General features: G+C 44.4%; 2 protein-coding genes across 3 annotated transcripts in view; one reads left to right on the plus strand and one right to left on the minus strand.

The window, feature by feature from the left end:
* Positions 1-12,223: 12,223 nt before the first annotated feature.
* On the plus strand, positions 12,224-25,386 carry LOC112215173 (transcription initiation factor TFIID subunit 4). 2 transcript variants are annotated; one of them, XM_042299242.1, is made up of 16 exons: positions 12,227-12,467; positions 12,639-13,370; positions 14,155-14,303; positions 17,113-17,220; positions 17,317-17,457; positions 17,540-17,662; positions 17,755-17,844; positions 17,973-18,218; positions 18,523-18,658; positions 21,465-21,579; positions 21,709-21,878; positions 21,965-22,095; positions 22,760-22,885; positions 23,038-23,094; positions 23,265-23,384; positions 23,545-25,386. In XM_042299242.1, exons 1-16 carry the CDS (start codon positions 12,254-12,256, stop codon positions 23,707-23,709), a joined length of 2,823 nt encoding a protein of 940 aa, XP_042155176.1. In that variant the 5' UTR covers positions 12,227-12,253; the 3' UTR covers positions 23,710-25,386. The 2 variants fall into 2 exon arrangements, with proteins under 2 accessions (XP_042155177.1, XP_042155176.1); XM_042299243.1 differs by lacking the exons at positions 22,760-22,885; positions 23,038-23,094; positions 23,265-23,384; positions 23,545-25,386 and adding an exon at positions 22,213-22,646 and having other exon boundaries at positions 12,224-12,467.
* Positions 25,387-49,427: 24,041 nt separating this feature from the next.
* LOC112215777 (cadherin-4-like) overlaps positions 49,428-72,089 on the minus strand; it is a 404,729-nt gene continuing 382,067 nt past the window's right edge. The window contains exons 13-17 of the mRNA XM_042299244.1: positions 62,851-63,087; positions 58,805-59,038; positions 57,070-57,209; positions 56,661-56,825; positions 49,428-52,198 (exon numbers count right to left, since the gene is read on the minus strand). Coding sequence (XP_042155178.1) covers positions 51,992-52,198; positions 56,661-56,825; positions 57,070-57,209; positions 58,805-59,038; positions 62,851-63,087 — 983 coding nt within the window. The 3' untranslated portion in view covers positions 49,428-51,991. The remainder of the gene's footprint in view (positions 52,199-56,660; positions 56,826-57,069; positions 57,210-58,804; positions 59,039-62,850; positions 63,088-72,089) is intronic.

Genomic DNA, 72,089 nt, shown 5'->3' on the forward strand with positions numbered 1-72,089 from the left:
AAACCCTACTACACTATATTTTCCACTGGCTGCCACACCAACACAGAAAGCAAGGCTGAAACACCTGCATTTTTGAGCTGCCTTACTCAAGACAGAAAAAAAGAGACCATCTTTGATTGTGGCTTTATTTACATTGTTTGCTAAATGAAATGTGACACGTATTAATGCCAAAATAACAAGCAAAACAGGCAACAACAAACACAAAAAAGTTTGTGTTTGTACAATCATATCAACGCGGACCTATACTGAGCCCTCTACATTGTTACACAATTTTAGAGGCGCACTGTGTTGTGGTACAGAGCTCTATTTGGCCTCTGCCTGCCTCTGGAGGCTTCGCAATTGCATCACACCATCCAAATGGCTCCTCCGACCACATTTCAGATCAAGCATTAATTGGTTCGTAGGCAGCATGCACTGGGATGTGTTGATCAGTTGATTGACAGGTGTAGGACTGTAGAACGATAAACTTTCCTCTAATGTGGATGCTCAACAACGTTATGTAGGCTACAGTTTGTCATTATAGTTGGCCTTAACTGTGACACAACACAACTAACGTTATTATGACAACAGAATTAGCCTACTTGTAAGTCTAGCTAATGTTAGCGAACTTGAATGAAATAAATATACAATTACATTTATACACTTACATTTAAAGCCTACTTGTTTACTTGACTTTTACACTCTGTAAATTGACTCTGAAATAATTGACTCTGCCAAGTTTGCCACCAGTGCGCTGCAGTAGGGAGGTAATGTGGAAGTCGAATCATCACTACAGTTGTTTGGCTGTGCCCATAGAAACGCTTGAAAATGAGGTGGATATGTGATAGACATAAGTAAGCTGTCAGAGTTTACTAGGAGTGGTGGGTTGTAGTCAGGCGCAGAGAGCAGAGGGTTGGTAAATTGTAAATGATTCTCTGGCACAAAACGGTCACGCAGGGCGCATAAAACAGACCAGCCCAAACACAGGACCAAACACTCTGGAGAAAACAAACATGACAACACATCTACAACCAACAGAGTAACAATCCTGTACCTTATAGCGCCTTATGTGGTAGAGAGGGAGAAAGTCAGAAAAATAAATTAGTAAAAACATATGACCAACAGGGAGCTTTGGGTGAGTCTGGTGCTGACTCACCTTGTATGAACGAGTAGTGCTCTGCCTGCCATCCCGACTCCCAGACAAGCTCCTCCAGCACCGATCAGCAGTGTATCCTCTACGACCACACCTGGTGCAGGAGGAGCCTCCTCCTCCGGTCCCCCTCGATGTGGCCCCCACTAACTCCGTGGGGGTAGGTGCGGGAGGGCCTGGAGGTGGAACCAACAGGGCCTGTTCTGGACGCCCGCGGAAAGCCAGCAGATTGTCCAGTCGGATGGAGGTCCTTCAGGGTCCTGTCGTTCCACCCCGCCCCAAGGTCTGTAACTCCAGTGCAAAGTCCTGCACGCTCCTCGTCTACTGTCGCAGGTGAAACAGCCGTTCACCCGCCGCTCGGCCCTCCGGTGGGTGGTCGAACACGGCCCGGAACCGGCTGGTGAACTCGGGGTAGTGATCCCTCGCCGAGTCTGTGCCATTCCACACTGCGTTGGCCCACTCCAGGGCTCGACCCGTCAGACAGGAGACGAGGACGCTCACGCTCTCCTCCCCCGAGGAAGTTGGACGAACTGTAGCCAGGTACAACTCCAACTGTAGCAGGAACCCCTAGCACCCAGCCGCCGTTCCATCGTACTCCCTGGGGAGAGCCAGACGCAGGGCACCGGATCCGGACGCCGGAGGAGGGGTAGGTGGTGCTGGGGGAAGAGGAGCTGGAGGTGAGGTAGGGGAGCCACTCCTCTCCCATCGGTCCATCCTCTCCATCATCTGGTCCATTGCCAACCCAATCCCGTGGAGAATGGCCGTATGATGAAGGACTCGCTCCTCCATCGATGGGAGAGGAGGTGCGGCTGCTCCTCCTGACTCCATTCAAATGGTGCGGGATTCTGTCAGAGTTTACTAGGAGTGGTGGGTTGGAGTCAGGCGCAGAGAGCAGAGGGTTCGGTAATTTATTATCCGGCACAAAACGGTCACGCCAAAATACAGGGCGCATAAAAAAAGACCAGCCCAAACACAGGACCAAACAGTCCGGAGAAAACAAACACGACAACACATCTACAACCAACAGAGTAACAATCCCACACAAACCTAGGTGGACCTAACATACTTAAATAGACATAAATCAAGAAACGAAACAGGGAAGAGGTGCAACCAATAAGACAAAACGAAATGGAAAAAGGGATCAGTGGCGGCTAGTAGACCGGCGACGACGACCGCCGAGCGCCGCCCGAACAGGCAGGGGAGCAACCTTCGGTGGGAGTTGTGACATAATCTCAGAAGAATAAATTATCTTGAAATTACCCGTACCTTACCTTTTATGTTGAAATGCCCAATTCACCTCTGTTGTTTTTTTCCTGTCCCAGTACTGGGTTACCTTCAGACAAGTCTTCTGATACTAGTAGGCCTATTTGTGTTTCTATTTATTATGGATTCCCATTAGCTGATGCCAAGTCAGCAGCTACTCTTCCTGGGGACTAGCAAAATGTAGGTACTGTAGTTATATAAAAAAATGTAAACATTACAATACATGTCACAACACATTAAGTGTATGCCCTCAGCCCACTACTCTACTATCACATATGTACTGTATAACACAAAATCCATGTGCACGTGTGTATAGTGAATATGTTATGTCTCAGCCTCCAGTATCTATGCTGCAATAGTCTATGTGCCAGGAGAGCTAGGGTCCGTCTGTTATATATAGTGTAAATCTCCTGTCTTATCTGGTGTCCTGTGTAAATGTCAGTATGCTCCCTTTAATTCTCTCACTCTCCTTCCCCTCCCCTCCCTGCTTGTGGCTATGGAACCCTGACCTGTTCACTGGAAGTGCTACCTTGTCCCGGACCTGCTGTTTTCGACTTGCTCTCCCTCCCTCTCTCCCTACCGCACCTGCTGTCTTGACCACTGAATGTTCGGCTGTGAAAAGCTATCTGACATTTACTCCTGAGGTACTGACCTGTTGCACCCTCTACAATCACTGTGATTATTATTTGACCCTGCTGGTCATCTATGAATGTTTGAATATCTTGAAGAACAATCTGGCCTTAATGGCCATGTAATCTAATAATCTCCACCTGGCACAGCTAGAAGAGGAGTGGCCACACCTCAGAGCATGGTTCCTCTCTAGGTCTCTTCTAGAGGTCGACCAATTATGATTTTTCAACGCCGATATGGATTATTGGAGGACCAAAAAAAGCCGATACCGATTATTCGGCCGATTTTCTACAAATGTATTTGTAATAATGACAATTACAACAATGCTGAATGAACACTTTTGTTTTACCTTAATATAATACATCAATAAAATCAGTTTAGCCTCAAATAAATAGTGAAATATGTTCAATTTGGTTTAAATAATGCAAAAACAAAGTGTTGGAGAAGAAAGTAAAAGTGCAATATGTGCCATGTAAAAAATCTAACGTTTCAGTTCCTTGCTCAGAACATGAGAACATATGAAAGCTGGTGGTTCCTTTTAACATGAGTCTTCAATATTCCCAGGTAAGAAGTTTTAGGTTGTAGTTATTATAGGAATTATAGGACTATTTCTCTCTATACCATTTGTATTTCATATACCTCTGACTATTGGATGTTCTTATAGGCACTTTAGTATTGCCAGTGTAACAGTATATCTTCCGTCCCTCTCCTCACCCCTACCTGGGCTTGAACAAGGAACACATCGACAACAGCCACCCTCGAAGCATCCTTACCCATCACTCCACAAAAGCCACGGCCCTTGCAGAGCAGGGGAACAACTACTCCAAGTCTCAGAGCGAGTGATGTCACCGATTGAAACGCTATTAGCGTGCACCCCGCTAACTAGCTAGCCATTTCACATCGGTTACACCAGCCTAATCTCGGGAGTTGATAGGCTTGAAGTCATAAACAGCTCTATGCTTGAAGCATTGCGAAAAGCTGCTGGCAAATGCACGGAAGTGCTGTTTGAATGAATGCTTACGAGCCTGCTGCTGCCTACCATCGCTCAGTCAGACTGCTCTATCAAACATCAAATCATAGACTTAATTATAACATAATAACACACAGAAATACGAGCCTTTGCAGTTAGCAGGCAATATGAACTAAATAGGTTTAAAAATATATACTTGTGTATTGATTTTAAAGAAAGGCATTGATGTTTATGGTTAGGTTTGGTGCAACGACAGTGCTAAATTATCACCCGTTTGGCGAAGTAGGCTGTGATATCGATAAGAAATGAACAGGCACCGCATCGATTATATGAAACGCAGGACACACTAGATAAACTAGTAATATCAACCATGTGTAGTTAACTAGTGATTATGTTAAGATTGATTGTTTTTTATAAGATGAGTTTAATGCTAGCGAGCAACTTACCTTGGCTTCTTGCTGCTCTCGTGTAACAGGTAGTCAGCCTGCCATGCAGGCTCCCCATGGAGTGCAATGTAAGGCAGGTGGTTAGAGCGTTGGACTAGTAACCGGAAGGTTGCAAAAATGAATCCCCAAGCTGACAAGGTAAAAAGTAATTCTGCCCCTGAACAAGGCAGTTAACCCACCGTTCCTAGGCCTTCATTCAAAATAAGAATGTGTTCTTAACTGACTTGCCTAGTTAAATAAAGGTGTAAAAAAATATATAAATAAAATAAAAAAATTGTCCCAATACCGATTTCCGATTGTTATGAAAACTTGAAATCGGCCCTAATTAATCGGTCTTTCCGATTAATCGGTCAAACTCTAGTTTCTTCCTAGGTTCCTGCCTTTCTAGGGAGTTTTTCCTAGCCACAGGGCTTTATAAATACATTTGATTTGATGCATGTGTCTGTGCCTGTGTGTGTCTCACATTCCCTGCTGTTTGAGAAGGTGTGTTTTTTCTGTTTTTTTATTTTATCTGATCATGCTTGCATGAGTTTCCTCTCTGGGATAGGTGGGACGCTTTTGTCCCACCTGGCCAAAAGCCAGGGAAAATGCAGAGCGCCAAATTCAAATAAATTACTATAAAAATCAAACTTTCATTAAATCACACATGAAAGATAGCAAATTAAAGCTACACTCGTTGTGAATCCAGCCAACATGTCAGATTTCAAAAAGGCTTTTCGGCGAAAGCAAAATATGGTATTATCTGATGATAGCACAACAGTAAACAATGAGAGAGAAGCATATTTCAATCATGTAGGCGCAACACAAAACGCAGAAATAAAATATAATTCAACACTTACCTTTAATGAGCTTCTTTTGTTGGCACTCCAATATGTCCCATAAACATCACAAATGGTCCTTTTGTTCGATTAATTCCGGCGATACATACCCAAAATGTCAATTTATTTGGCGCGTTTGATCCAGAAAAACACTGGTTCCATCTTGACCAACATCACTACAAAATATCTCAAAAGTTACCTGTAAACAAACTACTTTTGTAATTCAACTTTAGGTATTTTTAAACGTAAATAATCGATCAAATTAAAGACGGGATGATCTGTGTTCAATTACAAAAAGAAAACAAACTGATTCTACTTTTCTGGTCACGCGCCTCTCTCAAACAATCCACTTCAAGTGACTCTCATTCAAGATGGCTGTACTTCATTACACAAAGAAACAACCTCAACCAATTTCTAAAGACTGGTGACATCCAGTTGAAGCGGTAGAAACTGCAAGCAAGTCCCTTAGAAATCTGGTTTCCCAATGAAAATTCATTGAAAAGACTGACCTCAAAAACAAACAAAAAATCTGAATGGTTTGTCCTCGGGGGGTTTTGCATGCTACACTCACAGACATGTTTCAAACAGTTTTAGAAACTTGTGTTTTCTATCAAAATCTACTAATAATATGCATATCTTATATTCTGGGGATGGGTAGCAGGCAGTTGAATTTGGGCATGCTATTCATCCAAAAGTGAAAATGCTGCCCCCTATCCCAAAGAAGTTTGTGGAATAGACTGAATGGGTGTCTGAGCTGTGTGCTAGTAGTTTAAACAGACAGCTCTGTGCATTCAACATATCAATAATTCTCACAAACACAAGTAGTGATGAAGTAAATCTCTCCTCTACTAGCCAGGAGAGATTGACATGCATATTATTAATGTTAGCTCTCCGTGTACATTTAAGGGCCAGTCTTGCTGCCCTGTTCTGGGCCACTTGTAATTTTCCTAAGTCCCTCTGTAGCACATGACCACACGACTGGACAGTAGTCCAGGTGCGACAAAACTGGGGCCTGCAGGACCTGACTTGATAGAGTTGATAAGGTAGTTCTACTCTTTAATATGGACAGACCTCTCCCCATCTTAGCTACTGTTGCATCAATATGTTTTTACAGTGAAAGTTTATAATCCAGGGTTACTCCAAGCAGTTTATCCTCCTAAACTTTCTCAATTTACACATTCATTACAAGATTTAGTTGAGGTTTAGTGAATAATTTGTCCCAATTTCTTTTAGAAATATTTTGGACTAAATAATTTCTTGCCACCCATTCTGAAATGGACAGCTCTTTGTTAAGTGTTGCAGTGATTTAACTTGCTGTGTTAGCTGACGTGTAGTGTTGAGTCATCAGTATACATAGACATACAGGCTTTACTCAGAGCCAGTGGCAGGTCGTTCATAAAGATTGAAAAAAGTATGGGGCATAGACAATTGCCCTTGGGAATCAAATCGTATTTGTTACATGCACCAAACACAAGAGGTGTAGACCTTACCGTGAAATGCTTACTTACAAGCCCTTAACCAACAATGCAGTTAAAAAAATAGAGTTAAGAAAATATTTACTAAATAAACAAAACAAAAAAATAATTAAGACAATAAAATAACAATAATGAGGCTGTATTGTTGATAGAATAATTGTTTCACCTCTTCCACACTCACTTTACGGAATTCTAAGTTACTGTCATGGCCGTCGAATGAAGAGGACCAAAGCGCAACGTGGTGAGCGTACATATTCCTTTTTATTAGGATGCTGCCGACAAAAACAATACAAAACAACCATGACGCTTAAGGGCTATGTGCCACAAACAAAGTTAACTACCCACAAACACAGGTGGGACAAAGGGCTGCCAAAGTATGGTTCCCAATCAGAGACAACGATAGACAGCTGTCCCTGATTAAGAACCATACCCGGCCAAAACAAATAAATACACTTAGGCAGCCTTTTTCCCCACCTTAGTTTGTGGGATCTTGTTATTGTGTAGTGCCTGTGAGCACTCCAGTCGTGACGGCTCATTTGCTGTTTATTGTTGGTAAGTTTAATTTGAATAAACATGTGGAACTCTATGCACGCTGCACCTTGGTCCGCTCATTTCAACGAGTCTGACATGATGGCTGTTTAACAGTCTGAAGCTGTTTTTCAATTAGCAGTATCAGTGGGTTTCGTGATGAATGCGCCAACAGATTCAATTAATGATGGAGCCTATTTTGCACAACATTTCATTCATTTTTTTTTTACTATCATTCTTTTATATAATTTATGTGTTTTAATAGTACAGTTTCTTCTTATTTTTGTTTAGTCACATGATTTCTCAATTTACAGTAGATTTGCCATCCGGCTGTGCAGCCAGACTTTTTTGCCATTCCTTCTGCCTCATTGCTCTCAACCATACTATTTTTTTTATTCCTCATCAATCCACCGAGATTTTACAGTTTTTGCAGTCATTTTCTTATTACTAATGCTTATTAGTAACTGGAATAAGCCATTAATTACATCTTAGTAATCACTACAAAACGTATTGTATGACCTCTTATACACTATATTAGGCCCAGCCTTCTTAGATATGGCTAGCATATTATGATCACTACATCAGATGGTTTTGGATACGCATTAGAGTAGATTTCTGCAGCATTAGTAAAGATGTTTTCAATACAATTGGATGAAACATTCTATACTGTTTACTGAAAACCTGAACCAGGTTGTAGGCACTGGTCACACTTTTAAGCTTTTTCTTGAGTGGGCAGCTTGATGAAAGCTATTCAATATTTAGGTCACTCTTGAAATATAGTGTATTCGGAAAATATTCAGACCCTTTTCACTTATTCTAAAATGGGTTAAATTGTTTTTTTCCCCCCTCATCAACCTAAGCACAATACCCAACAATGACAAAGCAAAAACAGGTTTTTATACGTTTTTGCAAATGTATAATTTTGGGGGGGAAATATCACATTTACATAAGTATTCAGACCCTTTACTCAGTACTTTGTTGAAGCACCTTTGCCAGCGATTACAGACTTGCGTATTCTTGGGTGTGACGCTACAAGTTTGGCACACCTGTATTTGGGGAGTTTCTGCCATTCTTCTCTGCAGATCCTCTCAAGCTCTGTCAGGTTGGATGGGGAGTGTTGCTGCACATATATTTTCAGGTCTCTCCAGAGATGTTAGACCGGGTTAAAGTCCGGGCTCTGGCCCGGCCACTCAAGGACATTCAGAGACTTGTCCCGAAGCCACTCCTGTTTGTCGTTGCTGTGTGCTTAGGGTCGTTGTCCTGTTTGGAAGTTGAACCTTCACCCCAGTCTGAGGTCCTGAGCGCTCTGGAGCAGGTTTTTATCAAGGATCTCTCTGTACTTTGCTCCATTTATCTTTCCCTCAATCCTGATTAGTCTCCCAGTCCGTGCTGCTGAAAAACATCCCCGCAGCATGATGCTGCCACCACCATGCTTCACCGTAGGGATGCTGCCAGGTTTCCTCCAGACATGATGCTTGGCATTCAGACCAAAGAGTTCAATCTTTGTTTCATCAGACCAGAGAATCTGGCTTCCGTCTGGCCCCTCTACCATAAAGGCCTGATTGGTGGAGTGCTGCAGAGATGGTTGTCCTTCAGGAAGGTTCTCCCATCTCTACAGAGGAACTGTGGAGCTCTGTCAGAGTGACCATCGGGCCTCCCTAGTGGCGCAGTGGTCTAAGGCACTGCATTGCAGTGCTAGCTGTGCCACTAAAGATCTTGGTTCGCATACAGGCTCTGATTGGTTGGCGCACAATTGGCCCAGTGTCGTCCGAGTTAGGGGAGGGTTTGTCCGGCAGGGATGTCCTTGTCCCATCGTGCTCTAGTGACTCCAGTGGTGGGCCGGGCGCATGCACGCTGACACGGTTGCTAGGTGTACGGTGTGACCATCAGGTTCTTGGTGAACTCCCTGACCAATGGCCCTTCTCCCACGTTTGGCCGGGCGGCCAGTTCTAGGAAGAGTTTGTGGTTCCAAACTTCTTCCATTTAAGAATGATGGAGGCCACTGTGTTCTTGGGGACCTTCAATGCTGCGGAAATGTTTTGGTACCCATCGCCAGATCTTTGCCTCGACACAATCCTGTCTCAGAGTTTTCCTTCGACCTCATGGCTTGGTTTTTGCTCTGACATGCACTGTCAACCCGAGGGACCTTATATAGACTGGTATAGGTCTTTCCAAATCATGTCCAATCAATTGAATTTACAACAGGTGGACTCCAATCAAGTTGTAGAAACATCTCAAGGATGATCAATGGCAACAGGAGGCACCTGAGCTCAATTGCAAGTCTCATAGCAAAGGGTGTGAATACCTATGTAAATAAGGTATTTCTGTTTTGTCATTATCGGGTATTGTGTGTAGATTGATGAGGGGGAAAAAATTATTTAATCAATTTTAGAATAGGGCTGTAACGTAACAAAAAGTGAAGTTCTGAATACTTTCCGAATGCACTGTACCTCTCTGTTGATATCACATAGATTATCATCAAGCATTTCACACATATTATCCATATACTGACTGTTAGCACTTCGTGGTCTATAGCACCTTCCCATAAGAATGGGCTTTTTTTGTATTGTTTTTATTGCTTTACTGGGAGGCTGATCAGAGCTAGACATGATAGTGATATTTATGTTTGAGCATATAGTGCAGGGTGAGCTGCACACAGTGGACTTCCTACTAGGCCAAACTGCCTCAGTGCTAACAATATAACTCAGGTTCATAGGCGCATGATTACTGCATACAATAGCTGTAGAGGCATTCAGGCGAGTTAGAGGGACATAAATTAGGTTACTTACATTACGACTGCCATGTACATTTGCAGCAGCAATACGCCAACTCAGCGATACAATGGTAGGGATTATCTGAGCAGGGCTTTGGTCACTGATAAGTCATTGTCTCAAAACAGCCTTGAAATACACTGACAGGGTCCAGGAGCCAAGATGATATGGGACTTGTTGGGGTCACAGAGCAAAATGGGGAGTCTCATATTTAGTCTCATATATTAGTGTGTAGCCCAAACCATTTGGACACTACAGATGTTTTCAAGAGAAGACTGATTTTCGGAATGTCTCCTGGTCTGACAAGCACCATTGTAGCTCGGCCACCTTCCACCGCAGATGCGAAAGGACGATATTGGCGGATGCGGTGGATTAAACAGATGGATGTTAATGGAGATGTCTTTATTATTTATTTATTATGCCTCGAGCGGAGTATGAGGGGGCTTCAAGCACAGAAATTATTGTAATTTTGTTTTAATGTATTTTTTTATGCCCAGCTCATGAGGACCTTGATGATTTGAGGCAATTGTGTATTGTGCCTAATGGTAAATCCACCAGTGTAGTCAGGCTCATCACATATTACTATTATTACAAACAGAAGATCATCACTTCTCACAATGGTGCTCCTTTAGTAAAGTTAAGTCAAAGCTGAAGCAGTGTCTAACAAGATCACATAATGATTCATTTGCATTTTACATGACAGAACCGAATATAATAGCATAGTAGGCCTATACTGTTACACCAAAAACACATCATTTCTAATGAGATTTTACCATTAGATGAAGCTGAAAAGTTAAAAAATATATCTATATATATATATATATATATATATATATTACAACTAGGCAGGATATATGCTTTGATTCAAACAAAAAACAAAGTCTAATAGTTTAACATCATCAAGATCTAATTCGCTCACAAAACAGTAATTCAAGAATACCTAAATGCATACAGTGGGGCAAAAAAGTATTTTGTCAACCACCAATTGTGCAAGTTCTCCCACTTAAAAATATGGGAGGCCTGTCATTTTCATTGAGTGGAGGACAGAGGAGCCTCTTAAAGAAGAAGTTACAGGTCTGTGAGAGCCAGAAATCTTGCTTGTTTGTAGGTGACCAAATACTTATTTTCCACCATAATTTGCAAATAAATTCATTAAAAATCCACACGGCAAGCGGTAACGGAGCGCTAAGTCTAGTTCCAAGAGGCTTCTAAACAGCTTCTACCCTCAAGCCATAACAGTCCTGAACATCTAGTCAAATGGCTACCCCTCCACTGCCACTCTCTGTTACCTATGCATAGGCACTTTAATTAACTCTACCTACATGTACATACTTTCTCAACTAACGGGTGCCCCTGCCCATTGACTCTGTACCAACACCTTTAATTACATTTGACTTTTCTCTTATTCTTATACATATTTTTTTTTAACTCTCAGGGGCTTGTAAGCAAGCATTTCACTGTAAGGTGAATTCAGTGCATGTTGTATTCAGTGCATGTGACTAATACAATTTGATTTGGAGGATGCGTTTTAATGAATAGTCTATAATGATAGGCTATTCAGTTGGCTTCATCTGTCGGTACAAACGTTGATTTGGGAAATCATGACGTCATTTATATTTTTGGGCGCTCCCTCCATTAATAATAAAAAAAGAGCAATGATGTCACACTCTTTCTGAATTCACCCTATGCCTATAGCACAACTTTAATCTCTAAAGCATGAACACAGAAATGTAAAACAAATGACATGAGATGTCTTTATTGTCCTCCATAGCTCAGCGACGGACAGAGGGGCCAGCAGCAGGCTGCCTAGTTCTATTTGACAGTCAGCAGCGAGCGCACGATATGCGCCCTCGTGCGTGTGGTAACAGCAGTTGTCCGACAGAACTGAAAAAAAAAATGAAAACTACGCAGCCATTTTGAGTCGAGAATAAAAACTCAAAAGAGCAAAGAAATCACATTATTTCCTGTAGAATGATTCCAAATAAGTACAATCGGTAACATCTCTTGTGGTTCGTTTCCATTTGGCAATCCTATCTGTACTGTCGTACCAATTTTTTCCGTCCGTGCTTTCTCATCCGGCTGGCATTCCGAAATGCAAGATAAAACCGTTTATCCCAACCTTTAAATCTAGCAATAACCAATCAGAGCACCCGGAATCCGATGTCAGTGACGGAGTATCCAATCGGCGCATGCGTCTCGCGATCGAGTGTAGTAGGGTAAAAGATGGCGGCGGGCTCGGATTTGCTGGATGATGCCTTTTTCAACACTGAGGTGGACGAGAAAGTAGTTAGTGATCTAGTTGGATCTTTGGAGTCTGAGCTCACGGGATCGGGTCGCGGAAACTCTGCAGTCAGGGTCCAGGCTGCCGCAAATCACATTGGCAACTCCAATGTCCAGGACAGCAAAATGGGACTTTCACAAGAGCTTGCTAAACCAGGTACCGTAAGATAATGGCTTTAGCGGCTGACTCTGGTTAGCACATTTCACGTTGTTTTGACTGTTTTCGTATCTTTTTAAGCCACACCACTTGACTAAATTCTTGCTAATACTTATGTTCAATTTATATATATTTGATATTTCCCTTTCTCTCATGTTTCCTCTGCTGTAGGGACTAGCGTCCAAGCGGGTGTCATTAATAGTACGAGGTCCACCATGGATACAGCCGCCGGGACGACGGCGGCGGCGGGCTCAGGCATGACAGCGGGACACAGTCAGAGTAAGACGGGGGCAGCCGGTTGTGTGGTAACAGTGGTTCCCGATCACGGGGAAGGGATCGGGAAAACCGGGTCGGCTGGTGGACAAACTTTAAATGGAAGTAGCGTTGTAATAAACTCTCAGAATTTGGTGAGCTCGGCAAGCAGCACAGTGCCCGCAGTCACAGTTGTCAACAACGGACCAGGCTCCGTGGTCGAAGGAAACGTAATCTTACCCTCAACTTCCATTCAAACCTCTCTAATGGACAATGCTGTCACTTCAACTGTAGTATCGTCTCAGCCGTCTGTTCTAAACAGTGTGCCCACTGTCACGCTCGTGAGGCCGCCTATGCACATCGCCGGAGCAGTCACCTCGCCGAGCGGGAGCAATACCTTTCTGACATCATCTGTCAACGTCGCTCACCCTGCATGTTCAGGAGCACAAATCAACAAGTCGGAGTCGCCAAAAACGGCAATACAAAAGACCGCACAGGTGACGGGGACGGCAGCAGCTGTAGCGAAAAGCCCATCGACTATTGCAATCAGTCCTGGTGGGATAAGGGCGATCGCTCCTCAGGTATTGGCCCCGAGACTTCCGCAGCCCCAACAGAATGCTCCAAACATCCAAAACATTCAGCTCCCCCCAGGTAACTTTTCCATTCTCAGTTGATATTGTATAGCTGATTCATTGAAGCATGATTTGATGTGTTAGAGTAGCCAATTATGTCAGTGAGTGGAGAGGGGATACAATGCATCTTGCTGGCAGCGTTTCAAGGCTCTATCTATGTGATAAACAAACTTTATTGCAAACTTATGGCTAGCATTCTCAACTACACTTGTCATCGCTGTGGCACACAGACAAGTCTTTTGTTTGTTTATCAGACAAACTGTCCAGTTGCTATACTGTACTCTATCCCTGTGTGTGTGTGTGTGTGTGGTGTGTGCACGCTTTGCTGTCCATTGTTCATGCTCCTCTAGCACACTGTGACCTGTGGGAACATTCTATTGATTCTGTCTACTTGTTTTGCTTGTAAAAGCAGATTAGTGTTGGCTGTTGTGCTGTTCTCTGTCGTGTGGTCCTGATAGCACACATACCATGGACCGACCCAGTGTCAAGGGGCACACTGACACTGTAGTGCATCATGTAACCTAGTTGCAAGCATGTGTCCATTTTTTTTGTTGGAACTGCATGTCTCACTGGTTCTGTCTAACAATGCTATCCACCATTAAGCTCGCCACTGAAAGTTAAGTTTTCGTGATAATTACTTTTTACTGTACCACTTTTATGCCAAGAGTGGCCAAATATATTTTCTAAGCAAACAATGCTTTAGAAGTTATTCAATTGTGGTGTATTTAGCGATTCTGTCTGTTGATCTATGACCCCTGTTTGACCTCATCTCTGACCCCCTCCATGCCCTCTGCCCTGTGCAGGGATGGTGTTGGTGCGCAGTGAGAGTGGGCAGCTGTTAATGATCCACCAGCAGACCCTGGCCCAGATGCAGGCTCAGTCCCAGAGCCCCATGACCCCACGGCCAGCCACCCCCACCAGCACGCCCCCTGTCCAGATCACCTCTGTACAGGTACACACACACACTGAAACTGTAATCATCTCTTAGCTCCAGTGATGGAGAGATCACAGTGTGATTGAATAAAGAGAGGGATGAAAGAGCGACACAGGTGAACAGAGGTGACACAGAGCCGGTTAATTTACACCTGTCGCACCAACCAAAAACTAGACTACTGCGGCATATACAACGCACGTTCATGAGATGTGATGCTTCATAATGATGGTTGCTAGGCAGCGCCCAGTGGCAGTTCTAAACATTGCGAGGCATGTCCCATCACTTCGCAAAGCCCACCGCCATGCACGTTTTCTCAACCACAGCTGGATGGATCAATCAATAATTGCTTTGGGAATGAGTATAAAGTTAATGCCGTTGAAGGCATTTATCATGTTGTTGCTTACTGAAACTCCCAAAGTCGTCCAACTGTTTTAAATACTTTAAAGCAATAGCCGTATGTGGTCAACCGCACCCTTATGATTGGGCCAGTGTTATCGGCGCTGCTTTGAGACAAGCGTGGGGACTTACAGTGCCTTGCGAAAGTATTCGGCCCCCTTGAACTTTGCGACCTTTTGCCACATTTCAGGCTTCAAACATAAAGATATAAAACTGTATTTTTTTGTGAAGAATCAACAACAAGTGGGACACAATCATGAAGTGGAACAACATTTATTGGATATTTCAAACTTTTTTAACAAATCAAAAACTGAAAAATTGGGCGTGCAAAATTATTCAGCCCCCTTAAGTTAATACTTTGTAGCGCCACCTTTTGCTGCGAATACAGCTGTAAGTCGCTTGGGGTATGTCTCTATCAGTTTTGCACATCGAGAGACTGAAATTTTTTCCCATTCCTCCTTGCAAAACAGCTTGAGCTCAGTGAGGTTGGATGGAGAGCATTTGTGAACAGCAGTTTTCAGTTCTTTCCACAGATTCTCGATTGGATTCAGGTCTGGACTTTGACTTGGCCATTCTAACACCTGGATATGTTTATTTTTGAACCATTCCATTGTAGATTTTGCTTTATGTTTTGGATCATTGTCTTGTTGGAAGACAAATCTCTGTCCCAGTCTCAGGTCTTTTGCAGACTCCATCAGATTTTCTTCCAGAATGGTCCTGTATTTGGCTCCATCCATCTTCCCATCAATTTTAACCATCTTCCCTGTCCCTGCTGAAGAAAAGCATGTTTGACAGTGGGGATGGTGTGTTCAGGGTGATGCGCTGTGTTGCTTTTACGCCAAACATAACGTTTTGCATTGTTGCCAAAAAGTTCAATTTTGGTTTCATCTGACCAGAGCACCTTCTTCCACATGTTTGGTGTGTCTCCCAGGTGGCTTGTGGCAAACTTTAAACAACACTTTTTATGGATATCTTTAAGAAATGGCTTTCTTCTTGCCACTCTTCCATAAAGGCCAGATTTGTGCAATATACGACTGATTGTTGTCCTATGGACATTCTCTCCCACCTCAGCTGTAGATCTCTGCAGTTCATCCAGAGTGATCATGGGCCTCTTGGCTGCATCTCTGATCAGTCTTCTCCTTGTATGAGCTGAAAGTTTAGAGGGACGGCCAGGTCTTGGTAGATTTGCAGTGGTCTGATACTCCTTCCATTTCAATATTATCGCTTGCACAGTGCTCCTTGGGATGTTGAAAGCTTGGGAAATCTTTTTGTATCCAAATCCGGCTTTAAACTTCTTCACAACAGTATCTCGGACCTGCCTGGTGTGTTCCTTGTTCTTCATGATGCTCTCTGCGCTTTTAACGGACCTCTGAGACTATCACAGTGCAGGTGCATTTATACGGAGACTTGATTACACAGGTGGATTGTATTTATCATCATTTGTCATTTAGGTCAACATTGGATCATTCAGAGATCCTCACTGAACTTCTGGAGAGAGTTTGCTGCACTGAAAGTAAAGGGGCTGAATAATTTTGCACGCCCAATTTTTCAATTTTTGATTTGTTTGAAATATCCAATAAATGTCGTTCCACTTCATGATTGTGTCCCACTTGTTGTTGATTCTTCACAAAAAAATACAGTTTTATATCTTTATGTTTGAAGCCTGAAATGTGGCAAAAGGTCGCAAAGTTCAAGGGGGCCGAATACTTTCGCAAGGCACTGTATCTTGATGAATGAATCAATGTCCGATTTTTGTTTTCACCGAATATCCGTTTGGATATTTGGTTACAATTAGGCTGGGAAAATGTTAGCCAAATTGAGGTTGAGTGTTGATGATCTTTAGTCTAGTTTGCTCGTCTAGCAGTGTTATCAGAATATTTTGCTGGTATGCTATGTAGCCTACGGTAGCCTAGTATAACATGTGGATTATTTTGCTCGTCACTCGTGTAGTAGCCTAGGCTATATTCCGACTAAAAGCTCTTGACTTGTCTGATGATCAATCGATATGATTTTGTTTCACAGAATCTCAGTCTATATGTTTGGTTAATTGGTTTCTGTCTGGGCAAATAAGAGGAGGTGGTGGATCATCTATTTGTTCGCTAATATCTGATCAGACACATTTAGCATGCTATAATGTAGCATAAATCAAGTGTATTATGTAGCTATTGACGCATAGGCAACATGAAAAGCCTGCGTCGGTTGTGAAATTTGAACACGAGACTCGCATCCCTTTGAAAACAGAGATTGCTATTATATTCTGTGCATATCATGAAAGAATATGCCTGCTCCCTACAAGGCGTGGATTCTACTCCCAGACATGGCTCATAGAAGGGTTATGCCCAGGCCGTGCAATAGGTCTAATTTTAAGGTGTGACGTAGAGTTACCACCCATTGGTGCAACCGTCCCCAGAACCCTTGTCCTATCCTGTAGGCTCCAGGGATGCCCCTCATGGCCCGTCAGGTGACCCCCACCACCATCATCAAGCAGGGCACCCCAGCCCAGACTACTGTCCTCCAGAGGCCTCCTGTGCTACAGCAGGTAGGTACACCCCCCTATCTCTTCTCTTTAATTATCTCACCCTCTCCCCTTTGTCTCATTTCATCCCCTGCTCCCTTTGTCCCTTTTCTCCTGCAGAACACCATTGTGCTGGGTGGGGCGGCTGCCACCCCAGGTCAGGCCCCAGTGCCGCCTGGCTCGGCGGCAACAGCAGCAGTTAACCAGCGAGCAGGGACCCCCGGAGCTACCGGGACACCAGGCACTCCCACTACCACTATAGTGAGACGACACTCCTCTACTCCCTCCTGCATTTGTCTACTCCTAAATGGTCATGCAATGGTTTTTACGTGTGTGTGTGTAGGAGACCCTGGAGAATGTGAAGAAATGCAAGAACTTCCTTTCCACGCTGATCAAGCTGGCATCCAGCGGGAAGCAGTCGTCAGAGACCACGGCCAGTGTCAAGGACCTGGTCAAGAGCCTGTTGGTACGTCTGTCTGTCTGTGTCCATTTCACTCTCTCTCTTACTCCTCACTCTGTCTTTCTACATTGATGTCTGTGTTTTTTCTACCACTGCAGGAAGGTAAGATCGAAGCTGAGGAGTTCACCAGTCGGTTATACCGGGAGCTCAACTCCTCTCCTCAGCCATATCTTGTGCCTTTCCTCAAGGTGAGACCGATGGCTTTTCCGTTCTTTAATGTAGCTAGCTATTCACTCGCTACCCAAACAAATACAAGTGGCCCGGAAGATGCAATATCGATGAGGGAATGACCTGTGCTCTCCCTCCCCATCTCCAGAGGAGTCTCCCTGCACTGCGTCAGATGACCCCCGACTCGACAGCCTTCATCCAGCAGAGCCAGCTTCCCCAGGCCAGCGTCCAGCCTGCCTCCTCCTCCACAGCCCTGACTACAGTGGCGCTGGGGGGCACGGCCGCTGCACAGAGACTCCCTCTTAACAGAACCACCAGCCCCGGGGCCAAGGGGACCATGCACCAGTCCCCTGTCATCAGCCCGGCCCTGACACCTCACAGCAAGCCTGGCCTGGTATACTATATCCTAACGATACTCCACTCAGTGTGTCCATGTATTGTATAGGGGGGTTGCCTTGTTGTTCTTCGTGTCACATGAAGTCTATATGACTATGTTATGTTGAGGGATGACCCGAAGTAGATCTACATGGCAAAGCCGAGTTGCACTGGGCCGGCCTGGTTACGCATCCACCGTGATTGCTGGAACCATGCTAGAAAGGACAATGTTAAAAATATATACCCGAGCCTGAACAGTAAGGTGTGCTCTATTGTGTGAATCATGTTTTATACCTCTCTCTCTCCTCTCTCTCTCTGTGTAGATGGTGCCCCAGCAGCAGGGGGCGTTGGCGAGTACTCAGGTAACTCTGGCCCAGTCGCCCATGGTTACTTTCCGAGGCCAGTCCCACAGTCGCATCATCATGGGACATCCGCAGGTGGTCAAACAGCTGCAAACAGGTGTGCGTTTGTATTGTCTGCGTCCCATCGTCTTAACTGCGTCATGCCTTTGTGTTTGATGTTTGTGTACATATTCTACAGTCGTGGCCAAAAGTTTTAAGAATGACACAAATATTAATTTTCACAAAGTGTGCTGCCTCAGTTTGTATGATGGCAATTTGCATGTACTCCAGAATGTTATGATAAGTCATCAGATGAATTGCAATTAATTGCAGTCCCTCTTTGCCATGCAAATGAACTGAATCCCCCAAAAAACATTTCCACTGCATTTCAGCCCTGCCACAAAAGGACCAGCTGACATCATGTCAGTGATTCTCTCGTTAACACAGGTGTGAGTGTTGGTGAGGACAAGGCTGGAGATCACTCTGTCATGCTGATGAGTTCGAATAACAGACTGGAAGCTTCAAAAGGAGGGTGGTGCTTGGAATCATTCCTCTGTCAATCATGGTTACCTGCAAGGAAACATGTGCCGTCATCAATGCTTTGCACAAAAAGGGCTTCACAGGCAAGGATATTGCTGCCAGTAAGATTGCACCTAAATCAAGCATTTATCAAATCATCAAGAACTTCAAGGAGAGTGGTTCAATTGTTGTGAAGAAGGCTTCAGGGCACCCAAGAAAGTCCAGCAAGCGCCAGGACCGTCTCCTAAAGTTGATTCAGCTGTGGGATTGGGGCACCACCAGTATAGAGCTTGTTCAGGAATGGCAGCAGGCATCTGCACGCACAGTGAGGCAAAGGCTTTTGGAGGATGGCCTGGTGTCAAGAAGGGCAGCAAAGAAGCCACTTCTCTCCAGGAAAAACATCAGGGACAGACTGATATTCTGCAAAAGGTACAGGGATTGGACTGCTGAGGACTGGGGTTAAGTAATTTTCTCTTATGAATCCCCTTTCCAATTGTTTGGGGCATCCGGAGAAAAGCTTGTCCGGAGAAGACAAGGTGAGCGCTACCATCAGTCCTGTGTCATGCCAACAGTAAAGCATCCTGAGACCGTTCACGTCTCACTCACAATTTTGCCTAAGAACACAGCCACAAATAAAAAATGGTACCAACACATACTCCGAGAGCAACTTCTCCCAACCATCCAGGAACAGTTTGGTGACGGACAATGCCTTTTCCAGCATGATGGAGCACCTTACCTTAAGGCAAAAGTGATAATTGGGGAAGTGGCTCGGGGAACAAAACATCATATTTTGGGTCCATGGCCAGGAAACTCCCAAGACCCTAATCCCATTGAACTTGTGGTCAATTGTCAAGAGGCGGGTGGACAAACAAAAACCCACAAATTCTGACAAACTCCAAGCATTGATTATGCAAGAATGGGCTGCCATCGGTCCGGTTGTGGCCCAGAAGTTCATTGACAGCATGCCAGGGCTGCAAATATTGACTCTTTGCATCAACTTCATGTAATTGTCAATAAAAGCCTTTGACACTTATGAAATGCTTGTACTTATACTTCAGTATTCCATAATAACATCTGACAAAATATCTAAAGACACTGAAACGGCAAACTTTGGAAATTAATATTTGTGTCATTCTCAACTTTTGGCCACGACTGTACATGAAAATATCAGCCATTTCTCAAACAGAAATATAATTTATACAAAGGATAACGTATTAGTTGTCTTATTTCAGATGAACCCTAGTGCTTTCACATACCATCGCTGTATAATACTTCTCCTGTGCAGGATAGGAGCTTTTCTGTGTTGGCTATTTTTCCACTGGGCGTCTCTGGGACAAACGCGCTCAGTGTGAACAATGGCAGTGTCAATGATAGAAAGCGTCAGACCGACGTTTTCGGTCTGTGGCCGGCTGCTATTAGCTAATGGAGACGGCAGTAGTGTGTGTGTGTGGGGGGGGGGCTTGTATTACTATCCTCGTGGGTACTGGAAATCTCAGAGTCGCCACAAGGAAAATTCTCCCTCGTGGGGGACATTTCTCAGGTCTCCACGAGGACAAAGGCTATTTTAGGCTTAGGGGTTAGGGTTTATTAAATTAAAGTGATTTCTGTAATGCTATCCCAAATAGGTTACCAATCTTCCAACCTCCTATATCTAGCTACCAAGAAACCATTTCAGGCCATCAATCAAGTTAGAGTAACTAGCATGCCTAACCATCTTAGCTGGCATGCCTGCTGGTAAGGTTGGTAGACTTTAGAAAAGCAAGCAAAAACTAAATGTACTCACATCCTTTCAATCTTTTACCCAGATTTGAGCAGAGAAGCATATTTAGTTTCTTTAAAAAATGTTACCACCAGTCAGTGAGAAACGGACAGCTCAAGAAGTTTGCTTAGATATGCCGGAAAATAAACAAATTTCTGACATCAAATTAAGCATAATGATTATAGCTCTTATTATGGATTACAGGAGTTAAAAAAAGCTAAATTCTCCACTTCTATCTCTGAGCCATCCTCACATACCTTGCCTCCTCACATTTCTGTGCATGATGCACCTGGGTTAAAATTAGGGTAAGGGAAAGTAGAATTTTGAATGGAAATACACTTTACATGTGTTCACTGGACTGTATGGAAACACTGCCCCCTTGTGAGAGATGAATGTAACTGCATGCGATATTGCTCAAGAAAGCGCTAGTCTGTGACATGTTCTTCTTCCATCTCTCTTCCTCTTGATCTCGGCTCCTCTCTTCTGCTCACAGCAGATGTACCAAGAAGAAGATGAATACTTATTGATGTGTAAATGATACATTATACAATGTGAAAGGTCGAGGAGCCTGTGTGAAGGTCGAGTGTCTGTTATGTAACAGTTCCTCCCCCATCTTGCGCTCTCTGTCTCCCTGTCTGTGTCTCAGTTCCTGTAGTGAAACAAGCTCTATCACCAGGGGCCAAGGTAACACTGGGGCGCCAGTCTATGCTCTCTGTTGCACAGAAGAACAAGCTGAAGGAGGCAAGCGGAGGAACCTTCAAGTAATCCATCCACACACACACGCGCGCGCGCGCATGCACGCACAAGTCCGGGAATTTCAGAATTGTTAAAGTGAAAAAGAGGCCTTTAGAAATAGTTATTTCTCTTCTTTCCCTGTCTCCTTCATCCAGAGATGATGATGATATCAATGACGTGGCCTCCATGGCTGGAGTCAACCTGTCAGAGGAGAGTGCCCGTATCCTGGCAACCAACTCTGAGCTGGTGGGCGCGGTGACTCGCTCCTGTAAGGACGAGGCCTTCCTCCACACCACCTCACTAACCCGGAGAGTACAGGAGATCGGTGAGACGCACACCACATAAACGCACGCATGCACACACACACACTGTACCTAAAATCTCTTAACATCTCCTTTTCCCTTGTAACAGGTAGGAGGTTTGGGGTGATTGACCTGGGGCCAGAGGTTATCAACTACGTTTCACATGCAACACAGCAGCGGCTGCAGAACCTGCTGGAGAAAGTGACGGAGGTGGCGCAGCAGAAAAACATCACCTTCAAGGTGAGAGAACACAGCTTCTGTGGGTGTTGGCGTGAAGGAGGTTCACGCGTTCTTTAATGAGCTATTAAGTTCTGTTGTTTTCTGTCGACACTGGGTTGTCATCCTTGTTGTTGCTAGCCTTTCATCTTCAAAAAGTGCTGAAGGGGACTCCCGAGTGGCGCAGCGGTCTAAGGCATTGCATCGCAGCGCTAGAGGCGTCACTACAGACCCGGGTTCGAGCCCAAGCTGTGTCGCAACCCGGGAGACCCATGAGGGGGCGCACAATTGGCCCAGCGTCGTCCGTGTTAGGGGAGGGTTTGGCCTGCCGGAATGCCCTTGTCCCATCGCGCTCTAGCGACTCCTTGTGGCGGGCCGGGGGAGTGTGCACGCTGACTTCGTTTGCCAGCTGGACGGCGTTTCCTCTGACACATTGGTGCGGCTGGCTTCCGGGTTAAGGCGAGCAGTGTTTCAAGAAGCGGTGCGGCTTGTCGGGGTCGTGTTTCGGAGGATGCATGGCTCTCGACCTTCGCCTCTCCCGAGTCCATACGGGAGTTGCAGCGAAGGGACAAGACTGTAACTACCACTTGGATATCACAAAATTGGGGAGAAAAGAGGGTAAAAAGTACAACAACAAAAAGTAATCCATTTTTACCCTTGTAATCCATTATCTCTCTCTCTCCTTCAGGAGGATGATAAGTATGAACAGGTGAGTGACGTGCGAGCCCAGCTGAAGTTCTATGAGCAGCTGGATCAGATGGAGAAACAGAGGAAGGAGGAGCAGGAGAGGGAGATCCTGATGAAGGCTGCCAAGGTAACTCACCACCACAGGCATTGATGCACTAACATTAGAAATGTGGAGGTGCAACTTCAACCATGTTACATAGTCTTTTTACACCATCTAGTGGTCTTATACTGTAAGTGCCAGTAGTGTTGATAGTGAATTCCGTGCCTCTTCCCCCCCAGTCTCGATCGCGGCAAGAGGACCCAGAGCAGCTTCGGCTCAAACAGAAGGCCAAAGAGGTGAGAGGAGAGCGTTTGTGTCGCTGTATGCAGAGTGCGTATAACATTAGCGTATTATGTTGTGCGCTAATGATTGGTAGTGTTTCTCATACTCTGTGTGTCACTTGTCTCAGTCTCCAAGCACAGGAGCATTGTGTGTGTCATGCCTGTTCCCTCTGTGTGTGGTCTAGATGCAGCAGCAGGAGCTGAATCAGATCAGGCAGAAGGAGGCCAACATGACGGCCCTGGCAGCCATCGGCCCCAGGAAGAAACGGAAAATGGAGTCCCCCGTCAACGGCGCCGGGGCTGAGGTAGAGTATCATGACCACTACTCTAGGCTCGATCATTGCCTATATATATTGCGCTTAACAAGGATCCAAACGTGTGGATTGATAGCGGTTTATGCATACACATGTTTTTGAAGATCAACATGGATGTTCCTTTCTCTTGTCTCCCCCTCCCTCTCCGCAGGGTTCTGGCTCTGGTCCCTCGTCGTCGGGTGGGGCCAATAGCGGAGGCTCCAGACCTCAGCGCCAGCGCATCACCAGGGTCAACCTCAGGGACCTGCTCTTCTGTCTGGAGAATGAGAGAGAAACCAGTAGCTCACATCTGCTCTACAAAGGCTTCCTCAAATAACACACAGGGAGACGAGACACTAATGAGAGAAACCAGTCACTCGGATGCACGTGACTCAGTCTCCAATAACACCTCCCCCCGACAGATCAGAGGCCAGACGCTCCCAATAGCAGCTCCCTTATAGAGCTGCACGTGACGGCACTTCCTCCTCTTCTGTGCTCTCCTACAATCATGACCTGGAGGGAAGGCAGACCAGCGGCGCCTGGAATATGAATCATCAGCTGTGCCCTACACGCCCTCCTCAAAGGTGAGGTGGTGGGTCTTCTGGACCCTCCTTTACCCCCGTGCCTCTCACAGTTCTCTTGGGACCAGCTACTGGCAACCTGGTCCCCTCCCATACACTGCCCTCTGGTGCCCTGGATGGGGAAATGCTCTTATTTGTGAGGTCTCCTTTGGGTCTGGATACATCCTCATTCACAGTAGGTGCATAGCTTTGCCAACCTTTAACCTCATGCAAGAGGCTTCTATGATTAGACTTTTTTTATAAAGAACCCCAGCGAGGACCCTTTTAACACGGTTAACAAACAAATGTACTAAACTGCATTCGTAAAATCCCTGACCAAACAGGAATTCTGGGCCTTTTGTTGGGTGATAGAGGTGGGGTTAGAGACTATTTTATAGTCATTCATTCTAGTGCTATTACCTGTGGAATATTTTTTTTGTGTGTGTTTTTTTATTTTTACTTGACTGATACAAGTCTTCTGCTGAGTTGCCTTTTTACCAAAATAAAGCCATATGAATGATACATGTCTCACTCTAGAACTCTGATAACATTACAGGACCCCTACTTGTTATTCAGTCAGTTTTTAGGCATTGTTTGATTTCTGTTTTAGTGTAACTTCCCGTTTGCCTTGTTTTTGAATCCGTTATTATGATTATGTCAATATGTCTGTTGTAAAGGTTATGGAAATGGACGCGAGCTTGTGTGCGCGCTCATTTCTGGTGCACATGTGACATCCTAAGGAAACAGTCTGCCAATCACAGTTCATACAAATCATATGTTTCTACCGGTAGACTGTGTGTGGAGGGGGGGGGGAGGATAAACATGAACAAGTTTATGAATATTTCTTTTTTCAAAAGAGTCATGTAAATAATAATTAATTGTTGATGCAACAATGCAAAGTGAGACTGAGACGTTGATGCAACGTTGGCAATAAATAGCCTATTTATGTTTGGAGGTAGGCCATTGCTGGCTGCCATGGTGATGTGTGATGGAATGCAGAATATGGACTGCACCTCCCCCAGAGGTATACACCCACTTTCTATATCATTTAAATATTTTGTTAGTGCACATACTAATTGGTTGTTTTGGATGGTAGTGTATGAAAAATGTATATTGATTCAACTTTTCTAGCTGTACATACTTCAGTTGGCCTTTTTGTAAGGTCTGTCAATAGAAGATTAATTTTCTTTTCTCAACAATTTTTCTCTGCTAGTCAATCAGTATTGATATGTTTTTATACCATCGCCCCTGGCAACTGTTACATACATTTCCCTCTGTCCATTTTCTATCGGCCAACACAGTTTTCAATGAAAAACGGAAGTATATTATGTAAATATAAGTTTTGCACAGCCATTTGTTAATATGTAAATACTCTCAATGAAAGGTTTTTAATGGTGATTGTTTATAGGGGATTGAAAGAGAATAATCTCCTTCATTAAAAAAATGAAAAATAAGTTGTTGTGCTGCATGTCTTTCTGCCTGGGGTGGATCTAGCTTAAACCCCTCTCAATGCCTGCATTTTATAGTTTGTCTTATACAGTGTCTACCTACTGTATTAACAGAGACAGATGGGCTGCAATGACACCAGGGATTTTTTTTAACAGTTCCTGAGTTCAAGTGCAGTACATAGTTCTTTCAGTGGAGGGCACTATTGTATCACTAAATCTCCACATCCCTCAAACAGTGGTCAATCTCATCAAAAGAAATCCATTTGCTTGGTGTCTTTGGGAGTAAGAGCGATCTCATCTGCATCTATTGCCGCGTTCATGTACTACTAGTCGGAACTAAGAAACTCGTTTCCGACTTGCTAACTGGTTGCAGTTATACATGTGTCGCGTTCAACCAGTTAGCAAGTCAGGCATTTCCCAGTTTCCTAGTTCCATCTAGCACGTGAACACTGCATATTTGAACATGGTCCACATCAATAGAACCAAAATCACACTCGCATGTGAATGGAGTTCGGTTCACAAAATAAAAATCCCAGGGGCAGCATTTTGAGCTGAGACTAACATGTCTATAAGCCGAATGCCTGTGGATATGACAGTGGTAAATTCCCAGAGTGATTATTAGTATTTTTGCTCACCCTATTCCACCCATGCATATGCCTCTATCAGCACAGTAGCCTTCGGAGCGTACAGTCAGTCCCCCCCCCCAACAGCAAGAAATATGTGCTTAAGCTGCCAGACTGATAGGAGATTTTATGAGCAAGCCAAGCAGCACCAGGAGCCCTGTCTCCTGGCTGTACTCTGGCTCCAGTGACTTGAGAATGCAGGCTGTTGATCTGTAGGTACACACCGCTGGGTTACACCCACACACACACACTCCGAGTTGGGCAGCTCAGCGGTGGCTCGCCGGGAAAAGCACACCCAGTCATGTCCCTGTTTCAAACCGTGTGGATATGAGGTTTATGGAGTTGTTTGTTTCCGTTCACTCTGCAGACAATCGGTGCCTGTGAAACCCTGTGACTTCATCCAGTCTATAACCCTTACAAGGACAGCATGGCATTGAAGTCTACCCCAATACAAATATGTTCATCCTTTCTGAGTAATCATACAGATTGTCTTTCACGTATCTGACCTCATCGGCCAGGACTTCTCAATGAATGCTGGGTGAGACATATGGGAGAGAGCATCCTGACAGAAATACATTAGCAGGTTGAATCACCAAAAGGAGCCAAATCCCTCTGAGCAGCAGAGCTGAGCAAGAGACCGACAAGTTTGTTTGGATAGATCCCTACTGATGACTCTCATCCACAGAGCAGTTCTTTATCAGTGGGAGAGGATTAGACGGTGATACTCTTTAGTGTGTGTGTGTGTGTGTGTGTGTGTACACACTGTACACACTGTACACACACACACACACACACACACCCCTCCTGTGAGATTAGCACTAGCACTATGAAATTGATATATCATACATACTGATCATAGCCAAGGGATTTAGAGAGAGAGGGCTCAGAGCTTCAATGTCGCAGGCTTTGATGTTCATCGTTGCCCGGAAGGGAGGGAACACCTGCTCATACAGTCTGCATTCCAAGAACACGCACACACCAACTTTATGCTTCGCCACACAGACAACCAATAAAGACACTTGCCATATCTCCAATAAACTATACATGGTTTTGACATCAGGTAAGACAAACAAGTCATCTAGGGATTTCTATTCATGGTGTCCTTTCAGCAACACAGTTGCACAGCAAGAAGATACATATGTCATGTTGATTGTTGCTCAACCGGAGTTACCATCATAGAGGGTCATCACCAGGGCCTTGCCTTGCTGCTGCTTGCATGTATGGATTTTCTCTCTGTTCGTTCTCGGAAAGAGAGAGCGAGAGCGAGGGAGGGAAGAAAGAAAGAACATCTAGGAGGAGTGGAGGTCCCTTAGGGCCCAGAAACAACCTCCGCGCGTAATTGAACAAATTAGCCATGAACAGCTGTTACCTGTTAAAATGACCCGCTTTCATTTTATCGCCGTGGACAAGAGGTCTGATAGCATCTGCACGCTACAGCTGTCAGGTATTCTGATTAGCTCACCCATTCCTGCTTTCAATATATCATGACAAACATAATTACCTCGACATCTCTTTTTATGGATTGGACAAATCGCCAGGCGCACCGAGCATGCCAAGTGTCCATCAATTACAGTCTGCCCGGTAGGCTCGCCGCTCCGATCCGCCGGGTTGACTTTGTTAAGCAGTTTCCATTAAGGGAAAAGAAGGCCTGAAATGTTAGACATATTAGGACCTCATGTTGCCTCCTGCGTTGCTTGTCTGAGAGAAGACAGAGAGAGGAGAATGGTCCAGCATTTAATGTTAAACTGTGACACGTGTGTATGGTATAGTAGGTGGGAAACCAGGAGGGCATGATGGCTGGCCGAATACAACAGGTGTAGACCTCACAGTGAAATACTTACTTGCAAAGCCCTTAACCAACAATGTCGTTTTAAAGAAATAAAGTGTAAAATAAAGTGAAGTAAACATTTTAAATAATTAAAGAGCAACAATAAAATAACAGTAGCAAAGCTATTTACAGGGGTTACTGGTACAGAGTGCTGTTGAATCACTCATGGCTCAGAAGATGAACGACACTGTACATCTGTGATGGACTACTTGGCAGGAGAAAATACAATGACATTATCTGCTAATCAAAAAATATAAAGAAAAAGTTGAATCCGCCACTCATGGTTGTCTGTCCAGCCACTGATTGTTTTTGGCCTTCCAGTAATCTCTGTCAGCTGAATATTACATTTTTGTTTTTGAAAAAGAAAAAGAATAGCCACAAAATGCTATATGCTATTTTTAACATGGGCACATACAGTGCATTCAGAAAGTATTCATACCTCTTGAATCATTACACATTTTGTTGTGTTACAGACTAAAAAAAATCACATTTACATACACTGACCAAAGGTATGTGGACACCTGCTCGTCGAACATCTCATTCCAAAATCATAGGCATTAATATGGAGTTGGTGCCCCCTTTACTGCTATAACAGCCTCCACTCTTCTCTTCCTGACCAAAGGTATGTCCATTCAGCCCTCGGGGACTGATGTTGGGCGAACATCTCATTCCAAAATCCCATAGGCATTAATGGGGTTGAGGTTGGCTCTGCCAGGCCAGTCAAATTCTTATCTTGACAAACCATTTCTGTATGGAACTTTGTGCAGTCCTGAAACAGGAAAGGGCACTCAAACTTCCACAGAATCGCCTAGAATGTCATTGTGCGCTGTAGCATTAAGATACCCCCTTCTCTGGAACTAAGGGGCCTAGCCCGAACCATGAAAAACAGACCCAGACCATGATTCCTCCTTCAACATACTTTACAGTTGGCGCAGGTAGCGTTCTCCTGGCATCCGCCAAACCCAGATTCATCCGTCGGACTGCCAGATGGTAAAGCATGTTTCATCACACCAGAGAACGCTTTTCCACTGCTCCAGAGACCAATGGCGGCAAGCTTTACATCACTCCAGCCGACGCCTGTGTGCGGCTACTCGGCCATAGAAACCCATTTCATGAAGCTCCCAAAGCCACAGTTCTTGTGCTGACGTTGCTTCCAGAGGCAGTTTGGAACCCGGTAATGAGTGTTGCAACCGAGGACAGGCAATTTTTCAGCACTCAGCAGTCCTGTTCTGTGAGCTTGTGTGGCCTACCACTTCGCGGCTGAGCTGTGGTTGTGGCTGTGAAATAGCCAAATCCACTCATTTGAAAGGGTGTTCACTGTCCACATATTTTTGTGTATATAGTGTAAATATTCACTCCCTGAGTCAATACTTTGCAGAAATACCTTTGGCAGTGATCACAGCTGTGAGTCGTTCTGGGTACGTTTCTAAGAGCTTTGCTCACCTGGATTGTACAATATTTGTACATTATTCTTTGAAAAATTATTCAAACTCTGTCAAGTTGGTTGTTGATCATTGCTAGACAGACATTATCAAGTCTTGCCATAGATTTTCAAGACGATTTAAGTCAAAACGGTACCTAAGGCCTCTCTGGAACATTCAATGTCATCTTGTTAAGCAACTCCAGTGTATATTTGGCCTTGTGTTTTAGGTTATTGTCCTGTTGAAAGGTGAATGTCTCCCAGTGTCTGTTGGAAAGCAGACTGAACCAGGTTTTCCTCTAGGATCTCGCCTGTCCTTAGCTCTATTCCATTTATTTTTTATCTTAAAAAACCATGTAGTCCTTGTCAATGACAAGCATACCTATAACATGATGCAGCCACCACCATGCTTGAAAATATGAAGAGTGGTACTCAGTGATGTGTTGGATTTGCCCCAAACATAACACTTTGTGTTCAGGACATTAAGTTAATTTCTTTGCCATATTTTTTGCATTTTACTTTAGTGTTGTATTGCAAACAGGATGCATGTTTTGGAATATTTTTTTTTGTGTAGTCTTCCTTCTTTTCACTCTGTCAATTAGGTTAATATTGGGGAGTAATTACAATGTTGTTGATCTATCCTCAGTTTTTTTATTATCACAGCCATTCAACTCTGTAAAGTCACCGTTTGCCTCATGGTGAAATCCCTGAGCGATTTCTTTCCTCTCCGGCAACTGAGTCAGGAAGGACGTCTGTATCTTTGTAGTGACTGGGTGTATTGATACACCGTTCAATGTGTAATGAATAACTTCACCATGCTCAATGGGATATTCAAATATCAGTGGACCAAATATATTTTCAACAAAAAAAAGGATGTATTATTAAGAACAGTATCTTGCGGGATTCAATAGTTTGAAATGTTGTCTTGTTGTCCTGTCCCTTTCTCTGTGATTGTCATTCCAATGAAATCCAGAAAGAACAAAACCCCGTCCTCAAACATTTACATCAAAATATGCAAAGTTATGGGCAAAGATACAAAACATCCACATCAAATAAAATAGTTTCCTTGATCAAATAATATGGAAAACAACCACTTTTTTTGTGTAGTATTAATTTATCATCCTTACAAACCACTTAATGCAAATGTACATTATTGTATTGTACATAGGCTGGTCATCTAAGTTTGTACCTGTAGACTTTCCATCACTGTGAAGAAAAACAATGTACAACACAGTAACTGAGTCCATTGTGATATCAAGTGATTTGTGATGATGTGGCTCAGTTGGTAGAAGCTCGGTGCTTGCAATGCTATGGTTCAAATCAAATCAAATCAAATCAAATTTTATTTGTCACATACACATGGTTAGCAGATGTTAATGCGAGTGTAGCGAAATGCTTGTGCTTCTAGTTCCGACAATGCAGTAATAACGAGCAAGTAATCTAACTAACAATTCCAAAAAAAACTACTGTCATACACAGTGTAAGGGGATAAAGAATATGTACATAAGGATATATGAATGAGTGATGGTACAGAGCAGCATAGGCAAGATACAGTAGATGATATCGAGTACAGTATATACATATGAGATAAGTATGTAAACCAAGTGGCATAGTTAAAGTGGCTAGTGATACATGTATTACATAAGGATGCAGTCGATGATATAGAGTACAGTATCAACGTATGCATATGAGATGAACAATGTAGGGTAAGTAACATTATATAAGGTAGCATTGTTTAAAGTGGCTAGTGATATATTTACATCATTTCCCATCAATTCCCATGATTAAAGTGGCTGGAGTAGAGTCAGTGTCATTGACAGTGTGTTGGCAGTAGCCACTCAATGTTAGTGGTGGCTGTTTAACAGTCTGATGGCCTTGAGATAGAAGCTGTTTTTCAGTCTCTCGGTCCCAGCTTTGATGCACCTGTACTGACCTCACCTTCTGGATGGCAGCGGGGTGAACAGGCAGTGGCTCGGGTGTTTGATGTCCTTGATGATCTTTATGGCCTTCCTGTAGCATCGGGTGGTGTAGGTGTCCTGGAGGGCAGGTAGTTTGCCCCGGTGATGCGTTGTGCAGACCTCACTACCCTCTGGAGAGCCTTACGGTTGAGGGCGGTGCAGTTGCCATACCAGGCGGTGATACAGCCCGCCAGGATGCTCTCGATTGTGCATCTGTAGAAGTTTGTGAGTGCTTTTGGTGACAAGCCGAATTTCTTCAGCCTCCTGAGGTTGAAGAGGCGCTGCTGCGCCTTCCTCACGATGCTGTCTGTGTGAGTGGACCAATTCAGTTTGTCTGTGATGTGTATGCCGAGGAACTTAAAACTTGCTACCCTCTCCACTACTGTTCCATCGATGTGGATGGGGGTGTTCCCTCTGCTGTTTCCTGAAGTCCACAATCATCTCCTTAGTTTTGTTGACGTTGAGTGTGAGGTTATTTTCCTGACACCACACTCCGAGGGCCCTCACCTCCTCCCTGTAGGCCGTCTCGTCGTTGTTGGTAATCAAGCCTACCACTGTTGTGTCGTCCGCAAACTTGATGATTGAGTTGGAGGCGTGCATGGCCACGCAGTCGTGGGTGAACAGGGAGTACAGGAGAGGGCTCAGAACGCACCCTTGTGGGGCCCCAGTGTTGAGGATCAGCGGGGAGGAGATGTTGTTGCCTACCCTCACCACCTGGGGGCGGCCCGTCAGGAAGTCCAGTACCCAGTTGCACAGGGCGGGGTCGAGACCCAGGGTCTCGAGCTTGATGACGAGCTTGGAGGGTACTATGGTGTTGAATGCCGAGCTGTAGTCGATGAACAGCATTCTCACATAGGTATTCCTCTTGTCCAGATGGGTTAGGGCAGTGTGCAGTGTGGTTGAGATTGCATCGTCTGTGGACCTATTTGGGCGGTAAGCAAATTGGAGTGGGTCAAGGGTGTCAGGTAGGGTGGAGGTGATATGGTCCTTGACTAGTCTCTCAAAGCACTTCATGATGACGGATGTGAGTGCTACGGGGCGGTAGTCGTTTAGCTCAGTTACCTTAGCTTTCTTGGGAACAGGAACAATGGTGGCCCTCTTGAAGCATGTGGGAACAGCAGACTGGTATAAAGGGGGTTTAGTTCTGTCGAGGGACCATTTCAGTTTCATATAGAAATAAGTATTTCAAGAAACTGGAAAACATATATAAAGCAACAATTTTTATATTCAAGCAAGTATTTTTTACTTTATTTTTTAAGTATTATCTTAACTGTTGTACAGATAATTATCAGACTCAAGTTACAAATGCTGGTAAACACTCAAATACACTTAGTTAAAAATAATTCTCACAAAATGTGGGCCTTTACTAGTCCTGTATTAGCGACCGATATACACTACTTCAGCACGTTCATTCTTTTTTAAAAAGTAGACTAAAATCATTCCAATCCAGATTAAAATGCAAAGTCTTTTTCCCACTGTAGCTGGCTTTAGGACCATGCGGAGCATAGCTCGGAGAGCAGCTGCCAGCATGTGCAACAAATGTAATGTTTGCATTTGAATTTGACCTTCTAATTGTAGTTATAATCAGATTGCCAGGGATTGATTTAATTGGGAGGTGGGGAGCCCTCCTTTTTGGTGACCATTCGAAACCAAAAGTTGTTTTATTGCTATTAAAATATAGCTGTGATAGCTGTAAGCCTAATTGCTATTTTAATTTATTCGCCCAATAGGCTAGGTCAATTCTGGTTTCATGTAGGCCTACTGATATGAAAATAAACAACTGAACAACTTGGTATTTAGTGCATTTCCCCCAAAAGACAATAACAATTGTAGGCTATAACAAAATAGTCATTGTCATGTAGTGACAGAATAATAATTGAGATAATGCAAATAATTCATGATTACCTAGTTGGGCTAACTTATTTAACTTTTTGCTGTAGGCCTACATCATCGTCCTCTACCTGTAGCCCACCTGCCTCTGGTACATGTAATGCATTTCCACTTCTCACTCTATCAGTCTTTGCTAGTCCATCTTCCAGTATGAAAATGTGATATTCTAACAGATCAACCTTGCTGGCAAAACATCATTAAGTTATTTAGCTATAGTGTGGAAGTAGGGCTGCTTGTTTGTATATGATGAGCACCCAGATGCTGTGTAGGCAGCACAATCATATCAGACAGGGAAAGGCTGGCCAGGGTAACATTTTTTCGAGGGCCGTCTCCGCGTTGGCTATGTTGCAATATTAATATTCTCGGAGCACTCTTATTGATACAACAGTTTTCAATATTCTCAGAGCCGCCTCGTTCGTTGATGCAACGCTTCAATATTCGCAGAAAGTTTCCGTTCCCTGGCGAATAATGCAGACAGGCAAATACAAAAATGAGCTGGGCGCACACGTTACAGGGAACATCTCTGAACGCAGAGCAACTATTTTGGTGGGAAGCGCACGATACGTCGACACTGTCAGAGTACACTGAATGCGCCGTTCCACAAGGGTGACTTCATATAGGGGGTATTGCAAGCTTTTTCCTATGAGCGACAATTTGCAGTTGATCCTACAATTTCTCAAGATCTTTGTTCCAGATATTATTTGCATATAGGCATTGTACCTAGAAAATGTCTAACTGCCCGCAAACTGAATAGCCGAATTCCAGCTGTCTACTAGACAGAGATGCTGTCCATTCAGCCACACCCTACGGAAAGTTTTCTTAATTCCTTGGTCGAGTTTGTTGTTCTTTATGCATCCTTGTCGATTGTAGGCTTAAGTAATTACTTTGATGTATACCTTCTTTTTCAATGCATGTGTAGGATTTGTCTGGCGTAGTATGCATTCGCAGTCAGCTGTTTAACGCTCTAGTTACTTTCAATTTGAAGTTGGCCTTGACAGCATGTTTTATATATCTATTTCATGTTGCACCGTGTGCAGTGTTCCACAAGTAGGCTAAAAGAATCAATGTAGTATGTATGATGAGGTTGAGTAGTTAGTACATTGTACACACCATTCCACATTGTACACGCCAAACCTAATAAACTCAGCAAAAAAAGAAATGTCCCTTTTTCAGGACCCTGTCTTTCAAAGATCATTTGTAAAAATAAAAATAAAATGTTTTAAAAGATTTACATTGTAAAGGGCTTAAACACTGTTTCCCATGCTTGGTCAATGAACCATAAACAATTAATGAACATGTACCTGTGGAACGGTCGTTAAGACACTTACAGCTTACAGACGGTAGGCAATTAAGGTCACAGTTCTGAAAGCTTAGGACACTAAAGAGTCCTTTCTACTGACTGAAAAACACCAGAAGAAAGATACCCAGGGTCCCTGCTCATCTGCGTGAACGTGCCTTAGGCATGCTGCAAGGAGGCATGAGGACTACAGATGTGGCCAGGGCAATAAATTGCAATGTCCGTACTGTGAGACGCCTAAGACAGCACTACAGAGAAACAGGACGGACAGTTGATCATCCTCACAATGGCAGACCACGTGTAACAACACCTGCACAGGATTGGTACATCCGAACATCACACCTGCGGGACAGGTCACACCTGCGGGACAGGTACAGGATGGCAACTACAACTGCCCGAGTTACACCAGGAACGCACAATCCCGCAAATCAGTGCTCAGACTGTCCGCAGTAGGCTGAGAGAGACTGGACTGGGGGCTTGTAGGCCTGTTGTAAGGCAGGTCCTCACCAGACATCACCTGCAAGACAGGAATGTCAGTGTTCTGCCATGGCCAGCGAAGATCCCGGATCTCAATCCCATTGAGCACGTCTGGGACCTGTTGGATCAGAGGGTGAGGGCTAGGGCCATTCCCCCCAGAAGTGTCCGGGAACTTGCAGGTGCCTTGGTGGAAGAGTGGGGTAACATCTCACAGCAAGAACTGGCAAATCTGTTGCAGTCCATGAGGAGGAGATGCACTGCAGTACTTAATGCAGCTGGTGGCCAAACCAGATACTGACTGTTACTTTTGATTTTGACCCCCCACCTTTGATCAGGGACACATTATTCCATTTCTGTTAGTCACATGTCTTGTTCAGTTTATGTCTCAGTTGTTGAATCTTGTTATGTTCATACAAATATTTACACATGTTACATGTTTGCTGAAAATAAACGCAGTTGACAGTGAGAGGACGTTTCTTTTGTTGCTGAGTTTATGTGTGGGGTACAAAGATGAGGTAGTCATTCAAAAAGCATGTTAAACACTAGTATTGCACACACTCCATTCTACTTACCACAGTCCATTCTACTTACTACTGCTTGTGACTTGTTAAGCACATTTTTACTCTTTAACTTATTTAGGCTTGCCATAACATAGGTGTTGAATTCATTTTTTTAATGAATTTGTAAAAATGTTCTGAAAGATTTTAACACAACAAAAAGTGGAAAAAGCACAGGGGTGTGAAGACTTTCTGAAGCCATTGTACATACTTAGCCCCTCTGTCCTGTCCACTGTACATACTTACCCCCTCTGTCCTGTCCACTGTACATACTTACCCCCTCTGTCCTGTCCACTGTACATACTTACCCCCTCTGTCCTGTCCACTGTACATACTTACCCCCTCTGTCCTGTCCACTGTACAAACTTACCCCCTCTGTCCTGTCCACTGTACATACTTACCCCTCTGTCCTGTCCACTGTACATACTTACCCCCTCTGTCCAGTCCACTGTACATACTTACCCCCTCTGTCCTGTCCACTGTAATACTTACCCCCTCTGTCCTGTCCACTGTACATACTTACCCCCTCTGTCCTGTCCACTGTACATACTTACCCCCTCTGTCCTGTCCACTGTACATACTTACCCCCTCTGTCCAGTCCACTGTAATACTTACCCCCTCTGTCCTGTCCACTGTACATACTTACCCCCTCTGTCCTGTCCACTGTACATACTTACCCCCTCTGTCCTGTCCACTGTACATACTTACCCCCTCTGTCCTGTCCACTGTACATACTTACCCCCTCTGTCCTGTCCACTGTACATACTTACCCCCTCTGTCCTGTCCACTGTACATACTTACCCCCTCTGTCCTGTCCACTGTACATACTTACCCCCTCTGTCCTGTCCACTGTACATACTTACCCCCTCTGTCCAGTCCACTGTACATACTTACGCCCTCTGTCCTGTCCACTGTACATACTTACCCCCTCTGTCCAGTCCACTGTAATACTTACCCCCTCTGTCCTGTCCACTGTACATACTTACCCCCTCTGTCCTGTCCACTGTACATACTTACCCCCTCTGTCCTGTCCACTGTACATACTTACCCCCTCTGTCCAGTCCACTGTAATACTTACCCCCTCTGTCCTGTCCACTGTACATACATACCCCCTCTGTCCTGTCCACTGTACATACTTACCCCCTCTGTCCTGTCCACTGTACATACTTACCCTCTCTGTCCTGTCCACTGTACATACTTACCCCCACTGTCCTGTCCACTGTACATACTTACCCCCTCTGTCCTGTCCACTGTACATACTTACCCCCTCTGTCCTGTCCACTGTACATACTTACCCCCTCTGTCCTGTCCACTGTACATACTTACCCCCTCTGTCCTGTCCACTGTACATACTTACCCCCTCTGTCCTGTCCACTGTACATACTTACCCCCTCTGTCCTGTCCACTGTACATACTTACCCCTCTGTCCTGTCCACTGTACATACTTACCCCCTCTGTCCAGTCCACTGTAATACTTACCCCCTCTGTCCTGTCCACTCTACATACTTACCCCCTCTGTCCTGTCCACTGTACATACTTACCCCCTCTGTCCTGTCCACTGTACATACTTACCCCCTCTGTCCAGTCCACTGTAATACTTACCCCCTCTGTCCTGTCCACTGTACATTCTTACCCCCTCTGTCCTGTCCACTGTACATACTTACCCCCTCTGTCCTGTCCACTGTACATACTTACCCCCTCTGTCCTGTCCACTGTACATACTTACCCCCTCTGTCCTGTCCACTGTACATACTTACCCCCTCTGTCCTGTCCACTGTACATACTTACCCCCTCTGTCCTGTCCACTGTACATACTTACCCCCTCTGTCCTGTCCACTGTACATACTTACCCCCTCTGTCCAGTCCACTGTCATCTTTCCACCATCACCAGTAGTCTTGCTCTTCACATGCATCGCAGGCATGGATATATTTCACTCAAATGTTATTCAACCTGTAATGTGATCATTTGGTGTTAACCTGCAGTGTGATCATTTTAGGGTTAAGCAGCAGTGTGATCATTTCAGTGTTAACGTTAAGTGTGATCATTTTGGTGTTAACTTGCAGTGTGATGACCGGCTGCAGTAGATAGCTGCCGTCTTTCAAGCTCTTGTCCTATTCTGCTATTTTGTGGGGGGTTTTACGCTGATCTTAACTTTTTTTGTCCATAATATTTCCGCCATCACTTCCTACGACCGAAAAACAGCTTCTGGACATCAGAACAGCGACCACTAACCACAATTTAGGATGAAGATTTCTATTTCATAGAGTCGGCAGCTGTGGATGTACTGCTCATTCCGGACCAGGCTCTAATCCCGGGACTTGAAAGAGAAAGAGACAGCGCAAGAGAGGCAAACGAGCAAGCTCCCTGATATGACTCTACGTCGGCGAGTAAACAAGTCACTTCCGTTCTATTGGCGAACGTACAATCACTAGAGAATAAACAGGAAACTTTGAGACTGTCGCGGAAAAATCTTACACAGGGACACTCAAAGTCATGATTAAATTAATCATTGTTTAGTGTCAGCGCGCTGGAGAGGTTCCAACCAACTCAATGCACCATAGTACATGTCAATCAGGAGCTCTCTCTCTGGGCAGACACGGCAGTTGTCTTATATACGGTTATTCACAGAGAAGTTATATTTGCATGATTTAGCAGAATTAATCATTACCGTTTTGTTTTATTCATGTGACTGGCCAATACTGTTTCATAACATATGACAGACCAACACCTCACGAGGCTTCTCCTCTCTAAGCTGAGACCTTGAAACTGAGATATCTTTCGTTCGTTCTCAAAACACGTTCTGGGCGTACTGCCAAATTGCAGCTACTGATAAGTGATGATTTGTACAGTCAGCTACTTGCATGAACACAGCGACTGATTTATAGAACAGCATATGAATAGAACACAGAAATTAGTTATAAGAAAAGCACAAACATTAAAATTCCCATTACAAGAGTAGGTAAAAACATCTCCACCCCACTGATCCTCAACACTGGGGCTCCACACGGGTGCGTTCTGAGCCCTCTCCTGTACTCCCTGTTCACCACGACTGCGTGGCCATGCACGCCTCCAACTCAATAATCAAGTTTGCAGAAGACACTACAATGGTAGGCTTGATTACCAACAACGACGAGACGGCCTACAGGGAGGAGGTGAGGGCCCTCAGAGTGTGGTGTCAGGAAAATAACCTCACACTCAACGTCAACAAAACAAAGGAGATGATCATGGACTTCAGGAAACAGCAGAGGGAGCACCCCCCTATCCACATCGACGGGACAGTAGTGGAGAGGGTAGTAAGTTTTAAGTTCCTCGGCGTACACATCACGGATAAACTGGATTGGTCCACCCACACAGAGAACGTCATGAAGAAGGCACAGCACCGCCTCTTCAACCTCAGGAGGCTGAAGAAATTTGGCTTGTCACCAAAAGCACTCACAAACTTTTACAGATGCACAATCGAGAGCATCCTGTCGGGCTGTATCACCGCCTGGTACGGCAACTGCTCCGCCCACAACCGTAAGGCTCTCCAGAGGGTAGTGAGGTCTGCACAACGCATCACCGGGGGCAAACTACCTGCCCTCCAGGACACCTACACCACCCGATGTCACAGGAAGGTCATAAAGATCATCAAGGACAACAACCACCCGAGCCACTGCCTGTTCACCCCGCTATCATCCAGAAGGCGAGGTCAGTACAGGTGCATCAAAGCTGGGACCGAGAGACTGAAAAACAGCTTCTATCTCAAGGCCATCAGACTGTTAAACAGCCACCACTAACATTGAGTGGCTGCTGCCAATATACTGAGTCAACTCCAGCCACTTTACTAATGGGAATTGATGTAAAAAATGTATCACTAGCCATTTTAAACAATGCCACCTAATATAATGTTTACATACCCTACATTACTCATCTCATATGTATATACTGTACTCTATACCATCTACTGTATCTTGCCATCTTTATGTAATACATGTATCACTAGCCACTTTAAAGTATGCCACTTTTATGTTTACATACCCTACATTACTCATCTCATCTCATATCTATATATTGTACTCGATACCATCTACTGCATCTTGCCTATGCTGTTCTGTACCATCACCCATTCATATATCTTTATGTACATATTCTTTATCCCTTTACACTTGTGTGTATAAGGTAGCAGTTGTGGAATTGTTAGGTTGGATTATTCGTTGGTTACTACCGCATTGTCGGAACTAGAAGCACAAGCATTTCCCTACACTCGCATTAACATCTGCTAACCATGTGTATGTGACAAATACAATTTGATTCGATTTGATTTGATTTACAAGACTATCCCATCAATGGGACTTGAAGAACTGTAATATCCTATATGTTTCTTGGAATCGTAGCTGAACAAGAACATGGATAATATACCTCAAACTGGTTTTTCTCTTCATCGTCAAGACCGAACGGCAGCTTCGGGTAAGGGTAAGGGGGGAAGTGTGTGTCTCTTTGTTAACAACAGCTGGTATGCGATCTTTAATGTTAAGGAAGCCTCAAGGTCCTGCCTACGTGAATTAGAATGTCTCATGATAAGCTGCAGACCATACTATTTACCAAGAGAGTTTTCATCTATACTTTTCATAGCTGCCTATTTACTATCACAAACCGATGCTGGCACTAAATCTGCACTCAACGAGCTGTGTAGAGCCATAAGCAAAAAAGAAAGTACGCATCCGGATGCGCCGCTCCTAGTGGCTGGTGATTTTAATGCAAGGAAACTGAAATCAGTATTACCTCATTTCTACTAGCATGTCACCTGTGCAACTAGAGGCGAAAAAAACTAAAGATCACCTTTACTCAACACACAGAAATGCATGCAAAGCCCTCTCTCGCCCTCCATTTGACAAATCTGACTATATCATTATGATTCCTGCTTACAAGCAAAAACTCAAACATAAAGTACCATTGACGCGCTCAATACGGAAGTGGCCAGACGAAGAGGATGCTAAGCTACAGGACTGTTTCGCCAGCACAGATTGGAATATGTTCCCGGGATTCATCCGATAACGTTGAGGAGTTTACCAAATCAGTCACCGGCTTCATTAGTAAGTGCATCGACGATGTCGTCGACACAGTGACCATACGTACATATCCCAACCAGAAGCCATGGATTACAGGCAACATCCGCACTGAGCTAAAGGCTAGAATTGCCGCTTTCAAGGAGTGGGACATTAATCTGGATGCTTATAAGAAATCTCGATACAACCTCCAATGAGCCATCAAACAGTCAAAACGTCAACACAGCACTAAGATTGAATACCCCGGCTCTGACGCTCGTCGGATGTGGCAGGGCTTGCAAACTTTCAGGGATTACAAAGGGAAACCCAGGTGCGAGCTGCCCAGTGATGCGAGCCTACCAGATGAGCTAAATTCATTCAATGCTCACTTCGAGGCAAGCAACACTGAACCATGCATGAGAGCACCAGCTGTTCTGGACTACTGTGCGCTCTTGCACTCTGTAGATAAGACCTTTAAACAGGTTAACATTCAAAAGGTCGCGGGACCAGACAGATTACCAAGACGCATACTCAGAGCATGCGCTGACCAGCTGACAAGTGTGTTCACTGACATTTCCAACCTCTCCCTGATCCAGTCTGTAATACCTACATGTTTCAAGCAGACCACCATAGTCCCTGTGCCCAGGAACACCAAGGTAACCTGTTTAAATGACTATCTCTCCATAGCACTCACATCTGTAGCCATGAAATGCTTTAAAAGTTCCCCTTTTACACATACCAACATAGTCGTGAAGAAGGCACGACAATGCCTCTTCCCCCTCAGAAGGCTGGAAAGATTCAGCATGGGCTTTCCAGTACACCACTGGGGCCAAGCTCCCTGCCATCCAGGACCTCTATACCAAGCAGTGTCAGAGGAAGGCCCTAAAAATGGTCAAAGTCTCCAGCCATCCATCATAAACTGTTCTCTTTGCTACCACACGGCAAGAGGTACTGGTGCACTAAGTCTGGAACCTACAGGACCCTGAACATTTTCTACCCCTAATACCCGGACTATCTGCATGGACCCTTTTTTGCACTAATCTCTTTTGACTCATCACGTATGGTGCTGCTACTGTTCATTATCTATCCGTTTGCCTAGTCACTTGATCCGTAACCTATGTACATATCTACGTCAATGACCTTGTGCCCCTGCATATCGACTCGGTACTGGTACCCCGTGTGTATAGCCAAGTCATTGATACTCTTTTAGAATTTATTCCTTGTGTTAATTATTTTTCTATTATTTCAATTTGTTCTCTCTGCATGTTTGGAAGGGCCCGTAAGTAAGCATTTCACTGTTAGTCTACTACACCTGTTGTTTGCAAAGCATGTGACGAATAAAATTAGATTTGATCATTTCGATGTTAACCTGGAGTGTGATCATTCAAATGTTACCCTGCAGTGTGATCATTTCAGGGTAACACTGAAATTACCTGTCTGGAATTTATCCATGTGTGATTTAACCTGCAGTGTGATCATTTCAATGTTAACCTGCAGTGTGATCATTTCAGTGTTAACCTGCAGTGTGATCATTTCAGTGTTAACTTGCAGGGTGAAAATTTCTGTGTAAACCTGCTAGTGTACATGTTAAACTGCAGTGTGATCATCTCAGTGTTATCCTGCAATGTGATCATTTCAGTTCTAACCTGCAGTGTGATCATTTCAGTTTAAATGACCAGCAGTGTGATCACTTCACTGTTACTAAGCTGCAGTGTGATCATTTCAATGTTAATAACCTGCACTATGATCATTTCAGTGTTAACTTGAAGTGTGCTAATTTCAGTGTTAACCTACAGTGGGATCATTTTTGTTTTAACCTGCAGTGTGATCATTTTTGTGTTAACCTGCAAAATGATAATTTCAGTGTTAACCTGTCATGCAATCATTTCAGTGTTAATAACCTGCACTGTGATCCTTTCAGTGTTAATCTCCAGTGTTATAATTGCGGTGTTAGTAACCTGTAGTGTGATCATTTCAATGTTGACCCGCAGTCGATCATTTCGGTGTTATTCTGCAGCGAGATTATTTCCTGTGATAACCTGCTGACCTTAGTGCAGGTCCAGCCCACAGATGTTATGGCTGGTCTTCATTAAATCTGCAGGAGACAGAATTAAAGGAGAGGTGTCTGGTGGCTCCATGCTAGCTGAGAGGTCTCCTTAAACTCCTGAATATAAACATTAAGCAGGTCATAGGTCAGTGTTCCACTGGCCCCATGATCATTTACAATGGGCATTTTTAATCAGGCCTTCTGAGGAAAACACCGTTACTGTTTCTGCCTTCTGAAACAAAATCTGATACCTCAATTACTTATTTTATGAATATAGATAATAGGGTGAGCACTTTAAAAGTTGGTGACTTCTTAGTAGTCTTTGGTTCTGAGAATTTTGACCTGCTCAGTGTATAATCGATCTGTAATGATTTAGTATAGACCTACCACAGACTAGCAATATTTTAAACTTCAGTTTGGCAATTGATTCAGAATATTGGTGAGGATGTGGCTGCTGGCTGCAGCTAGTGTTTTGCAGTTGTGCGACTGAGTGATAAATAGCATGTCTGTGAATAGATGTGGATACTAATGTGATTTGGATGCTGCTGGGAGTGGAAGGTAAATCTCATTTTAGCCAGTAGAATGGACCCAGCGCCCCACTCTACTCCATCTCCATCCTCAGCATCCTTAATGTGGTCAGCTCCCAGCCGGGCGGCTATCTACCCTGGGGCATGGTCCTGACGACCTGGGAGAGGATACATTATCCTATCTATCCTATCATCCCACAGCAAGAGGTCCACAGCTCTAGGTACTTCTCAAAAGGACCTGCAATCATATCCGGTACCCAAATATCATCTGTCATCAAAATGTCCAGCCAACTGTCATTTTTGGGAAGGTGCATATAGATGGAAGATGTCTCGTTATGTGAGAAGGGAGTGATCTAAAGTTACTTGATTGTTTTTCTACGCGCCGTTTGAGGTCAGTTTGACTGTTTGAGTCCTCTCCTCACTCTCCTCTGTGAGAGGATATTTCTTTACCCAGAGTGCATCACTCCCACATAGGATGGAGATGGAATTCGTGATGCAGCAGCTATTTGCATATATGCCCACCACCCCGGCTGAGTAAAGGAACGCATATAGAAGACAATAAAGGCACAGCGTTTGTTTTGTCCCTATTACCCAGAGTGACACGTCTGCCTCTGAGCAAACACATTACTATGAGACCACATAGCACAGACCCCCACTGGTTTTACACCGCTAACACACCCATCAGCAGCACAACAGAGGGGAAAACAGTTATCTAGTTATCCTCTCTTCCCTTCGTCTATTTCTAAGACGAATAGGATTCAAATTGTCTTGAGACAGAGCTCTTGAAGTCAAACGCATATCTGACCTTATGCTTCAAAACCAAATCTAAAAGTATCTCTCTCTCAACGGGGTGGGTGAGCAATAGACAATGACATTCATTTGCGTCATTGTGATGTTTTCTTATATTGCAATGTCAAAATGAACAAAAATGAACAAAATGTCGTGGAAAACAGTGTGTGCTTGATGGTGATCATTCTGCATGCTCTCCACGGTGATTATATTGCACATAGCCTCCTCCACACACGTACACTTGCCCCTGACGACATCTAGCTCCCCTGGCAACCTTCTCTACCAGAGTCCACCTGTGTGCCTGTGTGTGCTTGTGTTCCAGCCTGTAATTCTCTACTTCCTGCTGCCCATTGATTCAGGCTCCATAGGTCAATATGACCCTCTCTGGAAAGACCATTGAAAAAAACAAATGTTGTTTCAAACTACACCTGCTTGTGCAGCATGATAGTGGAGTATAATGAGCGTTTCTCTGTGGACTGACTCAATTATAAAGTATTTTCTACTTGAAAGTACAGTATTTTCAAACACACTAGCGTATTGGAATATTCTCCATTTGAAGGAATGAACTAGTTTTGAGTTAGTGTTTTTCTCATACACATACATGGAATGTAACAAATGATTGCCGTAGTATACACATTGTATTGTTGAAATAGCTACGTCGTGTTTCTTGTGCTTATTTCTAAGTCAATGGAGTGAAGCTGTGGTGATGCAGTGGCCTTGCCGGTAGGAGAAAAATGCTGCTTCATTTGATCAATACAATCCCAAACTACCTACCTCTATGAATCCATAATGGGTCAGAATGCAGCAGCATGGTTTAGTCCAGATAACCATAGGCTACCTGGCTGGGTTAATCTATAATGATTCATCATGTCAACCTTGACGTTTTACTGCTGAGCATAACTCATTTTTACCTGTAGCCCCCCCCGTTTTTCGTTCTCTCCTTAGCAAACCTCCTCCGCCCTCTGTCTCACCATGTCCTTTCTTTTCCGACGAACACGATTGTGTCAGAGAGCAGGTGAAATGATTTGACTAGATCAGGCTTCCTGCAGACTCACTATGGGTGGCTATTCAAGGAGGGCATTGTGTGTGTGTGTGTGCGCACATTTGTATTTGAATGAACCTTTATTTAACGAGGCAAGTCACTTGCGGGTTGGCGGTCCTGCATGCTAGTGGTACTTGCACCGGCTCAGAGAATGCGCCCACTGAGTCAAATGGTGGGGGATATTCTGTCTGCATGCATTGACATCCAGTGACAGGCCAATCAATGGGGAGGAGCTGCCGCCTGGCCTGTTGCTGTTCCATTGACCCGCCTGGTCCCTGTTAACAGTTCAACCTAAGAGCTCGTTGTCTCACTCCTCATCTGGGTGGGGCTTTTGCTCTCTCTACATTTTACATTGAGCAGACGCTCTTATCCAGAGCTTTTAAGGTTAAGTGCCTTGCTCAAGTGCACATTGACAGATTTTCCACCTAGTCTGCTCGGGGGTTCTGAACTCTATTTTCTCTCAAAACTGTTTGTTTGTCCATACTTTTGCTAGTGTGTTACATGTACAGGTGAAGACACATTTTCATATTTTTATTTTTATTTATTTCACCTTTATTTAACCAGGTAGGCTAGTTGAGAACAAGTTCTCATTTACAACTGCGACCTGGCCAAGATAAAGCAAAGCAGTGTGAACAGACAACAGAGTTACACATGGAGTAAACAATAAACAATCAAATCTGTACAGTAGTAGCTAGCTATCGATGATTGCACTTGAGTAGCGAGGAGGTCGTCATGGTAACACCATCTTAAGTGGCAGCGTATAAATCAAGCGTTGAGGAGTACAGAAAATCCAATCTGCACCTGCCTTAGCTTTGTATTATCATATTAACTTTATTCCTATTTGCTTGGCATCCGCTGCAGCTGGCACCGACTTCATTCCCACACCTTGTAAAAGCTCAGGGAGAGAGAGAAGGCAACTGCAGTGAATTCATTGCGTTGATCGTTTGTGTCTCTGTCTTCGTGACTGCAACTTAACTAAGGTGAAGCTCAATCATGTGTGTGGAATCATCACATATACTAACAGTCTGGCTAGTAGTCTTGCAAATGAGTCCCAAACGCAGAAAGACTTCAATTGTGCAAAAGTACATTTTGTTCATTGTTTAAACTTTGCACTTTAAAGGCGAACTGTCTTTAGTGTGTCACCAATAATGTTTTATTGTAGCATAGAAGTGGATCCATGGTAGAAATTCACTACTGTACCGGATGTGTGTGTTCGTGCACGCTGGAACGTGGTATGTGTTTGCATGAGCGTTTGAGTGAGTGTTTTTTTTTCTCCCAGTGAGCCTCGAAATCAGTCCTCTGCCTGAAAACATGAGGATTGATAGCATTTTGATCAAGGTCGATGAAAACCCATGCCATACAGACACACACACACACACACCATCCTCCTGACAAGACGCCCCACCCCCCCAGTCTGGGTCTTGGCTGATGGGTTCTTGTAATCCAGTTATCATGCAGTTTGCACGCTCGCTCTATCAAGGTGAGTGTTACGCTATACGAGGCTGGGGGGCCTCCCATCAAATTGCATTCTGCCTTTCCAGGGCCATAATCAAATGCAGTTACAAAATCACATATAACTACCCTCAGGTTCAATATGTGCTTTCCCTGCTGCTAAAGGCTGGGAGACGGAGACACATCTCAGCAACTTGATAGACTGGCTCAAACGTGTCTGACTTCACTAGAATTTTAAACAGCGGAAATGTTCCTTGCAACTTGGAATATGTTTATCCAATGCAGAGAAGAAAAAAGCTGGAGCACGCATGATGTTTATTGGGCTAGGGTTTGTTTTAAAAAAAAAAAAAAACCCACAGAGACCGCAATGTTCAAAACATTTGAATTGCATTTTGTGTTGTTTGGAGAGTGAACTTTGGACATGGATGCTGTGATTGTTGATTCCTTTACTAAACACACGGGTGAGAAAAAAAAGGAGATGAAACATATTTTAGAATTTAAAATAGCAATTCAAACTTGTGGCGGAATCCCGCGTCGTTTGGTACGAATGAAGAAACGTTCGTTTTAACAAACGTATTAACCTTAGTTTTTATAGAAATATGACCTTAGATCAACGTTTGAATCATTTACTTTCCGGGAAACGTATTGTTTTGGTTGAAAGCAATTCAGCAACACATGTATGAAGCGAATAGGAAGGTGCACAAGCGTCATCTGCAACTACACTTGTGTCAAATACAGATTGAAAGAATTAGAAAAGAGTGTCAGAGCCTCTGTCTTTGTTCGTGGAATAATCCATTATCGTCATTATCACATTTGAAACGAGAAGAAAATGAGGAGACAGGAAACAGTATTTGCATAAGGAGGGGGAAACTTTATTTATAACACAGGGGGCGCTGACGTGGAGTCGCCAACTCAGCATCTATATTACAAGGTTTATCTGCAAGGCTGCGTATGTACTGTACTGTATTTGGAAACCAAGATCGCAGTGGCACTAGAAACACACGCTTAAAACAACACACTCTTTCCCTTTTTTTTCTTCAAGTTTTTTTCCCCTTTTTTCATACAAAATGGTACAAACAACAATACAAAATAGTTGTGCTGTTGACAGTTTACAAAAAAAAGTATCTTACCTTGATAACTGTGCAATTATTCTTTCGTGTTTTTTAATTTTTTTTTTTAAAGCATTTTAGATTGTTTTCCATTTCCTTTTTTTTTTCTCCATTTGAGTTTATGTGAGTATGGTACACACCAGAAGTTCTTCTGGACCGCAACCTCGGTCATGCGGGCTGCTACACGCGTTAAAATGGATCTTTATGATAACTGTTATACAATTCTTCTTCTGCCCATTATAAAAAGACACATGCAAAAAAAGCTCAAATTGTACAGTTATATGTTGCCTAACTTGATCCGATTAGCTTCAAGCAAATTACTACATTATGTACACTCAGACTTGAGCAACACCGGGGCGACTCCAATGCGACATTGGTTGCGTCTCAAATCATATCCTGTCCCTTATAGTGCATTACTTTCAACCACGGCAGTGTACTATATGGAGAACAAGGGGCCATTTGAGACTCAGACACTGAGTCACTGAGCTTTCCGGATCTATGTTCCTCCGGTGAGGGTGACCGTTCAAAGGCTAACAGAAGATGACCACTTCTATCTAGGGGCCAAACGGACATGGACAGACAGACTTGACTGCTTGTGTGCAGGCCTTATGGTAAAGGGAGTGTATGCTGTAGAGTAGGGCCAAGCCGTACACACAGATACTAAATGGCTGGTCTGAAATACATCTGCAGAAGCTAAACATACTGCATTCCTCCCACTATAGCATTCATCCCAAGCTTTTGTCTCAAGGAATTGATTTGTATACTTTAGCCTCCCGCGAGCTCCTGCTTCAATATGCCAAACTAAGACGTGGATGCGCAAATCCATACATCCTGATCCCAGTTCCCCTGTGAGTATCATTGTCACACCAATAGCATCCATTCACCCCAACCACAACCACCGTTGCATATTTACAAGTACAACCTTCAAACCTCCAATTCAAGCCTTCGTTTATCCAAAACCTTAATTTCACCCCTCCCTGGCTTCCCTCTCATCCCCTCATAGAATGGCACGGCTTCATTTGTCTCACTAATAACTCCTGGATAATGACACATTCACTATGACAGGCAGCAGCCTATTCACGTGATGATGCTATGTAGTGCTTATGACAGCAGCCTTATGTAAAGTGGGAACATGAAGTGCATGGGTCTCCTCTCTGTTCGCTGCCACCCATGCAGGTGTATATTTGACAGACCATCAGGCAGTCATAAAACATGTATTTCTGAATGCTCTCTGGCCTTCAGCCAGGCTGGACTCTCTCGGGTGGGGCATAGCAAGGAGGCCTTATCGGTATGGGTTGACATGCAGGGTGATGCCAAGAGAGGGTGAGTGCAAATATATATAGGAGGACGTCGTGTGATGTAATAATGACGCCAACCTTGAACAGCGACACCCACATAAACAAGTATGGCTGTGAGCGGATGAGTCTCTTTGAATCTTCGGTGAACGCAAATGGCCTTTGCGGCGATCTGAAGCTTGCGAGCAGAGGCTCGGCAGGCTCCTCGTCGAACAACAAACAAAACCAAACACAGGGTGAAGAATATAAAGACAACAAATGTACAAAACAACAGAATGTGTAAAAAAGAAACGTTTATGTACAACATTTATATGTCGGAGATAATCATGAATCATGAACAGCAACAGCTGTGCAATGTGTGTGTGTGTGTGTGTGTGTGTGTGTGTGTGTGTGTGTGCGCGTGCGTGAGTGCATTGAGCTAAGCTTTAGTGAAGAGAGGAGCACTAATCCTACTTTGTGATGGCGAGTGGTAAGGTGGAAACCCTAAATACCGCTTCCTGTTTCTGTGTATGTCACCATCCAAAGGCATTGTCGGTACACAGCAGGACCAGAGGGTCAAAGTTCATACCCACTGATGCCCTGTCACTCTACATCAGGTGGGATTGGGGTCCAACTCACTGTTATTCAACAGCCCATATATGTCCTACTCCCCCTTTCAGTGCCCTTCCTATCATTTTGCTTCCTCCCACCTCTCTGCCCATATCCCCCCCTCCCTCCCTCCATTCCGCTCCCCTCCCCTCTCTGTAAGGCATACTGTACATATCTTTTTTCTCCAGAGGAAGATGTGACGAAGAGATGCTGGATGTAGTGTGTAAAGACCTGATAGAGAAGGGAATGCTGGGAGGAAGTGCATGGGACGCTGAGAGTCCTCTTCTCTCCTCATATCTTATCTAGGAGTTTAAAGGCTCTCTCTCTCTCTCTCTCGCTCTCTGTCAAGGAGACTACCTGGAAGGATCCATCATCCTCTTTATTACGAAGGGTAACTGGAGGATGAATTAAATATATAACCCTGCCCAATTTCTATCAAATCCACCATTAGAGAGAAAGAGCTTAGGGAGAGAGAAGTATCTCTACATATAGAAACCACATTTCTCTCAAGTGTAAATCTCAGCTGAAATTACATTGAACTCAGCTGACATTTTTGATAGAGCAAAACATTCCGATGGACTCGGTTAAACTGCCGAGAGAAGGAGTGGACGGTGTGAACGGGCAGTGTGAGAGAAGCTGTGTTGATTTCTTCAGCATCTCCTCAACTGGGAACACTATGTGAAAGCTCATTTACAAAAGGACTTCTGCCTGTGTGTGAGTGAGACCGGGGGAAATGTACTGTATATCATAGGAATTGGGTAGGGGTGTTTTCACAAAAGACAATAAAATGTATGTTCCTCATATGCACCTTCTTCTCTAAAAAGTGAAATGTTTAGCACTATTAAACCCTGTTTTGGTAAAGTGCAGTTCTTCTCCATCGCTCTTTCCCCAAAAAAGTTTGCAACAGACACATTTTCTCCAACATGTTTTCAAAACCTCTTGCATTTCAAATGAATGAAAGTGTCTGAGGAGAGACAGATTGTGGTGCTTGCTAAGTCCCCGACAGAATCTCAGCTCTCTCTCGCTCTCTCTGTTGTTGCGACGGGGACCAGCATCAGAGATGGTATATCAAAAGTGTGTCAAGACACAACAGTGAATCAGCACACGAAAAAAAAGTTAAGTCGAAGCTTGAAACTTTGGGTCTCACAATTTGTCTTCTCTGCCAGCAATGCCAGCAGAAATGGAGCACAAACGGTTTATACTAATACTTTAAAAAATATCTACTTTTACACCCTTTTTCCTCATCTTTTTACAGTTTATATAGTTTTCCTCAACACATTGACCAACAAGACCACAAGACAACTAGTGCCAAGTTGACAACATTTGGAAACGAGGGACAGAACCATGCAACCCACCCATATCCTTCATCTAAGAATAGAGACTAGGAAAAGAAAAAAAAACCTCCTATGGATGAATTTCTTTCACGTTAAAAATGACTCGTCATCCCTCTATCCCTAGCTCACACAGCCTCACTAAGTCAAAAGTGCAAAGTAATCCGAACTCAAAACCACAAAGTCACAAAACCATCCAAACTCAACTGCTCTCAGAGGGCACACACTGTTCGAATACAGTAAATACATGTTGTCTAACGACACAGTCCCATTCTGTGTCAGTGGGATGATTCCTATTGTCACACCGGCGATGGCTGTGCATTAGAAGCTCAGATGTACCAGATTGTAAAGGAAAGATTTGTCCTTCACCTAAGGAGATATACTGTCTGTCTTTGTACAGAGCACTCCCTCTCCGAAATTCACACCAATGATACCCCCTCACCCCCAAAGGCAAATCCCCTCTGCAACTTATACTGCATCTGCCCGTGTTCCATTGCAGGGTGATGGACATGACACAGGAAAAGGGACGGGAATGTCACCATTGAAAGGTGAGGGGTAATTAGGGGACAGTGGGAGGACGGGGTGCACGTTAGCCCAGAAAATGGCCACCAATCCTGAGTTAGCGGGAGTCAGCAAAAAATACGCACCACTGAAGGCACTTCTGAAACAACAGTGCTTCTGTTCTATGGAATTCAAGTTCAGAGAGATTAAACCAGGGCCTTCCACGCAGAGGAAGGAGTTGACTTTCTGTGTTTCTTTCTTCTTTTCTTCCCCGTCACGCAATATGCACCTCAATCTATCTGCAAAGGGACAGGCTGGGGGCTGATGGGGGAAATAGAAAGCCAATGGCCTCCAAACACCAGGAAATAGCTTGCATTTAAGGACAGTGAGGACACCATGAGATAATCAAACATTTTCTAAATAACATAAAACAAAAGTAGCCAACCCCAAAAATCTACCCCCTTCCCCCCCACACACCTTGGAGCAGGAGAGGGCTCAGTACAGTACAATACAGTACAGAAGGACAAAGCTGCCTCACTGCACAGTTCACTATGGCGGTTGCTTGATTGATTGGTCAGTTGCTAGGTCAGTTCAGTTGGTTTGTGTGTGTGTGTGTGTGGTGTGTATTGTCAGGTGTGGTGTGTATTGTCGGGTGTGGTGTGTATTGTCGTGTGTAATGTGTACTGCCGTGTGTGGTGTATATTGTTGTGTGTGTTGGTGTGTGTGGTGTGCGTTGGTGTGTGTGGTGTGTGTGTGTGCGTGTCTCCAAGGTTGGAGAGACAGAGAGAGCATGGCAGACCAGCGGAGGGGGGTCCAGCTGGGTGTGTGGATCTTTAACGAGGCCCCCCTGTGGCCCTATTCGTCATCCCCTCCCCCGTACATGTCGGCTAGCTTCTTGAAGCGGGGGCCCCAGTCGTTGAGGTAGTCGTAGTCCTGGTCCCCTGTGCTGGAGGAGTTGAGGGAGCTGACGGAGCCGACCGTAGAGCCGCTGCCCTCGTAGTCAAACACCAGGAGGGAGTCATAGGGAGGGGCCGTGGGGTCATTGTCTGCCGCCCGCAGACCCTGGAGGGAGGGAGAAGAGAGTAAGTATTGGCGTATAGGCCAACATGATTGGAAAGGTGAGTGTATAGTACTATATAGAGACAGAGAAGGGTAGGCTTTTTGTAGGATAACAGCTAAGAAAGCACCATAGAGAAAATTGTACGTATTGGCATTCAGGCAATATATTGTGAGTGACAGAGTGATGTCATTGGCAGGGATGTAGAATCCCCAAGGAGGATACAGTGGGCAGCCGAGCCACAATGTGTTTGTGTTTTGCCAGACTGCTGGAGCGAGATCAGTGTGTGTGTGTGTGTGTGTGTGTGTGTGTGTGTGTGTGTGTGTGTGTGTGTGTGTGTGTGTGTGTGTGTGTGTGTGTCTGTGTGTGTGTAGTCAGGACGGATCAAAGCTGAACAGCTGCCAACACCTCTCAAGTGTGAACGTGTTGTCACGGCGCCTGTCAATCAAAGCCTTCTTGCATGAGTGTGTTGAGATTGGGGTTACGTACGCGCAAGTGAGTGTGTGCATGTGTGTGTGCGAGTACACTATGTGCGTGTGTTTGTGTGTATGTGTGTGTATGTGTGTGTGTGTGTGTGTGTGTTTGTGTGATAACAGCTGTCAGGTAATCTCCATCTCCACTGTTGCCAAAGTTAAGAGCATTGAAACCTGTGAATAAACAACATCCAGAAAATGCCTACATTTATGCAATATTACCCTCACATCTCAAATCAAATCAAATTTTATTTGTCACATACACATGGTTAGCAGATGTTAATGCGAGTGTAGCAAAATGCTTGTGCTTCTAGTTCCGACAATGCAGTAATAATCCAACAAGTAATCTAACTAACAATTCCCCCCCAAAAAACTACTGTCTTATACACAGTGTAAGGGGATAAAGAATATGTACATAAAGATATATGAATGAGTGATGGTACAGAGCAGCTTAGGCAAGATACAGTAGATGGTATCGAGTACAGTACATACATATGAGATGAGTATGTAAACAAAGTGGCATAGTTAAAGTGGCTAGTGATACATGTATTACATAAGAATGCAGTAGATAATATAGAGTACAGTATATACGTATACATATGAGATGAATAATGTAGGGTATGTAAACATTATATTAGGTAGCATTGTTTAAAGTGGCTAGTGATATATTTTACATCATTTCCCATCAATTCCCATTATTAAAGTGGCTGGAATTGAGTCAGTGTGTTGGCAGCAGCCACTCAATGTTAGTGGTGGCTGTTTAACAGTCTGATGGTCTTGAGATAGAAGCTGTTTTTCAGTCTCTCGGTCCCAGCTTTGATGCACCTGTACTGACCTCGCCTTCTGGATGATAGCGGGGTGAACAGGCAGTGGCTCGGGTGGTTGTTGTCCTTGATGATCTTTATGGCCTTCCTGTAACATCGGGTGGTGTAGGTGTCCTGGAGGGCAGGTAGTTTTCCCCCGGTGATGTGTTGTGCAGACCTCACTACCCTCTGGAGAGCCTTACGGTTGTGGGCGGAGTAGTTGCCGTACCAGGCGGTGAAACAGCCCGCCAGGATGCTCTCGATTGTGCATCTGTAGAAGTTTGTGAGTGCTTTTGGTGACAAGCCGAATTTCTTCAGCCTCCTGAGGTTGAAGAGGCGCTGCTGCGCCTTCCTCACGATGCTGTCTGTGTGAGTGGACCAATTCAGTTTGTCTGTGATGTGTATGCCGAGGAACTTAAAACTTACTACCCTCTCCACTACTGTTCCATCGATGTGGATAGGGGGGTGTTCCCTCTGCTGTTTCCTGAAGTCCACAATCATCTCCTTAGTTTTGTTGACGTTGAGTGTGAGGTTATTTTCCTGACACCACACTCCGAGGGCCCTCACCTCCTCCCTGTAGGCCGTCTCGTCATTGTTGGTAATCAAGCCTACCACTGTTGTGTCGTCCGCAAACTTGATTATTGAGTTGGAGGCGTGTGTGGCCACGCAGTCGTGGGTGAACAGGGAGTACAGGAGAGGGCTCAGAACGCACCCTTGTGGGGCCCCAGTGTTGAGGATCAGCGGGGTGGAGATGTTGTTGCCTACCCTCACCACCTGGGGACGGCCCGTCAGGAAGTCCAGTACCCAGTTGCACAGGGCGGGGTCGAGACCCAGGGTCTCGAGCTTGATGACGCGTTTGGAGGTTACTATGGTGTTAAATGCTGAGCTGTAGTCGATGAACAGCATTCTCACATAGGTATTCCTCTTGTCCAGATGGGTTAGGGCAGTGTGCAGTGTGGTTGAGATTGCATCGTCTGTGGACCTATTTGGGCGGTAAGCAAATTGGAGTGGGTCTAGGGTGTCAGGTAGGGTGGAGGTGATATGGTCCTTGACTAGTCTCTCAAAGCACTTCATGATGACGGAAGTGAGTGCTACGGGGCGGTAGTCGTTTAGCTCAGTTACCTTAGCTTTCTTGGGAACAGGAACAATGGTGGCCCTCTTGAAGCATGTGGGAACAGCAGACTGGTATAGGGATTGATTGAATATGTCCGTGAACACACCGGCCAGCTGGTCTGCGCATGCTCTGAGGGCGCGGCTGGGGATGACGTCTGGGCCTGCAGCCTTGCGTGGGTTAACACGTTTAAATGTTTTACTCACCTCGGCTGCAGTGAAGGAGAGTTCACATGTTTTCGTTGCAGATCGTGTCAGTGGCACTGTATTGTCCTCAAAGCGAGCAAAGAAGTTGTTTCGTCTGTCTGGGAGCAAGACATCCTGGTCCGTGACTGGGCTGGTTTTCTTCTTGTAGTCCGTGATTGACTGTAGACCCTGCCACATACCTCTTGTGTCTGAGCCGTTGAATTGAGATTCTACTTTGTCTCTATACTGACGCTTAGCTTGTTTGATAGCCTTGCGGAGGGAATAGCTGCACTGTTTGTATTCGGTCATGTTACCAGTCACCTTGCCCTGATTAAAAGCAGTGGTTCGCGCTTTCAGTTTCATGCGAATGCTGCCATCAATCCACGGTTTCTGGTTAGGGAATGTTTTAATCGTTGCTATGGGAACGACATCTTCAACGCACGTTCTAATGAACTCGCACACCGAATCAGCGTATTCGTCAATGTTGTTATCTGACACAATACGAAACATATCCCAGTCCACGTGATGGAAGCAGTCTTGGAGTGTGGAATCAGCTTGGTCGGACCAGCGTTGGACAGACCTCAGCGTGGGAGCTTCTTGTTTTAGTTTCTGTCTGTAGGCAGGGATCAGCAAAAGGGAGTCGTGGTCAGCTTTCCCGAAAGGAGGGCGGGGCAGGGCCTTATATGCGTCGCGGAAGTTAGAGTAACAATGATCCAAGGTTTTTTCAGCCCTAGTTGCGCAATCGATATGCTGATACAATTTAGGGAGTCTTGTTTTCAGATTAGCCTTGTTAAAATCCCCAGCTACAATGAATGCAGCCTCAGGATGTAGAGATTCCAGTTTGCAAAGAGTCAAATAAAGTTTGTTCAGAGCCATCGATGTGTCTGCTTGGGGGGGGGAATATATACGGCTGTGATTATAATCAAAGAGAATTATCTTGGTAGATAATGCGGTCGACATTTGATTGTGAGGAATTCTAAATCAGGTGAACAGAAGGATTTGACTTCCTGTATATTTCTGTAATCACACCACGTCTCGTTAGCCATAAGGCATACGCCCCCGCCCCTCTTCTTACCAGAAAGATGTTTGTTTCTGTCGGCGCGATGCGTGGAGAAACCTGCTGGCTGCACCGCCTCCGATAGCGTCTCTCCAGTGAGCCATGTTTCCGTGAAGCAAAGAACGTTACAGTCTCTGATGTCCCTCTGGAATGCTACCCTTGCTCGGATTTCATCAACATTGTTGTCAAGAGACTGGACATTGGCGAGAAGAATGCTAGGGAGTGGTGCACGATGTGCCCGTCTCCGGAGTCTGACCAGAAGACCGCCTCGTTTCCCTCTTTTACGGCGTCGTTTTTTTGGGTCGCCGGCTGGGATCCATTCCGTTGTCCTGGTTGAAAGGCAGAACACAGGATCCGCTTCGTGAAAATCATATTCTTGGTCGTACTGATGGTGAGTTGACGCTGATCTTATATTCAGTAGTTCTTCTCGACTGTATGTAATGAAACCTAAGATGACCTGGGGTACTAATGTAAGAAATAACACGTAAAAAAACAAAAAACTGCATAGTTTCCTAGGAATGCGAAGCGAGGCGGCCATCTCTGTCGGCGCCGGAAGTACACATGTACCTAGAACAGAAAGTACATCAAAATACTTAGAAATAACAGTACATAGTACGTACATACACCTCCATCTTATTTACTGATCTGAATGTCTTATGTTCTGTGTTTGTGTAGTCTTGTAGTGTAAGTTTGTCATTCTACCTTGTGTCGTGTTTGGAGTACCTTCTGCGTGGAATTGTGTGTTTGTGTCAGATCTCAAGTAGAAAAGTCCCAACAGACTAAATGATATCTTGATGAAGGAATAAACAAAACTATGACCCCTGGTTGCCCCCCTCACTTCATTGATGAAGTCCCCGATGTCCCCAGGGTGGGGGACCACCGGTCGAATGGGGTACTGGGACTCCGGGATGATGGGGCGCTCGTCCACCCTTCGTACCCCCGGGGGCTTACTGATGATGTGCTCCAAGGAGTCAGGCTGCTGCAGCTGACTCAGGTCATAGTCCTGCCCAGAGACACACACAGATAAGACAGTCAACCTCAAGACAGACCTGACTGGCTGTCAGTGTTTGTGGGTGTATGTGATATATGCTGTATATATACACATACACGTATGTATGTAGTTGTTTATAGGTCTGTATCTCTGTTAGTGTGTGTGTCTGTCTGTCTGAGTGTGTGTGTCTCTCTCTGTGTGTGTATGTGTGTTTGTCTATCTGAGTGTTTGTCTGTGTGTGTGTGTGTGTGTGTACCTGGTCCTCCTCTCCCCCTCCCTCCTCATCGTATTTCAGGATGTTATCTCTGACATCGTCCTCCGGGTCAATCAGCAGCTGTTTGGTCTGTCTCTCCTTCTCTCTGCGCTTCATCCACAATACAAACACTAGCACCATACCTGCAACACACACAACACACCTTAAATAACACAATAATACTGCAAAAACACCTTAAACAACATACATTATTGGCTTACTGCAAAATACAATACCACAGAAAAAAGCTCTACATATTTGTGGAGGATAGGACTGTACCTCCATAGAAAAGACCGAGAACCGGAAAAGAATGACATTTTTAGAGGAATAGAACCAGAACCGAGAACGAAAGTGATCTATACTGTTCAGGAGCAGAACCGTTATTTTTAATTGCATGGGAACCGGTTAATAATGTTATTTTAATTTCCAGGGATTTTTTTTCCAGTTCCACAAAAAGTGTAACAAAGAAATGTATTCCAGTGTCTGCCTGCCAGCTGCAATTTTTTTGCCAGTGTATATGAGTGTAGGCTACCTGCCCCTCCCTCCGTAGCATGCAAAGTCTACTGTAGCTTCTGATGTTACAGACGTGATTCAGAAATTAGGGAGAAAGATTTTTAATTAGAGAACAATGGATTCACTTTTTCAATGCTAGTTAAGGATACTGTAGTTACCACGCTTCACATTGGATTTATTAACTAAAAAAGGTAAGATGCGTTTTTCATTTTAAATCTGGTGTCGCTCTGCACATACAAGCTTATTAGCTAGCTAGCTTGTTAGCTAGCTCTGGTCCAGCTCTCAAAACCTCTAGGCGGTATTATGTGTAATGTAATGGAACTGAGAGGCCTGATCACAGGCTAGCTCCGGTCCAACATTGGTTAAGCCAACTCTCTGAAGTTCAAAGACATTCATAGTTCCTTCATAAATGCCGCTCCTCTGTAGGTATAATTTTGTGGGCCTAATTCAGATAATGCCTGTCATAACAACAAGATGCCCAGCGCTTCATGCCCAGCACTCTCCTCACCCGCGAAATTCGCATATCATATCAAACCCTACACTACACTTTGTCTGCCCAATGCATGTACATAGCTTGCCTGCTCCATAGCAAGCTACTCCATAGGGTCACCAACTCAGAGACAGCACATTCTGATAGCCAGCTAAGAATTCATCTATAATACTGCCTTTATATTATTGTGTTAACTGCATGATAAATGTTTGATGAATGTAAGGGCCAAACGGCACAGTGTGATAAAAGCAACAAATCATAACCTATTTCAGCATCTGGTAAGAAGGGCGGTTTAATATTACATCTGCTCAGAGGGATCTGATGTACAGTATGTATGGAGGAGGTGGTAGCTACAGGGGGAATGGGAGGGGGATATGTTTGTTTCTATTCTCTCTGATAGCGGTGTTCATTAGAAAGTGATGGCTCTGAGCGAATCAGAGTGATGCGTCTGGAGGTAGGGCAGGTGTGTGTGTGTATTTTCTACGTGTTTCTGAGTACAAGATAAATCACTTGTGTGCACAGATGTTAAAAAAAGCTTCTGAAGTTTGCAATTTCCACTTACATTTCAGACTACATTTTCCCTTACGATACATGTATCAACCACTACAAAATGTCCATTAATTAAAATCTACATAACAATTCACCATTCCTGTTGATGCAGGATTTCCTGCTGTAGCAATCTGGCTGAAATTAAGTTCCTACATATGTCTAAGATGTCCAGTCCACCATACTCACTGAGCAGTATGATGATACAGATGAGAATGGCTATGATGGCTCCAGTCCCAAGTCCAGCGGCAGCCACAGCCCCGACAAGGGTGCAGTCTCCGTTCTCATCACATGGACACACCTTGACCTTGATAATGGACCTGTTGGAGAGGGGAGGGTTCCCCGAATCGGTCACAATCACAGGCACCTCATACACCCCCGGCTCCAGATACTGGGTCCGTAAACTCAACCGGGCATAGTCACCTGGGGAGGGAGAGAGAGAACAGACAGACAGAGGTTACTACCACTGATAGAGACATCTATAGGGGAGAGGCATTTCTTACAGGGAAATATAGTTTTCTTTCTAACATATATTTCAGGATGTTGTGTATCCCTGAAATACACAACAGAAACAAAAAGGATTCATGCAAACATAACAGTTTTGAAAACATAGCTAGTCCGGGTATGAGGTAAATTGAGCACAGGGACAGAGTTCAACACTTCATACTTTTTCGCTCTAAAAAGTACTTTGTCCCTTTTGACTACCAGGAAGTTTGAAAAGACAGGATCTGTTGGCGAGGAGCTTATATTCATGAGCTCACCTTGATTGACAGCTCTTTGAAATGTAGTTAGCAGTATTGTAGTAAAATCATCTCAAGCTAATTTGGCGATACACAAAGCAACTAAAACAACGTTGAAATTGCATATCAATGATATCTGAGTTTGGAATGACCCTTCCCCCCTTTTGTTCCATCCTGGCTGAAGAACTAGCTAGCCAGGAACTAGCTAACATCAGACACAGATGAAGAACTAGCTAGCCAGGAACTAGCTAACATCAGACACAGATGAAGAACTAGCTAGCCAGGAACTAGCTAACATCAGACACAGATGAAGAACTAGCTAGCCAGGAACTAGCTAACATCAGACACAGATGAAGAACTAGCTAGCCAGGAACTAGCTAACATCAGACACAGATGAAAGGGGAAGCATATACTGTACTTATCTTTGCCATAGATGAATAGGGTAAACATTTAATTATATTTGCTGACACCCTACAGTCAAATTTTGGCTCCAGTAGAGTAGCAATCAAGCTATATAAACAATTTCCCTCTGCAAACACGTCTTCTCCCATGTTGGTTACAAGGCGGTACTTATTTAAATGAAGTAAGATAATATAATGTTATCATTAGTGTATTAAACTAAGAGTTTAATAATGAATCCACGTTTTTGACTTGGGGTAGCCGGTAACTTTTTGATCAAACTTTATCAATGTAGAAGCAACAGTCATTTTTAATACTTTGGTCATCATAAACTCAGCAAAAAAAGAAACGTCCCTTTTTCAGGACCCTGTCTTTCAAAGATCATTTGTTAAAAATCCAAATAACTTCACAGATCTTCATTGTAAAGGGTTTAAACACTGTTTCCCATGCTTGTTCAATGAACCATAAACAATTAATGAACATGCACCTGTGGAACAGTCGTTAAGACAATAACAGCTTACAGACGGTAGGCAATTAAGGTCACAGTTCTGAAAACTTAGGACACTAAAAGAGGCCTTTCTACTGACTCTGAAAAACACCAAAAGAAAGATGCCCAGGGTCCCTGCTCATCTGCGTGAACGTGCCTTAGGCATGCTGCAAGGAGGCATGAGGACTGCAGATGTGGCCAGGGCAATAAATTGCAATGTCCGTACTGTGAGACGCCTAAGACAGCGCTGCAGGGAGACAGGATGGACAGCTGATCGTCCTCGCAGTGGCAGATCACATGTAACAACTCCTGCACAGGATCAGTACATCCGAACATCACACCTGTGGGACAGGTATGGGATGGCAACAACAACTGCCCGAGTTACACCAGGAAGCCACAATCCCTCCATCAGTGCTCAGACTGTCTGCAATAGGCTGAGAGAGGCTGGACTGAGGGCTTGTAGGCCTGTTATAAGGCAGGTCCTCACCAGACATCACCGGCAACAACATCGCCTATGGGAACAAACCCACCGTCGCTGGACCCGACAGGACTGGCAAAAAGTGCTCTTCTCTGATGAGTCACGGATTTGTCTCACCAGGGGTGATGGTCGGATTCGCGTTTATCGTCAAAGGAATGAGCCTTACACCGAGGCCTGTACTCTGGAGCGGGATCGATTTGGAGGTGGAGGGTCTGGGGAGGTGTGTCACAGCATCATCAGACTGAGCTTGTTGTCATTGCAGGCAATGTTAAGGCTGTGCGTTACAGGGAAGACATCCTCCTCCCTCATGTGTTACCCTTCCAGCAGGCTCATCCTGACATGACCCTCCAGCATGACAATGCCACCAGCCATACTATCGTTCTGTGTATGATTTCCTGCAAGACAGGAATGTCAGTGTTCTGCCATGGCCAGCAAAAAGCCCGGATCTCAATCCCATTGAGCACATCTGGGACCTGTTGGATCAGAGGGTGAGGGCTAGGGCCATTCCCCCCAGAAATGTCCGAGAACTTGCAGGTGCCTTGGTGGAAGAGTGGGGTAACATCTCACAAGAACTGGCAAATCTGGTGCAGTCCACAAGGAGGAGATGCACTGCAGTACTTAATGCAGCTGGTGGCCACACCAGATACTGACTGTTACTTTTGATTTTGACCCCCCCTTTGTTTAGGGACACATTATTAAATGTCTGTTAGTCACATGTCTGTGGAACTTGTTCAGTTTATGTCTCAGTTGTTGAATCTTGTTGTGTTCATACAAATATTTAAATGTTATATGTTTGCTGAAAATAAACGCAGTTGACAGTGAGAGGACGTTTCTTTTTTTGCTTAGTTGACTTTGATCTGGTTTCCTTCAAATATTATCAAATGATTTTGACTGTTCACCTTTAAAACTTTTAACACAGGTTCAGGCCCTGGTGTAACCTCATATCCCAGTGATAATGCCTTGCATAATGCCTGGGAAGAAAACACTTCAATTGGGGGCCTAAACGAGGACCAATCCAACTAAAGAAGGCAATTTTCATCATTGACTAATCACACGAATGTACTATGCATATTATGCATAACACTGACAAAATGTAATCATTATTTGTATGGGTATATATATATATATGATTGATTGCCCCTGGTCAGAATAGAACAATTTACCACAAAGCAATCATTTGGATTATTTCTCACACAGCTACAAGGACGCATGTTCATGTTAGGTTTAGGACCTCATATTGTAGCTTAAAAAGACCCCCCAAAAATACATAAAAATACATACATATTCAAAAGAAGCTGTTCAATTACTTGCTGGCAGTCACTGCCCCTCAGTGACTGCCAGCACTAGCAGCTCTGCCTCTGTGGGCTCATAGGACTTGTGAACGTTGCTTGGCTTATTTCGCTAGCTATTTCCTATGAGGGGGAACTGACCCAATGAAATTGCAGGATTTTCATAGCATAAATTATAACTGCACAAAATAAACGGACCATCCTGGGGTGCTCAAATGTGTGTCCGTTCAGTCAGAACTTCTGCTGTCGGCTCCATCCCGGAAATATGAAGTTATTTCAGAATGAATGTTACATGGCTAGCGAATCATGCTTTGTGACATTATGTTAGCTAGCTATCCCCAGTTAGTGTAGATCAAGTGTTTTCACTGAATGCTTGTCGTGTTCTCCCTGGTTTCCACTAGTAACAGTAGCCACAAAGTCAAAATTGACCATACAAAATTTGCTTCTTGGTCTTAATTTAAGGTTAGGGTTAGGCATAAGGTTAGCAGTGTGGTTAAAGTTAAGAATATATTTTAAATCACATTTTAAGAAGATAAACTGTAGAAATAGGTGGGCTTTATGACTTTGTAGGTGTGGTAACTAGTGACGACCATTCTCCCTGGTGCACTCGTTCGTTCGTATATAGTATAAATGAATCTGTTGAAAACAGCGGCAGCAAGTGCCGCAGTGGTCATTCGGTTTTAGACATGCACAAGTAAAATATGTGTATATTACTTGTCAAAGAAACTTGCCATCATATTTCTGTCATTAACGTTGTTGATGACTAAAACCACCTTGAGCCCAGGGTATTCAGCCAAACATCGGCCGACCCCCATCTACCCCTGTAAGTCCCGCCCCCTCACCGTTGAGACGTGACACTGTCCAGTTACGTCGTATGCTAGCGGGGAACGTGGGCAGCTCGAAGACGAAAGGGCCTACGTTGGGGTCCGTGTCTGTGTCTGCAGCCGTGATGTTGATGCCGGCGTTACGGTTGATGCGCTCACAAATCTGAGACTCGCGGGGCAGCAGAGACGGAGCGTTGTCATTCACATCTATCAGATAGATCTGCAGGGTCCCTGTACCACTGGCCATGGGAGAGCCTGGGAGAGGGACAGGAGAGGAGGGAGGAGAGGGCGAAGAAGAAGAGGTAGGAGAGGGGGGGAGTGGAGAAAAGGTGAGGAAGAGGATAGGGGGAGATGAGGTAAGGGAAGAGTTATTATTATTGTTAAGCAAACACTCACGGCCACACATGACCGCAAAGCCATACGCACACACTGATAAGAGCACTCACAGCCCTTTTCAAACAATACCCAAACAGAACAATGACTTGGAGGGAGGGAGGGGGAGAGAGAGAGCGAGAGCGAGAGCGAGAGAGAGATGGGGTAGGAAGATGAATTGACAAAACTAGAGAAAAAGAAAGAGGAAGTGGAGATTGGGAGAAAGCAAATAAAGGGAGACTGCATGGATGAGATGGAGAGAAAGACCGAAATGAGAGATGAAATGAGAGAGATACTAGATAGCAAGATGTATCTCCTGTAGAGAGAGAGAGAGAGAGAGAGAGAGAGAGAGAGAGAGAGAGAGAGAGAGAGAGAGCAGAGAGAGAGAGAGAGAGAGAGAGAGAGAGAGAGAGAGAGAGAGAACCCAGGCAGATATCTACACAGGGATTTCTGGGTAAATCGTGGAGATGATATCCTTATTCTTCTATCTTGGAATAATACCTTCAGCTGCTCCCCTAACCCCCCCCTCACTGTCACAGTGCCGTGAAAAACTATTTGCCCCTTTCTGATCATCTCGATTTTTGCATATTTTTGATACTGAATATTATCAGATCTTCAACCAAAAACTAATATTAAATAAAAGAAACCTGAGTTTACAAGTAACAAAAAAAAGGATACTTATTTTATTTATTTATTTAACAAAAACTTACAGTGCCTTCGGAAAGCATTCAGACCCCTTGACTTTTTCGACATTTTGTTATGTAACAGCCTTATTCTAAAATTGATTAAATGTTTTTTTCCCCCTCATCAATCTACACAAAATACCGCATAATGACAAAGCAAAAACAGATATTTAGAAAGTTTTGCAAATTCATAAAAAAATATAACTGAAATATCAAATTAACATAAGTAGTCAGACCATTTACTCAGTACTTTGTTGAAGCACCTTTGGCAGTGATTACAGCCTTGATTCTTCTTGGGTATGACACTACAAGCCTGGCCCACCTGTATTTGGGGAGTTTCTCCCACTCTTCTCTGAAGATCATCTCAAGCTCTGTCAGATTGGATGGGGAGTGTCACTGCACAGCTATTTTCATGGTCTCACCAGAGGTGTTCGATGGAATTCAAGTCTGGGCTCCTTCTGGGCCACTCAAGGACATTCGGAGACTTGTCCCGAAGCCACTACTGTGTTGTCTTGGCTGTGTGCTTAGGGTCGTTGTCCTGTTGGAAGATGAAGGTTTCATCAGACCAGAGAATCTTGTTTCTCATGGTCTGAGAGTCCTTTAGGTGCCTTTTTTTGCTAACTCTAAGTGGGCTGTCATTACTAAAGAGTGGCTTCAGTCTGGCCACTCTACCATAAAGGCCTGATTGCTGGAGTGCTGCAGAGATGGTTGTCCTTCTGGAAGGTTCTCTAGACCTCTGTCAGTGTGACCATCGGGTTCTTGGTCACCTCTCTGACCAAGGCCCTTCTCCCCCAATTGCTCAGTTTGGCCGGGCGGCCAGCTCTTGGAAGAGTCTTGTTGATTCCAAACTTCTTCCATTTAAGAATGATGGAGTCCACTGTGTTCTTTAGGGACCTTCAATGCTGCAAAAACTTTTTTGTACCCTTCCCCAGATCTGTTCCTTGACACAATCCTGTCTCGTAGCTCTATGGACAATTTCTTCAAACTCATGGCTTTTGCCCTGAGCTGCACTGTCAACTGTGGGACTGTAGACTGTAGACAGGTGTGCGCCTTTCCAAATCATGTCCAATCAATTGAATTTACCACAAGTGGAGTCCAATCCAATTGTAGAAACATCAAGGATGATCAATGGAAACAGGATCCACCTGGGCTCAACTTCGAGTTTCATAGCAAAGGGTCTGAATACTTATGTAAATAAGGTATTTCCATTTCTTATTTCAAATACATTTTTAAACATTTCGAACAACGTGTTTTCGCTTTGTCATTATTGGGTATTGTGTAGATTGCTGAGGACTTAAATTTGTATTTTTTTTTATTTTTTAAATAAGGCTGTAACGTAACAAAATCTGGAAAAAGTCAAGGGGTCAGAATACTTTCCGAAGGCACTGTAGGCAACACCCAATTCCCATGTGTGAAAAAGTAATTGCCCCCTTACATTCAATAACTGGTTGTGACACCTTTATCTGCAATGACTTCAACCAAATGCTTCTTGTAGTTGTTGGAATTTTGTCCCACTCTTGCATGCACAACTGCTTTACCTTTACCCACATTTGTGGGTTTTCAAGCATGAACTGCTCGTTTCAAGTCCGGACACAACATCTTAATTGGGAATAGATCTAGACCAGGCTTGGGCAACTCCAGTCCTCGGGGGCCTGATTGGTGTCATACTTTTGCTCCAGCCCCAGCTAACACACCAATAATCAACTAATCATGATCTTCAGTTAAAAATGCAATTCGTTTAAATCAGGTGTGATTGCTAGTGATAGGAGAAAAGTGTAACACCAATCAGACCCAGAGGACTGGAGTTGCCCAGGCCTGGTCTAGACCTAATCCCAATTAAGAAGATTAAAAAATATATTTTTTAAAGATTTATGTAAAGCTCACAGTTCTGGCAATTAAACTCGGCAACGGTGCAAGACATTTGACATTGAGGGCAGAAGAGGTGGAGAGTGAAAGAGAGGGAAATAAAGAGAACCAGATAGGAGTGGGAAAGAGGTGGAGAGAGGGAGAGGGAAATAAAGAGAACCAGATAGGAGCGGGAAAGAGGTGGAGAGAGGGAGAGGGGGAAATAAAGAGAACTAGATAAGAGCAGGAAAGAGGTGGAGAGAGGGAGAGGGGGAAATAAAGAGAACCAGATAAGAGCAGGAAAGAGGTGGAGAGAGGGAGAGGGGAAATAAAGAGAACCAGATAGGAGCAGGAAAGAGGTGGAGAGAGGGAGAGGGGGAAATAAAGAGAACCAGATAGGAGCAGGAAAGAGGTGGAGAGAGGGAGAGAGAGGGAAATAAAGAGAACCAGATAGGAGCAGGAAAGAGGTGGAGAGAGGGAGAGGGGGAAATAAAGAGAACCAGGAAAGAGGTGGAAGAGGGCAGGGAAATAAAGAGAACCAGATAGGAGCAGGAAAGAGGTGGGGAGAGGGGGAAATAAAGAGAACCAGATAAGAGCAGGAAATAAAGAGGATGGAGAGTGGGAGAGGGAGGGGAAATAAAGAGAACCAGATAAGAGCAGGAAAGAGGTGGGAGAGGTGGGAGAGGGAGGGGAAATAAAGAGAACCAGATAAGAGCAGGAAAGAGGTGGAGAGAGGGGAGAGAGGGGGGAAATAAAGAGAACCAGATAGGAGCAGGAAAGAGGTGGAGAGAGGGAGAGGGAAATAAAGAGAACCAGATAGGAGCGGGAAAGAGGTGGAGAGAGGGAGAGGGAAATAAAGAGAACTAGATAGGAGCAGGAAAGAGGTGGAGAGAGGGAGAGGGAAATAAAGAGAACTAGATAGGAGCAGGAAAGAGGTGGAGAGAGGGAGAGGGAAATAAAGAGAACTAGATAGGAGCAGGAAAGAGGTGGAGAGAGGGAGAGGGAAATAAAGAGAACTAGATAGGAGCAGGAAAGAGGTGGAGAGAGGGAGAGGGAAATAAAGAGAACTAGATAGGAGCAGGAAAGAGGTGGAGAGAGGGAGAGGGAAATAAAGAGAACCAGATAGGAGCAGGAAAGAGGTGGAGAGAGGGAGAGGGAAATAAAGAGAACAGATAGAGGAAAGAGGTGGAGAGAGGGAGAGGGAAATAAAGAGAACTAGATAGGAGCAGGAAAGAGGTGGAGGAGAGGTGGGAGAGAGAGGGAAATAAAGAGAACCAGATAAGAGCAGGAAAGAGGTGGAGAGAGGGAGAGGGAAATAAAGAGAACCAGATAGGAGCGGGAAAGAGGTGGAGAGAGGGAGAGGGAAATAAAGAGAAATAGATAGGAGCAGGAAAGAGGTGGAGAGAGCAGGAAAAAGAGAGGGAAATAAAGAGAACCAGATAGGAGCGGGAAAGAGGTGGAGAGTGAAAGAGAGGGAAATAAAGAGAACCAGATAGGAGCGGGAGAGAGGTGGAGAGAGGGAGAGGGAATTAAAGAGAAAATAGGAGCAGGAAAGATAGGAGCAGGGAAATAAAGAGAACCAGTGGAAAGAGGTGGAGAGAGGGAGAGGGAAATAAAGAGAACCAGATAGGAGCGGGAAAGAGGTGGAGAGAGGGAGAGGGAAATAAAGAGAACCGGGAAAGATAAGAGGAGAGGGAAAGAGGTGAAAGAGAGAGGGAGAGGGAAATAAAGAGAACCAGATAGGAGCGGGAAAGAGGTGGAGAGAGGGAGAGGGAAATAAAGAGAATAGATAGGAGCAGGAAAGAGGTGGAGAGCGGGAAAAAGAGAGGGAAATAAAGAGAACCAGATAAGAGCAGGAAAGAGGTGGAGAGAGGGAGAGGGAAATAAAGAGAACCAGATAGGAGCAGGAAAGATAGAAATAAAGAGAACGGGAAAGAGGTGGAGAGAGGGAGAGGGAAATAAAGAGAACCAGATAAGAGCAGGAAAGAGGTGGGAAAGAGAGAGAGGGAGGGAAATAAAGAGAACTAGATAGGAGCGGGAAAGAGGTGGAGAGAGGGAGAGGGAAATAAAGAGAACCAGATAAAGCAGGAAAGAGGTGGAGAGAGGGAGAGGGAAATAAAGAGAACCAGATAGGAGAGGGAAAGAGGTGGAGGTGGAGAGGGAGAGGGAAATAAAGAGAATAGATAGGAGCAGGAAAGAGGTGGAGAGTGAAAGAGAGGGAAATAAAGAGAACCAGATAGGAGCGGGAAAGAGGTGGAGAGAGGGAGAGGGAAATAAAGAGAATAGATAGGAGCAGGAAAGAGGTGGAGAGTGAAAGAGAGGGAAATAAAGAGAACCAGATAGGAGCGGGAAAGAGGTGGAGAGAGGGAGAGGGAAATAAAGAGAACCAGATAAGAGCAGGAAAGAGGTAAAGGAGAGAGGGAAAGAGGGGAAATAAAGGGAAATAAAGAGAACCAGATAGGAGCGGGAAAGAGGTGGAGAGAGGGAGAGGGAAATAAAGAGAAATAGATAGGAGCAGGAAAGAGGTGGAGAGTGAAAGAGAGGGAAATAAAGAGAACTAGATAGGAGCGGGAAAGAGGTGGAGAGAGGAGAGGGAAAGGGATAAAGAGAACTAGATAGGAGCGGGAAAGAGGTGGAGAGAGGGAGAGGGGGAAATAAAGAGAACCAGATAAGAGCAGGAAAGAGGTGGAGAGAGGGAGAGGGGGAAATAAAGAGAACCAGATAAGAGCAGGGAAAGAGGTGGAGAGAGGGAGAGGGGGAAATAAAGAGAACCAGATAGGAGCAGGAAAGAGGTGGAGAGAGGGAGAGGGAAATAAGAGAGAACCAGATAAGAGCAGGAAAGAGGTGGAGAGAGGAGAGGGGAAATAAAGAGAATTAGATAGGAGCAGGAAAGAGGTGGAGAGAGGGAGAGGGAAATTAAAGAGAACTAGATAGGAGCAGGAAAGAGGTGGAGAGAGGGAGAGGGGGAAATAAAGAGAACCAGATAAGAGCAGGAAAGAGGTGGAGAGAGGGAAGGGAAATAAAGAGAACTAGATAGGAGCAGGAAAGAGGTGGGAGAGGGGAGAGGGGGAAATAAAGAGAACTAGATAGGAGCGGGAAAGAGGTGGAGAGAGGGAGAGGGAAATAAAGAGAACTAGATAAGAGCAGGAAAGAGGTGGAGAGAGGGAGAGGGAAATAAAGAGAACTAGGAGCGGAAAGATAGGAGAACCAGATAGAGCGGGAAAGAGGTGGAGAGAGGGAGAGGGAAATAAAGAGAACTAGATAAGAGCAGGAAAGAGGTGAAGAGAGGGAGAGAGGGAAATAAAGAGAACTAGATAGGAGCAGGAAAGAGGTGGAGAGAGGGAGAGGGGGAAATAAAGAGAACCAGATAGGAGCAGGAAAGAGGTGGAGAGAGGGAGAGGGAACTAAAGAGAACTAGATAGGAGCAGGAAAGAGGTGGAGAGAGGGAGAGGGAAATAAAGAGAATTAGATAGGAGCAGGAAAGAGGTGGAGAGAGGGAAATAAAGAGAACTAGATAGGAGCGGGAAAGAGGTGGAGAGAGGGAGAAGCTGGCTCACTGACAGGTGAAGTGGTCGAAGGAGGAATTACATTTACCATGGAGGGGAGACTATCATTTCAATGTTTTCTGTTGTACCAGTACCCGTCTCCAATACTCCTATGACAACCATATCCACAACAAACAGAGGTGTGTAAATAAAAACTGGTAGCTGCCTGACAGTCCGTTCTCTGTGGTCTACCGAGTGACAGACGGACCATATTGTATGTTCTAATTCCATCGAAGTCTGGGAGATGAGTTCCTCCTAGACTAGTCTGTGTGTGACCCCTTCTACCTTCACTGCTCATATGACTACATGGCTAAACCTCTAGCAACTGCCCAATGCATTTATGGGTACTGTGACCCTAATTTCACTCCACTGCATAGTCCTACTGTTTCAATCTCTACTCCCTACCTTTACTGCCTGGAACAAAGAGGCTACTTGTGAGTGAAGAGTGGTAAGACACACACCACATAGCCTAACCACACGCATGCGCACACACACATGTACGCGCACGCACACACACACACACACACACACACACACACACACACACACACACACACACACACACACACACACTGGAAGGCTTCCCCTGTCTGGTGGTTTAGTGCGTTAATCCCAGTCATGTATGGGGGACATGTGGAAGCAGCTTGCTGAGGCTGATAGGAGAATTATGGGGGTTTTAACCAGCTAAATAAATAATTATGTTTGTGTAAATTCCTCAAAAGGATTTGTATTAGTTTTTTTCTTGATGTCAGCTAAAAGATTTCAGGCGTGAAGAAAGGACTTCTAGCAAGCGCCCCTTATGTTCTTTAAAAAGGAAACAAACAAATACATAGGTGGGTTAAAACAGACGTGTGTAGGTGATTTGGTGGTGACAGCCATGATAATACGGTAGCTCTCTCTCTGACAGTGTTTCTCTCCCAAATACTGTCATCCTCCTCTTTCTGTTTCTGCCCACTCCTCTCATCTTCCCTTCCTCCCACAACCCCCAGCGCTTTTTACCATAATCCCTCACACATTATTACTACAGACACTCCCCCTACTCCCACACAGTCTGCAACGAACACACACACACACACACACACACACACACACACACACACACACACACACACACACACACACACACACACACACACACACACACACACAATTTAGTCATTTAGTAGATGCTCTTATCCAGAGAGACTTGCAGGAGCAATTAGGGTTACCTCAAAACTGGGTTACCTCTACATGATGAGAGGGGAGCGACAGAGGTGAAGACAGAAGCAGAGTGCAGGGAAAACACGTCACAAGCAACTCGTAGGGTCAGAGGGCTTTCAAAAAGTGTGTAAGGAGAGAGACAGGGACAGAGAATGAGTCATGGAAAAGGAGAAGGAAAAGGAGAGAAAGAGAGACAGAGGCATGGAAATGACGGGATTGTGTCAGCCCTAATGGGTTTGCTGTCTAATCCCACCCCAGCTAGCACATTTGGTTCCTTGGAGGTTCTGAGAACGAAGCCATAAGTTTTCTGACCGGTAAAACTGAACGTTTTTGAAATGTTCTGAGAACGGAAGAGAAAATAATGCCTGTTTTTGGAATTCACATTTTTAGGGGACGTCCTGAGAACATTTTACTACGGTTCCCTGAAAGTTTTCCTGGGAAGTTTTATTAAAGTTCTGAGAACGGAAATTAAAGGTTATTTGAAGGTAATTAAATAATGTTCTGAGAACATGTTTCAATAAGATTTTTTAATAACACTGCTAGCTTAGTTTGAGTTAACTGTTTTGAACTACAAGCACAGATAGGACACATGGACATTAATCATGCAAACAGATGTCTTTTTTTATTGTGGCATGGTGTCAGTGAGATTGCAACCTATGATCTTCTCTTCTCTATACATGGAATGAGTCCACTGTGCCACCAGGAAGGAGCTAGCATGACATGTTTTTTTTTTTTTTTACTCATACAAAGCTTTTCATTTTAGTCTATTCAAACAGACCCCATTTCAAACGAAACAAGCACTCATTAAGATCAGGTGTGGCCAATTAGTTGCCGCGGCCAACACACCCAAACACACTTAACAAGATAGAGGAGAGAGAGAGTTTTGTTGACGTTGAGAAAGGAAAGTATATGTTACGAAATAATATTCTTAGATCGTTCTTTGAATGCTACTAATGTTTTCTTGTGCTTGTTTATGGAAAGGTTTCTTAATGTTCAGAGAACATTATTTTAAATAGAACCATGAGGAAACCTGTAGAAAATGTTGAGCTGAAGTACTGAAATTCCCACAAAAGAACGTTGTTTCTTAACATTCTCTGAACTATCTGAGAACATGACTTTAAATAAAACCACAAGGAAACCTGTAGAAAACGTTATGCTGAAGTACTGAAATTCCCACAAAAGAACGTTGTTTCTTAACATTCTCTGAAATTTCTGAGAACATGACTTTAAATAGAACAACGAGGAAACCTGTAAGAAACGTTATGCTGAAGTACTGAAATTCCCACCTAAGAAACATATGGTTCTCAGAATTCTATGTGCTAGCTGAGTGTCCTTCACTATTCCCAGAATGTTGTAGGAAGGTTGTATGCAAAAATAACCATAGGACAACCAAGCTCTCACCAAGTTCTAAGAAACATATGGTTCTCAGAACGTTATGTGCTAGCTGGGACACTTCCTACCCCCGCTGCAGAAAACAACACAGGAAGTTACACATCACGGTCTCTGACGTTGCCAATCACTGGGAACACGCTCACTCACACACACACACACACACGCACAGGCAGTGTCAATCATTCTTCAAAGCCATCCCAACTTTAGGTAAACACACCAA

The sequence above is a fragment of the Oncorhynchus tshawytscha genome, linkage group LG16, assembly GCF_018296145.1.
Source record: "Oncorhynchus tshawytscha isolate Ot180627B linkage group LG16, Otsh_v2.0, whole genome shotgun sequence".
Classification (NCBI taxonomy): domain Eukaryota; kingdom Metazoa; phylum Chordata; class Actinopteri; order Salmoniformes; family Salmonidae; genus Oncorhynchus; species Oncorhynchus tshawytscha.

Coding starts and splice junctions, on each gene's coding strand:
- LOC112215173 (XM_042299242.1), top strand. CDS start 12,254: ATGGCGGCGGGCTCGGATTTGCTGGATGATGCCTTTTTCAACACTGAG. Junction 13,371..14,154: donor AAACATTCAGCTCCCCCCAG/GTAACTTTTCCA, acceptor TGCCCTGTGCAG/GGATGGTGTTGGTGCGCAGT. Junction 23,385..23,544: donor TCAACGGCGCCGGGGCTGAG/GTAGAGTATCAT, acceptor CCCTCTCCGCAG/GGTTCTGGCTCTGGTCCCTC.